This window comes from Peromyscus eremicus, chromosome 16_21 (assembly GCF_949786415.1).
Source record: "Peromyscus eremicus chromosome 16_21, PerEre_H2_v1, whole genome shotgun sequence".
Classification (NCBI taxonomy): domain Eukaryota; kingdom Metazoa; phylum Chordata; class Mammalia; order Rodentia; family Cricetidae; genus Peromyscus; species Peromyscus eremicus.
Window position 1 is genome coordinate 17,540,974 of NC_081432.1, and position 72,089 is coordinate 17,613,062.

Here is a 72,089-nt window from a genome sequence, read left to right on the forward strand (position 1 = left end):
GTAACCTTTTCTGTCTGCATGAGCAAAATCTTAAACCGTGATGCAGCTTAGCTCATGACATGCTAGTGGCTGGCTCCGCCCCCTCAGTTCCCTGAGAGCCTAGTCTCATGGCAGAGGTACCAGCAACAGTCAGATTTACTGGCCCAGCTCTGGGAAGTTTCTGGGTCCACACTGCTATAGGCGTGTTTCTGCCTGGTCTCATACCACTAGTTACCTGCTGCTCATAAACCACAAACCCCATTCAAGTACTCAGTAGCAGGGCCTCTGAAAAGAGCCATGCCTCTGTATACCATTAGCACCTACCCAAGAGACTGAGGCTACCAGCAGCTTTTGACTCTGTGTTCCTAACTTTTTTTTTTAAGCTTTCTCAGGCCTTATTTGTATATACATGGCTGGATGTTGGGAGCCACATGTAGGTAGAATTTTCTGTCCCACCTGCCAGCTCCCAAATAATCACACAGAGACTTCTTTTTAATTATGAAACCTTGGCCAATAGCTTAGGCTTGTTACTAACCAGCTCTTACAACTTAAATTAACCCATTTTTATCAATCTACTTTTTGTCTTGTGGCTTTATTACCTTTACTCTGTACTGTCCATGCTGCTTCTTTTCTGTCTGTCTGGCAACTCTCTGCCTCTCCACCCTTCTTCTTCCCAGTGTCCTCTCTGCCCTGAAAATCCTGTCTACTATTGGCTACTCAGCTTTTTATTAAGCCAGTCTGAGTGACAAATCTTCACAGCGTACAAAAAGATCATTCCACAATAAGACTCTTACAGGGAAAACTATTGAATGAAAAGGTTGAAAACAAGACTCAAATGTACCAAACTAACATGTAAATTATGTAACTACTGGCGAAACAAACCCCACCATTATTTAGAGGACTATAACAAAATCGTTTATTCTGCAAAATGAAACCATGACTTCAAAGATTCTGTAGTACTAAATATGTTTAAAAAAACCAATCAAACAACATCAACAAATAAACAACAACAAACAAACAAAAACTTAGAAATTTCATGTATAAGATAAAAATGAGTCAGAAATTATCCCTTGACTGGTCTGGTGGTTGTTGCTTCTTACAACTAGGAAAAACAAAGTCGAACAAAGCAAACAACTCTTCTTAAATGCTTGAAGAACTGAGCGTAGTGTCAAAGTACTTCTCCCCAGTCAGAAGACAGAGCCACAGCTTACAAGAGCAAAGCTTCCTGGGAGCAGTAACAGTGCAAGGAAACTCAAGTTACCATGAATTACTTGCTGGAGATGCTCTTTGGATAAGTTTGAGAGTTAAACATTTCAGTGTGTGTGTGTGTGTGTGTGTGTGTGTGTGTGTGTGTGTGTGTGTGTGTGTGTTTGTCTGTCTGTCTTAAAAGAAAGACACTCACTTTTGTGAGTTTTACCTCTAAGGTCCCAAGTGAAGACTGGAGACGGAGTTCCTTGTGCTTCAAGCAGAGAGAAGAAATGGTAGCCAGGAAAAGATCATTTTTAACTGATGAAGGCAAAGGAAGCTATTTTCTGGGAAAACAAAAGGTGTGCACTCCAAGAAGTGTTAATGTCCCCCTGACGGAAAGACAACCTCAGATGAAATGTGTCTGTACCTAAAGCAGTCAAGAGCAGTCACAGTTATAGATAACGGGGAAATGGAAAGGACATTCTCTTTGGTTTCTTTGTAGGGGAATGAACTGCTTAAGTGGAGCTAGCTGTGCATGGCACCGCGGGATTTCAAGTGTGTGTGTGGAATTGAGGGGTCGGAGAACAAGAATGCGGACGGTACGGTGGGCACCCAGAATGCCCTTGTGCCAAGTGTTTGATTTTATGCAGTGCTGGGGCATCGGAAGTCAAGCTGTGATAAGCGGAAGATGTATTTAGAGACCACAGAATAAGCCTAACATATAAACATGCAATTCAGAGCCAGCAAACCAAGAGAAGCTAAAAGCACAAATCACAATCATTCTGAAAGGCATGGGGGGGGGGAAGGAAACAAAGAATAAAATAGTGGTAAAATGGGTGGCAAGACTAGATTTTTACAAAAACTGAAAAATTTGGAGATAGGTTATCAGACTGGGTAAAGGGGAGAACCTATTGTAAAGATTAATTTTTATTCCTTTAAATGATGTATGTTTGTGTGTCTCAGTGTGTGAGTATCTTTGCATGAGCACAGGTGTCTCAGAATCCAGAGGCATCATGTTTTCCTGGAGTTAGAGCTACAAGCAGCTTTGAATCATCTGACTTGGATGCTGGGAACAGAACTTGGGTTCCCAGAAGCATGGCAGACAAGCACTCAACCTCGGAGTCATCTCTTCAGCCTCTGAGATCCCATTGTATTTGTATGCAGTCTGTAATATAGAAATAGAGGGTAAAAATGAAAGAACAGAAAAAAAGTACAGTACAAACCCTAAGGGGAGCTAGAAAGCATGTCCTTTGAAAGTGAACAGGAAGTGTTCACCAAGGCCGCCACTATTCTGGGCCATAATACAAACCTCAACAAGTTTAAAGGAGTTGAAATCTATGATAAGATGAAAGTATAAACCAATAACAAAAACACATCTAGAGAATCCTCCGGTCTTTGAAAATTAAACCACACATTGCTAACTATAATAACTTACAGATAAATGGAGAAATCACAAGGGAGATTAGAAAATATTTTTAACTGAATGAAAACATACCTATCCAAATTTTTGGGATACAGCTTACATTGTTTACAAGGGGAAGTGTATAGCTTTAAACACATTAGAGAGGTTAAAAATCTAAATCAATGATGTACTCATCTAGCTTAAGTTTAGAAAACAAAATAAATATGAATCTAATCAAATAAGGGCTGGAGAGATGGCTCAATGGTTAAGAGCATTTACTGCTCTTCCAGTAGAGGACCTGAGATAGGAGCTGAGCACCAACTTCAAGTGGCTTATAACTGCCTGTAACTCCAGTTTCAGAGGATCTGATGCTCTCTTCTGGACTCTGTGATTGCTGCACTTATGTGCACATATCCACACATATCACACACATATACACATAATTAAAAAAATAAAAGCAATTATTTACAAGAACGCCTAGAGTGGGGTAGGGGTGGCACACGCCTTTAATCCCAGCACTTGGGAGGCAGAGGCAGGCAGATCTCTGAGTTTGAAGCTAGCCTGGACTACAGAATGAGTTCCAGGATAGCCAGGGCTGTTACACAGTGAAACCCTGTCTCAACAAAGCAAAACAAAACAAAACAAAATAAAACAAAACACCAAACAAAAACCACCTACTAAGGAAAATGGAGGACATTGAAATGCAGAGCGGAGCAGTAAGATCTTACACGCTCTCCTGAGTCAATCAAAGGAGCATTTGGTGGCCACACTTTCCGTCCTATTTTCAGCATGGGAAGTGCAATGTCTTGTCTCCAAAGTCATGGGAAGTAGAAACATTTCAACATAGTAAACCAAGATCTGCAGAGATGGCTGAGTGCCAAACCACAATTAGGGTAGCTTTGAGACTCATAAGTGTCTTGCCAGAGATTCCCAGAAAAATGTGAACAAAGACACCTAGGGACACATTGGGCTTCTTCCACTCAGGAAAACCTTGAAGCTCTGAGATTCAAGGGTTAATAAAATGTTACCCCCTTATCTAATAAAGGGTAGGCTATTTGGATCAGTAGTTCAAAGCTATGCCTGTGGCTAAAAATGAACATCATTGTAGATTTTTGGTGTGGCGAAACACGTCAAGTGACCTGGTGAGTATTAATTGGGAGTTCATTTTGGAAGAGAGCTCATTGGCTAGATGCAAGCGCACAGGGGAAGCTGTGCCTAAGCTTTGGTATTAGTGGTCCAGGACCTGGGAATTCTCAAGCACATTCTGCATCCAGAAAGCCAGGGTTGTAGCCATAGTCCCTTTCAGGTACTGTGAAGTTGTACAAGGAGTCTGAGGCATTCGATTTTTAGTGCAAAGCCTCTTCCATGGCTATGGGATTTTTTTCTTGTTCTTGCAGATTAATAGCCACTATTAAACTTAAAATATTGGGAAGTCATTTATTCAACTATTGTTTATTGGGTATATTTAAAATATTTTTGAGACAGGGCTTTGATACTTTGACCATGCTGGACAACGTATTCATTACGTAACTTAGGCTGACCTTGAATTCATAAACCTCCTGCCTTAGACCCATGGGTGCTGGGATTACAGGTGTGAATGATTTCTCTTACATTTACTGAATACTTGCAATGTCCTGTGCACCATTTTATATTCGAGGGCATAGGCAGGGATTAACACAACCTGGGTACAGTTTTCGTAGATCACATTGGCTGGTGCAGTGATTGGGGGTGTTGGAAATGATGAATACAGGAGGAGTTGAGCTCAGAAGATCATTCCAGAGCTGTAAAGACTAGAGTGGGTGTGATGCATGGCATGTGATGGTTCTTAAAGATGCAGAAGGGAGAGAAGTGTGCATACTCACTCATGTGTCTACACACATACAGATAATGTGGTCAGGGAAGTCCTTTTGGAGCGAGCAGCCTTTGAGAAGAGAATGAATGGAGAGAAGACCCTAACCATGACCCTACCTAGAAGATGAGAACCTTCTAAGCAGAGCAAACTGGAAACCTCCAGGCCAGAATATTTTTTTTTAATTTTTATTTTGCAATTTAATTCAGTTCTACATATCAGCCACAGATTCCCTTGTTCTTCCCCCTTCCCGCCCCTCTCACCTTCCCCCCAGCCCGCCCCCCATTCCCATCTTCTCCAGGGCAAAGCCTTCCTCACAGACTGAGATCAACCTGGTAGACTCAGTCCAGGTAGGTCCAGTCCCCTCCTCCCAGGCCGAGCCAAGCGACCCTGCATAGGCCCCAGGTTTCAAACAGCCGACTCATGCAATGAGCACAGGACCCGGTCCCACTGCCTGGATGCCTCCCAAACAGATCAGGCCGATCAACTATCTCACCCACTCAGAGGGCCTGATCCAGTTGGTGACCCCTCAGCCATTGGTTCATATTTCATGTGTTTCCATTCGTTTGGCTATTTGTCCCTGTGCTTTATCCAACCTTGGTCTCAACAATTCTCGCTCATATAAACTCTCCTCATTCTCGCTAATTGGACTCCCAGAGATCCACCCGGGGCCTAGTCATGGATCTCTGCATCCAGATCCCTCAGTAGTTGGATGAGGTTTCTAGCTCGACAATTAGGGTGTTTGGCCATCCCATCACCAGAGTAGGTCAGTTCGGGCTGTCTCTCGACCATTGCCAGCAGTCTGTTGTGGGGGTATCTTTGTGGATTTCTGTGGGCCTCTCTAGCACTTTGCTTCTTCCTATTCTCATGTGGTCTTCATTTACCATGGTCTCCTATTCCTTGTTCTCCCTCTCTGTTGTTGATCCAGCTGGGATCTCCCGCTCCCCCAAGCTCTCTTTCCCTCAACCCTCGCCCTTCACTACCCCCACTCATGTCCAGGCTGTTCATGTAGATCTCATTCCATTTCTCTGTCATTGGGCGATCCCTGTGTCTTTCTTAGGGTCCTGTTTTCCAGGTAGCCTCCCTGGTGATGTGAGTAGCAGTCCAATCATCCTTGTTCCACATCTAGTATCCTGCTATGAGTGAGTACATACCATGTTTGTCTTTCTGAGTCTGGGTTACCTCACTCAGGATGATTTTTTCTAGATCCATCCATTTGTCTGCAAACCTCATGATGTCATTGTTTTTCTCTGCTGAGTAGTATTCCATTGTGTATATGTACCACATTTTGTTTATCCATTCTTCAGTTGAAGGGCATCTAGGTTGTTTCCATGTTCTGGCTATTACAAACAATGCTGATATGAACATAGCTGAACAAGTGCTCTTGTGGTGTGGTTGAGCATTCCTTGGGTATATGCCCAAGAGTGGTATAGCTGGATCTTGGGGGAGATGGATTCCAAATTTTCTAAGAAAGCCAGGCCAGAATATTTTGTTTGAAGCTGGATCTTGTCTACCCTCAAGTGCCACGAAGAGCTGAGAACTGGGGTGTGAGTCAAGGGACTTATCTTTGGTTCCTCCTTCCACTAGCATGTGGCTCAGCCTTCAGCTCTTTCCTCCCTTAAAGGTGCAATGGTTGCATCAGCTACTTGCAACACACCTAGAGAGCAGCAGAAGGCCTGAGCAAAGTCTCTCACAGGAAAGCAATATGAGAGCCTGCAAAGCATCCCGCCACTGGAGGACGTTTGGGTTCCAAACCCAAATGAGAGTCTGTGAGCTGCCGCAGCCACAGAGAGGCCAAAGGGCAGCCGTGAGCACGTTCCAGTCCAGCTTGCTTGTTCACATGTGTTTGGAAACCAATAAAAAGGAAGGGCTTGGTCTCTGCCCTGGGGTCATGGTTAATTAAGGAAACAGGTTGTTAAGTCCTGTGGAAGGAGAATGCTAGAGTGGAGTAACATAAGTCCCAGTTTTTCATGGGTCCTCAAAACAGCATGAAGTAAGAGAGACTCTCATTTGGCAGTGTAGTTTATCCCTGACTCATACTGTATTCGATTGTGCCCAAGCTCAGAACCACAGTCAGCCTGAAATGGGCCAAATACTTTGGGGTTATGTTCATAATTATTTCCTTCATGCAGAAGCCAGAAAATGCCCTGGGAAGGTTTTAAAAAGCTGTTCTCTTCCTTAGGAGAAAGATTAACAACTCCATTTGAGTTTATGGCCCCAGTCTGGGGATGGATTTTAAAGACCAGTTTGGCCAGAAAGCATATGCACTCATGTATGTGCACACACACACACACACACACACACACACACACACACACACACACACTCGAGTGACATTTTGAGGATGCCAGGCTATTATTCACCCAAGATGATTCCAGCTAAATTAACAGAACAGGAAGGAAACAGTCTCCAGAATACCCAGGTATATGGAACGGAATCTGAAGAAAGGTTAGTGAAATCACACAGACGGTCGACGGCACTCTCATGAATAATCCATGGGAAAACTAAAAATAGGACAGCCCTCCCTGATACCAAGTATTTATGAGCAATGGAGTTTGTACATAGATGGCTTATGGGGACCTCTCAGCCTTTCTGAATGGTTATCTCATTAAGGAAAGTACTCCGTACCTGTAGATTAGTAGATAGGGAGGCAGCATCCATCACACAGCATGATTTATGTTTGACACTTAATGTAATGTAGCATCCTTAGTCAAAATATCTTAGAAGGACTGCAGTAATTCTATCTCATCACCATCTACTACATGACAGTCAGTGGAGCCACTTAGATAGGTGACAGGAAGGGACAAGGAATTATTCAACCTTGGCTGTCAAACCCCCGTTGTTTACTTCTCTGCTCCCAGGTCTTGTGCCTGGCTACAGCAGATACTGCTTTCCTATAGCCCAGCCTGTGGTGAGCATTCGTGTTGCTTTTAACCCGTGTGTACCAAAAGATTAAAACCTTTAGAAATGAGGATTCAGTTAAAGGCCCAGTGAGAATGAAGAAAACCCGTCAACCCGGGCCTTGGTTCTTGCCTAAGGTATTAATCACTTTGTTGTTGTGACAGGATATCTGAGAAAAAGAGATTTTGTCTCACAGTACAAGGGATAAGTCCAGTGCGATAGAGGAGATAGTAGGAGATTCGTAGACAGAATACATGGCTGGGATTCCTCCTCTCAGCTCTCCACAGGACAGGAAGCAGAGAGAAGACAGGAAGTAGGGCCAGGCTACGAACATCAAGGCTTGCCCCACATGGACCTTCTTCCTCCAGTTAGGCTCTGTGGACTAAATATTCTTAACTTCCCCAAATAATGCCACCACCTGGGGACCGAGTGTTCAAACACATGAGCCTGTGGGGGACATTATAAGCCAAAAAGTATCCTCTGACTAAAATCAGTTAGATATAGGTAGCTACTCCCATTTTGAACTGAGTGTGTGAATTTTGTTTCCATAGATCCTCTCCTGGCTGCCTTCATTTATATATTTTATACACACTTGGGTTCGTGGCTCTTTATTTAGAGACATCATTTATGTTGATCACCGTTCTCATCCATTCATGTTGCTTTAGGAGGGAAGTATGGAAAGATCAGGTTGCATCCACCTGGCATGACTCGGCCAAGTCTGTTCTAAATCCAACGGTAGATGGATCCTATGGGACTAAACACACACACAGGAAAAGTATTCACTTAATTTTGCAGATGGCACTTGAATAATAACTACACATATTTTATTGTAAAGAAAATGGGAGTGAGGGCATGTGAAGCTGAAACATGGGGCAAGAAGTGTGGTTCTTATTTCAAGAAATCCAAAAGTTGCTGTGACTGTTTCCTCACCACAAAGTGCACTTGTACGAACACACAGGCAAACATATGAAGTTATCGCTTACTAGACCAAATGGGGAAAGGTTCCATGCTACTATGCCATGCGAGATGCTTCTTGCAGACAGCCCAAGATAATAGCAAGTAAAAAGTGATAGAGTCACCATTCCAGAGGAAATTGGAGAAACTACAGAGAGGAAAATGGTACTTGCTTCTTGGGACTCGCTCTTCCTTATCTTAGGGAGACGTCAATTCATTCTTTTTCTTTGTAGGGACAGGCAAACATCAAGAAGGTGAGTGAGGAGAGAATCAGAGAAATCGCAAGTGAGAAAGGATAAAAAGAGGGAGAAAGATGAGGAAAAAGGACTCTGAGTGTGGATGAGAATAGGAGACTCCAGAGGTGGAAATGAACAATGGGGACAGGGAAAGGGAGAGGCAGGAGAGTCACTGGGCTGTATGCATCCTCCATCAATGAAGAGCAAACTTAAGCTTATTAAGGTCAACAATACAACCTTCATGCTGGGAAATCGAAAGACTAATTCTCAGTTGTATTAAATTTTCAGAGCCACTTAGTTGTTGGACGTAAATATCTGCCCTGCATCTCTAGAACTGCTTTGGATTCGTGGATACCACAGTGCTGGTACTTTTGCCTTACTGTCTGCTCTCTTTTGTTTCAGCCACTCTGACCAGGTAGCTTTCTTTGGGGATTCCCTGTGTCTGTCTCCCAAGCACTGGGATTACAGGCTGGCTGCTATGCCAGCTTAAAATGTTTTTGTAACCTCACAGCAAACTCCTTGATCCTTTTGCCTCTTACAAACCCTCTTCCTCAATGTTCCCTGAGTCTTAGGTTCATAAGATGTCTTTAGGAAACAGAAACAGCATAAATGTCCTTCAGTGGACAAGTGGATAATGAAAATGTGGCACATACACACTACAGAATACTATTCAGCTATACAAAAATAAATCCTAAACTTTGCAGGTAAATGGCTGGAGCTGGAAAATATCATCTTGAGTGAGGTGACCCAGATCCAGAAAGACAACTGTTGAATGTTCCCTCTTGTCTGAGGCTCCTAGCTCCAAGACTTCAGAGATGAATACATACCCTGGAGTAATGGCAGAAACTAAGACAGTATACAAGGGACCATTGCCAGGGTGGAGGTGGGGGTGGAAGCAACGGAGAAGGAAATAGCCGGGTACATGTGATCTGATGGGAAAATGGGTTTTAATTAGGGAGAGGGAGGGGGATAAATACAAAAGGAGAGAGGAGGGTAAAATAATAGTAAGGATGTCTGAAAAGTTGTTAAGAATCACACTACTATCTACCTCCAAATATCCTCTGATACCTGTAAGTGTTTGTATAAATATACATCTATTTTTAAAATGAATTTTCTCAACTGGACTTAGAATGCTCCCTCCATGAACCAGATAATATCTAACCAAAACCTGAGAGGGCCTCTTTTGATTTGTTGGTCAAAGTTATCCAAGAGATTCCTCAAACATACAGCCCCTTGCTGTTGCCCTTGGTTGCCCGACCCCCAGAAGGCAAGTCCCTATGGCTGAAGACATCAGCCCTTCGGACACAGCCCAGAGGCCCCTGAGATGGAACTGACCTGGAAGCCTCTGCCCTGAGGACTTGCTTTCATGGTGCTATAAGGTGCCATGCCAGCTTCCAAACAAGGGAAGCAACCAACAGTCCTACCCAGCTATGATGCCCATGAACTACACAACAACCAACTTGTCACAATCATAACCCTAAGGGTGCTGTCTTGGCGAGCATGCCTTGGCAGTAACCACCAACTCTCTAACTGGACCTAAGACCCACTCAGTAAGAGGGAAATGATGCCTCCTTGTACTGGAAACCTAGCCAACTACCCAGGGCTAGTAAAGTCGTGGATCTAGGAGGGGTACCTATAACCACCACTTTACTAAACCAGTATAATCTCCAACTACACTCTAACCATTTGTCCTTCGACACGCAGACAAGTGTAGTCCTCAACCTTCATTAAGGAAACTTCTCTTTGCTGTACACAGACACCATTACAGAGAACCACAACCAACCAAAATGCAGAGTTGAGGAGCCTAGCTCCATCAGGGTTTTTAGAGTTTTCCAGACCCAAAGTCTAGACTCCTGTTCTCATGCTTTCACAGGAATCATTTTACATATTGAACCATCTCTTTAGCCTCTACACATCTCTTAGATGTCAAAAACACCGCATTCTATCCCCTCAGCTCTTAGTTCTCTGTAGGGTGATTTGACTAGTATTCTGGCCTTCCTATTCACAGCGATAATCTTGAGTACCTCTGGTGCGCCAGTTAAGTGCAGCTGTCTGGCTTTTGCTATCTCAGGGTTCTCTCCTGCTCATTGTTGTCAAGGAATGCATCTCTCCAATGGAACACATTATTGCTCTCATCTATGAAGGACGTCTATGAAGGACATCTAAAGCTAAGTTGCCACTTAGCTTTAGAAGAATCTCTTAGCACTGTGCTCTCTATTGCTTTGGTAAATGAATTGTTCTCTAGGCTCTTCGGTAAATTGTTGGTAACTTAACTGAATTTTCTGGACTTATGTGGTCGCATCTACTCTAGTGGAGCTCTTGATCACTGACTCCACACTCTGTACATATCACTTCCTTTAGGTATCTGCTATTGCCTTAGCTAGGCTAATAAGAGATATGCCTATAGCATATTTTCATTATCTCTTGAGGTCTTTCATAAGATATGAATATTGCCTCACAGGAGATCACTCACATGTGGATGAACTCACCCTTTTCCAACTTTACATTTGAATCCCTTGATGATGCCACATCTTCAAGAGTGATAATCAGCATGGACTCTCTGGTCCCTGCTGGTACATGGTGCCTAAATAATGTAACTGCATGCTACAAGCACTGACCTCTGTTCCCAAGCATGGAACTTCCCCAACTGTGTTGTGTTGTAACTTTCTCCTTATTGAATGGCTAAGAGGAAAGACTAGGGGAGTCATGATCTGTATGTGATTTCCCCAAACAGGACCTCCTGGCCCTTATGGTAGGACAAAGAGACTGCCCTTTATGAGGGAGAGGTAGATGATGAACGGCTGCAGATTTCCAAACAAAGAAAGGTATCTAAGTATGCAAGATTTTCCAATATTTAAATTTCTCCCACCACAACGCCCAACATCCCGATCTCTTCTAATCAGGGTTTTTCTGTTACTGTAACAAACATTCTGGTATTGGCACTCCAACCTTCCTTGATGTTTGGTCTGGCTGTGACATTCAGTCTTTTCTGTTTTCTGGGGGAGTCCAGAGGCTCTTCTTACATCACCAACAAGGCTGTCATGTTTCCATACTCCATCACATGTTCCAGCTCTGTTCTCCTTGAGCAGAACTTTAAAAGATTGCCCTCTACTTGGGTATCAGTGATGGAATTCTAACCTTAGAGCTCTGGTGCACTCTTTCCTAAAATCCCCTTTTAGAGATACATTCTAAAACTCAACTTTTGGTAGGGACCATCCCAGATTGGCTTCCTAGGAGACAAACTGTAAGATGTTGAGATTTGCACGTAGGCAGTTTATTGAGGATGGCTTTGAGTGGCATCTGTGATGAGCGCCAAGCACCGGATTGGGCAGAGAAGAAGGCAAAAGGAGCTGAACCTGCAGGAAAAGCTTTGGGTGATTCTGTGAGAAGACATGGAGCTGCACGGCCCTTGCATTATCACAGTTGAGCCAAGAGTCCCTGGTGCCTTGACACCACCCTTCACTGAATGCAGGTACTCTCTGGAAGGTCAGCATCAGTGAAGCCACTTCCTGCAGGCCAAATCAGCACCTAAACAGGAATTCTGCTGTGATCTAGCAGCGGTCTACACAACAGGCACTGAGCATGAGTCCTTTGTTATTTACTTTTTCAATTGTGTGTATATGAGTGTTTCTCTCTCTCTCTCTCTCTCTCTCTCTCTCTCTCTCTCTCTCTCTCTCTCTCTCTCTGTGTGTGTGTGTGTGTGTGTGTGTGTGTGTGTGTGTGTGTATGTGTGTGAACACATGAGGATGGATGTTCAAGGAGGCAAGAAGAGGGCATTAGATTCCTTAGAGCTGGAGTTACAGACGGTTATGAGCCCCTAATGTAGATGCTGGGAACTGAACTTGAGTCCTCTGCACAAGCAGTATGTATTGCATGCTTAACTACTGAGCCACCTCTCCAGGCCAGACTTCCTTGGTCTTAAAGGAATCTTTGGCTAGTGGGCAGTGTAATAAAGTACAGTTTCTAATGACGATTTCTTCAACAGACGGTAGATAGTTCTTCCTTGGGAGTTGTTTACCTCTTGATGGTGGATTCTTTTTCTAATTCCTCTTTGATTCCTACACAGCCAGTACAACCATTAGGCTAGCACTGTCTAAATCCTTGCTTTATCCATATGAACCAAATGAACAAATGATGGAGTGGCATTCTGGGCAAGCATTCTTCTGTGGCCATACTTCATCCCAGTCAACACAGTGGAGGCTTCAGTGCCAGCCATTCCACATTGCAAGTTATCCACATTACCACTCACACACAAAAAATGTGAGTGTCATATCTGTATGTAGCAATGACATAAAAGGGCCAATTTGAGACATGTACATGTCTGTGGAAAATAGTTGAATCCTGTATAATGTCTCTGATACCTGACCGTGATGTTGGACTCATTGGTCAGTGATTGTCATATACTTCCATGGACAGGGGCAAAGTCTTCCCTGCTGTAGCAATGCCTATTTGCTTCATTCAGTATACTTAAAGAGAATACCAGAAATGCTTAAGAATTTGTTCTGGGAAACAGATTGTTTGGGAACTACTTTATTCCCTATCTGAGCACATAGTTTACCACAGCATGCGTTAATTCTTCATTAAACAATGTCAGTATTCTACTTGGGAGAAGTAATTGTACCCTTTTCTTAGGAGCAATTATCCTGATGGAAGTAATTAGTCAGTACAGCTACTTAAGGAGCCTGGTACTTGGAAAGGGTTCAATTTCTATGTGCCACGTGGTTGAGACTGAGGTTGGCTCTGGATTCAACTTGACAGTGCTCATCATCTTACAGAGGGGTTCCTTGGTTGTCGCTCTGACCTCTGTCCCTAAAAAGTTGATGGGAAGCTCTAGTACAGAAAATTAAATTCATTAAGGCCCAAAGTATACCTGTAACCCTGACTGCTTTATGCATCTGTGTCTATATTTTTAAGTAATGAAAACACATGTAAGACATTAGGATTCTAATTTTTGTTTATTTTCTCCAGCCTTTTTGCTAGCTTCCTGGCCCTGCAGATAATCTACATACACCTCACTGGTACATCTGGAGTTCAGGTGTCACTGAAACAGACAGAGGGAAGCAAATCTTTATTTTCATGAAATCTGAAGAATTCAAAAGGCATCCATTTAACCCAGACCAGCCTATTTTAGGGTGAAGAGATAAATAAATTCATCCAAACATTCTCTAACTCTACTGGTCAGCTCCCTGGGCCAACAGTAATGTTCCATATCTGGATATATTTGAGGGCAACAGGGTGTTTGCAATTGTCAAAATTCAGTGGCCAATTAATTTTCCATTGAAGAAAAATATTTGAAACAAATGCTGAACTCTGACCATATTTTTTTACTGAAGAAGTATTGATGGAGATGATTGTGATGTCTGCAATTTGGCTTAAATTACATGATAAATAATATGGCTTGATGAATGGAGGGATGGGTAGGTAGAGTGTTAAGTGACAAGACAATGAAATGTCTATCACAGAATTGAAGTTGAGATGTAGGAATACTCTTGTGTAAAATTATTTAAACATTTAATATATCTGAATTTTTTATAATAAAATATTAAAAGTAATTGCTATTAACACTCTTCCTGTAGTATCATTGAAGCAAACTTTGATCACAATGGCATGGTAATTCAGTTTGCCAATGTTTATTCCTAAGAATCTGGTAAAGCCTGGCACTGCCTGTGAAAGTCCATGGGGATCTCACAGTTAGATATTTTCTTCTTCTTTAGAACTGACTTTGCAGATTGATGCTATCCTATCTAATTATGATTTCAGGAGCAAGAGTAGAAGGATGTATATCCTGTCATCTTGGGATCTATAACTGGTTTATTCATCCAGTCATCCATCCATCCATCCATCCATCCATCCATCCATCCATCTACCTACCCACCCACCTACCCACCCATCTATCCGTGACCCATCTATTTCCTTCTTATGTGCATTTAAAGATTTATCTTTAATTTTAATTATGTGTATGCCGGTGTGTATGTGGATTTGCCCACCTCAGTGCAGTGCCCATGGAGTCCAGAAATGTGCATCAAATCCCCTGGGCCTAGAGTTACAGGAAGTTGTGAGCTACCTGAAGTGGATACTTGGAACTGAATTCAGGTCTTATGGAAGAACTGTATCTGCTTTTAACTGTTGAGACATCTCTTTAGCCGCAATGCATGAGGTTTAAGGGTTTATCAAGAGACAGTTCTATAATCAAGAAACTAACAGAGTCAGAAGAGTCTTGGTATCAAGTCTGGACTCCTATGATTTCAACCCTGACTCTGTGTATTCATTGTCAGATGAAATCACTGTGAAACCAGCTATGGTATGGAAGACACCTGAAAACACACTTCTATGCATCTGGAACACGTCAAAGGTAGCATTTTTGGTTTTCATGGTTGAACCCAATGGCACAAAATATTCTAACCATGAATAATATTCTGACCATGAATAAAGAACCAAGGCTTTCATTTGAAACACATCAGGGGAAACCTAACACAATGACTCCCAACAGAAGCCAACTGTTACTACGTAAAAGCACTTTAATAGCATTAAAAACACAAACCAAGTTCTATGGAAATCACAGGGCCAAGTCTTTTCATCCAAGTCCTACCAAGGGAGTTGCTGCTTCTTCCAGGTTTCTCTTTTCCCCCTCTCTCTCTTTTATTGGTTCAAATTAAGTTTCACAAAATAATCTGGCTCACCATATTTGGATTACATTTGCACATACCGACGAAAAGTCCTTTTCCTAACACAGTGTTTAGGGGCTGAAATAACAATATATGTAATTCAAGAAGCATTACTTAGAAATGCTAGACAATAAGAAAGGTCAGTAGAACAAGTGGAATAAGAGAGGGTGAGAACAACAAGGGAGAGAAAACAAACCAGCAGAGATAAAAGGAAGGGAGGAAAAAGGCAGGAAGTAGAGAAAACGAAAGCTGAGGAAATCCTTAAAACCAAGTGCTCAAAACGTGCTGCTCTATGCTGGAACAGTCTGGGCCTCTCTTCACCCCCTCTCTATCATCACTAATCTTCAAGTTGATGTATTCATGACTGCTCCACTATTAGAAACAGAAATTCACTCTCCAGCTTTGGGTTTAGGTTCCAGTGACATGGCTAAATGCACCAGAAGTGGAATCATCCTAATTTATGTGACCCACTACAATGCTACCCTCCAGAAAATGGTGAAGAAGATTGAAATCAGCCAACATGCCAAGAATACTTGCCCCTTCTGTGGAAAGATCAAGATAAAGAGATGAGCCATTGGCATCTGGCACTGTGATTCCTGCATGAAAACAGAGGCTGGGGTGGTGGTGGTGGACCTACATCACTTCTGCTGTCACAGTCAAGTCACTGAAAGACCAATAAAGGCACTACTGTTTGAGGCTTGCCTAGCCTGCAATAAATGGATTAATTTATTTTAAAAAATAAAGAAGGAAGAGAGAAAGAGATAAAGAAAAGAAAAAGAAACAGAAATTCAAGGTGGTTTGCTATCCTAAAGACCAAGGATTCAGATACTTAGTTCTTAACATTTTTGTGTTTTCTAGAGTAGAAAAAGATCTTTTTCAACTATTACTTAAAATTTTTTTAATTGGCTGAATGGTGCTGGGTACATGCCTTTGATTCAGCACTCGGGAGGTAGAGGCAGGTGGAGCTCTGTGAACTGGAGGCCAGGCTGGTCTACAGAGCTGGTGGCAGGACAGCCAGAGATGTTACACATAGAAAACCCTGTTTTGAAAAACCAAACAAATATTAATTGAATTTATTCTTTGACGATGTTATATATGTATATAATTCATTCTGACTACACTCATCCTCTGTTTAATACTCCCTGCCCCCGCCGCTGCAAGTCCTACCGCTCTCCTCTTCCATAGAAGTCTCTTTCCCACATGCCTGCCTTTTAGGTTGGTTTTCAGTCCCAGTGATTTTAGCTAGAGCAGTCTATGTGAACATGGATTGGAACTATCCATTATGTTGGGGAGCTCACCAGTGGGTATATGACTGAAGACAGTGGCTCACCCTCTCAAACTCTATCAGTAGCCACTAATTAATCAGGGAGGAACAAGACCCCATATGTCTCTTCACCATCTATGCTTGACTGGTGATAAGCCCATTCATGTGTAGGCCTGGTGCTGTGGTTTCCTGGTTGCAATGGCTGTGTCGTGTCTAGAAGGTGGTGTTTGAAGTCTTTCTCCTTGTCTTTCAGCTCTAATATTCTTTCTATGCTTTTCCTGTGCTGTTTTGTGGTGGTATAACTGTCTTGTTCAAGGTTGAGCATTCAAGCATCACCTAGTCTCAGCACCTTGAACAACTATGAGTCTGCATTCACCACTATTCCCTGTAAAGAGAAGCTTCTCTGATTAAGGATCAGAGTAGCATTTGTCTATGGGTACAAACGTAAATATTTAGAAGATAGTTTGACCGTGTCAACTTATCTAAACAACAATAGTAAGTATCCTACTAGGGCTTATAGCTTCCATGGCTATTGGTTTCTTACTAGACTTACAGTTCCAGGTATGGCTTTCCTTCTATGAAGAACGCCTTCAATCAAAGTAGAATGGCTGGTTAACTCCATGGCACTTGTGCCACTGTTACACAAGTAGGCACTTCTCCCTTGCAGATTGGTGTTGTCGTTTGTGGGGTTCACAGCTGAGGTAAATTGTCTTATAACCATTCTGTTTTGACGGTTGTTGGATTTTTCTCCTTTATATCTTCATATCAACTTAGGTACATAATCAAAATCAAAGAAACAAGCAATAAATCAATGAAAAGTCCATTTTTTCACTCGAGCACATTGGTAGAGTCTTTCATGTAATGCCTTTCATTTTCTCTGTTTATTTTCTGTCTTAAAAAGTAAATTGATAGTGATTTGGTTTTCAAATGTTTTGGATGGGAGATTATACATATGTATTTTTGAATGCTTTATAGAATTTTTATATGAGTGGAAATTTAAGTTATATGAGGCATCCTGTTAGTTGGGGATAGAAGGAAGCTGTTTTTATGTCACTGATGTAAATTATGAGATGAAGATTATCATTCAAAATATTTTTTTCAGAGAGTGTTTGTGGGATGTCATAAGATGGCTGGAAGCAAGACAGCCTAGTGAGAAGTTGGGATGTGATGATGTCCCAAGGGAGGTCTTTTATCAACCCCAGGTTATAGTGATGGGACACCCATGGATGCTGCTCTGTATTTCTTCATTGACCATCAGGGGATATAGATGCTCCATGGAGGAAGCATGCTGTTTGGTGAGACAGCTCCCTCCAATGGGGCACTTCTGGAAAAGGATGACTCTGGAGCAACCCCAGCAGCACTTCAAGGCACAGTAGAAATGAGTCCTGCTCTCTGGGAAATTCTCTAGCAAAGTGCAGAGTTCATTGAAGAGAGATCCTTCCCATCTCTGTCATTTAATGTTAGTGTGTGTGTGTGTGTGTGTGTGTGTGTGTGTGTGTGTGTGTCTGTGTCTGTGTGTCTGTGTGTATGTTTTCACACATATATATGCACGTGTGTGCGCACACATGTATGTGTATATGTGGAAGCAAAAGGTCAATATCAAGTGTCTTCCTAGACACAGCCCACCTAGTTCTTAGTGGCAGTATCTCTCATTGAACCCAGAGCTCATCGATTCAAACAGACTTGCACGTCAGAAGTCCTCAGGGATCCTCCTGTCTGAACCTCCTCAACGTTGGGGCTATGGGTACATACGCCACTGCATCTGGCTTTCCACATGGGTACTGAGGATCTGAATTCAGGTCTTTGTGCTTGCATGGCAAAAACATTACTGACTGAATCATCTTCTAGCCCTTCATTTCATGCTCATGACCCCCAGTAGAGGGCCTATATCTATATTACTGTGTGCTTCTTTTCCTAGACACAGCTACATAAGGAGCCATAGCTGTTCCATCATCTCAGTTTTCACTCAGACTCTTCTCTGAACAGCTGTATTTCCAGTTTTGATTTCATAGCAGCTTTTTTTTTTTTACCTTTGATGTGAAATGGAAAAAGACCAACATATCTCAATGGAGAAATTCCAAGTGCCCCATTTCTTAGAACAGGTAGATGCAAACCACAAGCCCTCGGTGACTTCTGTACATGATCTACATTGGTTTCTGCTAATCTTTCTAATCTATTTACTAGCCCAGAAGTGGATGGATGCTGTCTTTTTCTGTCCCTTGCTTGTAAATAATGTTTGTATGAGGCATAAGTCAATCCATTGGTAGTGGATCTATATATTTTCCTCGGCAAGCTTAAGAAGGACTCACTAAATATATTCTTTCACACTCATCAATCTATGTTAGGAAGATGCATGACTTGTGTCTAAGGCACTGTCAGTGTGTTATTTTCCATGTTCCTCTCACATGTCAAATATAAAAATACAGCTTGTCAGAGTAAGCACAATATGGGGCATTGTTCACAGAGACTGTGAAAAATCCTGCTGCACTCTTGATTCATCATTCCAACAACCTAATCATTTCACAGGCCAGTCTAAACAAAGTGGTTACAGGCGTCCCCACTCACCAGTTACATAATCAAGCTTGCTTCAATAAGGACTGCAACATCCCAAAGAGGAAAACTAATTCTAGAGAAAAAAAGAGGAGCCTTGCTTGGTTCTCAATGTTCTAGTTGCTAATCTTTCATAGAAGGCTGTTTATCAGTTAATAATTCTCCCTTGTACCTGGTGCCTTGACATTTTGCCCAAGTGGCCGGGAGGCTTCGTTAAATCAGAACTTCTAATTCAGCTCACCTGTCACAGCTAAAAGCTCCTTCAAATGCATTGACATTGATTAATATTTAATGATTGAATAGTAGAAATATTTGCTCAGCACTTTTTAACTTTTTCTTCCTTTAAATTAAAAAATAAAAGCCTTCAGAATGAACTCTGCTTCATACATGAACAGCTCTAGTTTTTGACAGTGAGAAAAGTATGTGGGACATCAAGAAAGGGACAAAGGACGATGTGTGCTTCAGGAACTAGCTACCACTCTGTGAATACCTTCTTTGTGCCAGGTACCTACCAGGTACTTCCACAGTTCATCTACAGTGGTCGTTGCTCTTACTGCAAGGCAGACAATATCCATTTCATTTTGCAAATGGAGAAAAAGTCTCAGAGAAATGAAGAAACCCAACCCTAGATAACATCACCATGGGAGAGTCACAATTTGAATCCTGAGTTTGCAATCCACAGTTCACACTCTCTCCAAACACATGTGTTCCCTCCCCTGAGCAGGGAGACTCACAGTTTGAACCAGAGTCTCCTTTGATGCCAGTAACTAGTTTGTTTCATTGTGCCTCAGTTTCCCCATCTGATAAATGATGTAGAAATGAGACATTTAATTCTAGCATAGGATCGCTTTGAATTCAAGCTTCTGGGTTTAAGTCAGGTCACCTGCAAGTTGGCACGAGCCATAATAGCCTCTGTGTGTTGCACATGTTGAAAAGAAGGCAGCATTTTCTATCAGACAAAGTAATAATGTGTATAAGAACAGCGAGATATAGTATTCAAGTTTAGAACGCCATCACCATAAGAGCAATGCTGGGTGGGGAATAGAAGAGTGAAGTGGCAACCACAGTCAGGTAAAGTCTACTTTGGTTGCCCACTGTTCCTGAGAGCTGGGATGTACATACAACTTCCCTAGCCTCCGCTGTTTCACCAACAAAGTGAATGTTATAAGTTCCATTTGACAAAATGTTACAATAGAACAACTTGTATGTGTAAGAGGCCTAGAATAGGGCTGGTGTGATGTGGTGTGTGTTAACTAATGTGTGGATGTTGTTTAATATTCAGTACAAACAAACAAACAAACAAACAAACAAACACTAGCTATTATTCACATCCACACAAGTGGGCCAGGCAGGGTAAATTTTATTACCTCTCCATGGCAATGGACGTACGCACCTTTCCCCAAAGCATATTTAGATTATGACAGGGAGGACTTACTTCAATGATTTAATGTCCTACTATGGAGAAAAAAACCCTGAGCATCAGGTTTTGGTGGACAGACAGGAGGCATCTAATTCCATTTTGAGGACCTCAGGGCTTGAGGACAGCTGCCTGGACCACAGAATCCCTTTCTTTCCTCTGTGGATGCAGCTCGGTGCATGGATGCCCTGTTTCAAACATGACCCAGCCGCCACAGGATCAGCATGTAATAAGAAATCAGTCTGCGTTCACTGCTCAAAGAGAATGACTTCTTCATCCACTTGTCCATGACATGGGTGGTTACCAATATGGTAAAACTTCAGATTGAAAACTCAATGGACCCAACTTACTGTCATAACAGGCACTTCAGTAAAATATAAATAAAATAATAGAGGGGGAGAAAAGAAGGTAGCTTGGTCTTCAAGCTTTATTGTTTTTCTTTTCTTTGTGATGAATTGGAGATGTGGTAGCAATTTAGAATTTAGAATTTAGGATATACAGGGCTCCATCTTGAGAGGTGAAGAATCAGTGGTGTAGCAGAAAACTGAGCTGGGTCATGATAATATCTTAATGCAAAGCTGCCTTGCCTTTGATTGGCAGCTGAGTGAGAAGGTCATGTGGTTCAGGGCCTCTTTGATTCAGCAATACAGCCTGTACTCTGCCTGTACTATACGGGGTAACAATGCACATGGAATAACAATAACTTGGCCTGTATTTCTCCAAGAGTAGAGTTGCTACAGTCTTCATTGATTTTTACCAATTGTGGTGGACTGAATGAAGATGTCCCCCATAGGCTCCAACAAACAAACAAACAAACAAAACAAAACTCAAAGCCACGTGTGCCTGTGTAGTACACTGTGATGCCCCACTTGCTAGACGAAGTCTAACCTATACACATCTCAAGTGTGTCAGCCTGTCCTATGCTCATAGCTGCTTTGGTTTGATTCAGTTGCTCGCTTTCTTTAAGGATAGACAATGCCCCTTCTGTAGACTGACTGGGTAGGACCTGACTGGCTTGTTACTCAACTGAAGTAAAGTCTGGGGAAAGATCAGAAGATCATCTCCCCTCTTTGCCTAAGGTTGGTGGTATGAGAGAATAGTTTAGAGATGATTCTTGGAGTGAAGGTGGAGAATAACAGGTTAATATGAACGATCATATTACTACCAATACACATTTCCATAGCTCTCATGATGAGTAATCTATCACTTATGGAGTATTTAAGAGAATTGCATTCTCACTGAATTCTCGAAAAACTCCTGAATCCATTAGGAAAATGAGGCTCAGAAATTTAAATAATTTGTTCATGGCACATTTTGACTCCTGATTTATCTTATTTAGAAAGTTCTTACCTGCTCAGAGTGAGCTCTCAAAAGAAGAACACTAAACTGATGAACAAGTTTAAGGCTGAGCAGTGACAAGAATAAGGGGAGTTGCAAGACAACATGGACAACCTCCAAGGTTCAGGCTAATGCTCACCTGCAGCTGAGATTCTTAGGATGTTGGCTCCTCAGGGTCCGCTAGCCATTTGTGATCACTTGGCTCTCACAGAGTTACTTGTTGCTCTTGGGATGCTGTACATTGGGATACTAATCAAGAACTCTAAGGTCCCAGGCAGACAGGAGTAGACAAATGATCCATGGCCAACTGGACTCATGCTCTCTCTCTGGAATTTAACTCCTGGACAAAGTAACAAGTAGACATCCACTGGAGTTTAATCACCCTGGAGGTGGCCAAACTGTCCCTGCTGTGGCTTGTTCCTGAAGTCCCTGTAGCCCTTGATTCCAGGGATTCTGGGAGGCCACTGTTCCCTGGGTCTCTTTTGAAGTTGGCCTCCAGGTTGCCTATCAACTCCTGAGCCCCCAATATTTTTCAATGTACCTTCAGGCTCCAGTTAGCCTAAGTCAATTTCCAAATTGTTGATTGCAACAAAAAGAACGTGATTGAGACACCGGGTCTTCAGAACCATGTCAGAGATATTTACAGAGACCTGGCTGGGGCATAGAAGGGAGAATGTAGTTGCACACTTGTATTTTCCTCATAATGTTGAAAAAAACTATTAAAGTCTCATTGTTTTGTGAAGAACAAAGGTTTGTGAATTTATCTGAGGGAGCATAAGTACATCTTGAAAGGAGGCTTTGAAGTAAAGCCAGGGAATATGAGATGGGGCACCAAACCTTTTCTCATCTCCCTTCAAGGACATAGTTTAATTTATTACTATGTACTTACACTCTAAGGCTTGGAAACAATTTACTAATGCGAGCCTTTTGTTATATCAATAGGATAATTCTATTTAGATATTATATACAATATATATGTTATATTGAGTAATATATATTATATTAAAATTTCCCTGGTTAGCAAATTTTTAATTTGGAAAAAAAACATCAAAAGTAAACATTGAAGAGAGTCCTGCCATTTTTAGAGATTCAGTTATGAAAATACTCAAGATCTATACAGTGGAAAATGGGAGAATTTTCTTCTTAGTCAAGAGGAATATTGCAGGTGAAAGTCTAAATTACCAGGAGTTAATGCTCATAGTATTCTAGCTGTGATATGTATAGAGAAGTCAAACTACATACACAAAGGAAAGGCATGAGGGCAGTCTGCATATCTGTATAAGTAAAAATCAACAGGAGTCTTTTCTTGTTGGTTAAAAAGTAAAAAAAGAAAAGGAATGAAGGAATTAAATACATGGACCCACAAACCAAGAGATGATCGGTCTAGATTTGTAGAAGGACCAGACCTCTGAAGATTATTCAAAATGAATAGTAAGAAACAGAACAGACACTGTAGAAAATCTAACCCATGATGCACTGGGCCAGTGTGGGGACACTTAAAAATATCTAAGAGGAAGAGAATAAAATTATGAAAATGACAAAGGAAAGAGGTTATGGTATGGTTGAGGGTGGAGACAAAACCTGATGACTTTCCACGTTTCAGAGGAGGAAGCCAGAACAACAGGGAAGAAATGATAACCAAAGCCATTTGCTAAGTGAAGAGCAACATCCCTGAGCCACACTAAATCTTAAGTACCCAGAGCAGAGGATGCATCACATGATGGAAATTAATCAGAGCAGAGAATCGTACTTGGACATGGCTGCTTAAAATGTTTGAATTAGAAGAATAAAACTAAACCTTGCATTTACCAGAGCAGAAGTAAAAAATATTGCCTGTAAAGACTGATCTTCACCCTTCTGTATTAGCAAATGCCAAAATTTGAGAAAAATCTATATTTGGGAAGAGGAAAGTTTGTAATCCAATGTAAAAAACAAACAAACAACTCCTGGATTTCAAATGTGACAGCAAGAGAAAGATCTTTATTGTTCTAAAACTTAGAAACTACTCACTAATGTAAGCCCTTTGTTATTTAAATTGGATGTGAAAAATACTAGAAACATCCAAGAAAGAAAAAACAAACAAACAAACAAACAAACAAAAAGAGGGATTCTAGGCACTGTGCCCATTAAGTTACACTTTCTCTCCTTACATCAATAATCAATTGAATATTGTAATCAAAGCCTGAGAGGGTCCTGTGGTAAGGTTCTGTACTCACAGTATCTGCCTCTGTGACCCTCTGTGTCTTCTAGTAGACAGAAAATAGAAAAAAGAGATTCAATTAGGGTTTTCTTTTATGCTACATAAAAAGTAATAGTTGCAAACAACTGTATTCTATCCACTGTTGGTGCCAAAGAGTTGAGTGATGGTGGGTCTGTTTTCAGTAACTCCAGTCACTGAGATTTAATGTGGAACAGGTTACAAACAGCTCAGTGGAAAATTCTGTCACTGGGATTCACTTCACAGCTTCCTCTCATTTTTGCTGAATAAAGCAATGATGGATACTGAAACATTATAAAAAAAATACAGCTAAGTGTGAATATTATTTAACCAGGAAATGGTGAGACATGAGGTCAGTCTTTTTCCTGGAAATTTAGTTTTTCGCACTTGAATAAACATCACTTAATGAAGAAGACATTGGATATTTTAAAATCCCAGATAGTCAGGGGATGCCATGGACACATCCAAAAAGCAAAACATGGCTCTCAAATTAATAAAAATAAAAATGACCTTTTTCTCCATTTTCATAGATAGTTAAAATAAGACCACCATGATATGCCTTTCAGATCTGTTAGAAAGGAGTTTGGCTCTACCAGTAGGGAACAGGGAAGTCTCACATTTTACAGATGAGGGTATGAAGAATATAGCTCCTTTGATGATGAACAGGGAAGTCTTACATTTTACAAATGAGGGTATGAAGAATATAGCTCCTTTGATGATGGGCTTGCTAGCATCCAGGAGAGCTAAAAGTGGGCGTGTCTATGGTCTCCATCTCATGTAACTACAACATCATTAATAATGAAACCACATGTGCAGCCACCATCAATAGGAAAATAATAGGACAAATGCTTACAGTATATTCTGTACTATTGTTAACCATACCTGACAGTGAGCTACATATAACATTATGGAGAAAAAATAGCAACATTGAAAGGGGAAATGAAAGTTAGTGAAGAATACCTATATCATGATTCCAATTTTGTTGCCTTAAAAACGTAACATCAACCCTTGTTTTTTTGTCTGATGGTTTCAAACATCAAGCGGGAAAACTGCAAATGCACTCAAGAAAATGATACATTCAGTAGTCAGTATCTCTGAGAATGGAAGGGAACTTGGCCCTGGAGAAGGGGAATAGAAGGTGTTGGTTGGTGATTCTGCATCGACTTCTAGGACAACATCAAGCACTTGAGGCGTGTGTAAGAACACAGCGATTGCAAAGCTGACCATATATGTATAATAGTCCTTGGTTAAAATATATCACAATATAATATTAGTAGCATGCTTTATTTTATGGCATAAAATTCATAAATTTAAAAATGTGTTTGAATTTGTAATTTTAACACTCTATATAAATATTTAGAACATAAGATCTGAGAGGAAATGAAAAGAAAACAAATATTGGTTATATCTGTAGAACATATATAGATTTTAATTTTTAGCTTTTCTATATTTTCAAAGTTCTCATGATAAAGTTATATAATTTTTGTAACAGAAAGAAGTGTAAAAGACTTCTAGATAGGATGATGGGGACGCCTGGAGACTGAACCGACGACCAGGGAGCCGGCATGGGACTGACCTAGGCACGCTGCATATATGCTACAGTTGTGTAGCTTGGTCCTCTGTGGGACTCCTAACAGTGGGAACAGAGGCTGTCTCCGGCTCTTTCACTGGCTTTTGGGACCCTATTCCTCATACTGGATCGCCTTGCCCAGCCTTAATACATGAGGAAGTGCTTAGTCTTACTGCAATTTGATATGCTATATTATGTTGATATGGGAGGGTCTCATGGGGGAGACCTGTCCTTCCCTAAACAGAAACAGAAGAGGAGTGTATGGGGGGGAGGCAGTGGGGAAGGGACTGAGAAGAGAGGAGGGAGGGGAAACTGACTGGGATGTAAAATAAATAAATAAATTTTAAAAAGAAAAAAAAAGATGACAGACTAAGAGCCACATCTGTTTAAAGTCACATGGAAATCATTAGAAGAAAATAATTACAGATCCTACTCCTGTAAGAGAAAGAACTAAGGACAACGGAAATACACCTGAGTAAGAATATCTCTCCCAAAAAGTCAGTCTTCTCACACAGCCCGGGGAAGCGTTCCCATTATCCATCGGTGTCCCTAGATTCAGAGAGAGGGTTCAGACTGTGGGAACAGGAACAGAGGTTGGACCAGAGTGGAGGACAGATAGAGGAGAGGACCAGAGCAGCACAGCCTGTGGAGGCTGATGCAGGGGTGTGGACAGGAGCCTGCGAGTGGCCACAGAAGGCACCTCCACACTTACCATTACCTGACTACTACAAGAGAAAATGGAAAGTGTGTGAGGTAAAGACAGAAAAGTGGGCCGTCCACACCTGAGAACCTCAGCCATACAAAACTCTATGCTTGGAAATAATCCTCCAAACACCGGATGTGGACATGATTGGCAGGGGTGGGACTGGGCATGCTCAGACCAGGAAGTACGCTTTCTATCCCTGTATCCTCATCTGGAAGAATGCAAGGCTTAACTTGTTAGAGTTCCCAAGACTGGCAGCTTCACCCAAAGCCCCAGACTCATAAAACAGACAACCTAAAGGAGAGAGGAATCATATCACACAAAAATTACAGACTGAAGTCTTTGCACCTCACACTAAATTTTCAAATTTTTAATTTTAATTTTTAAAACTTCGTTACACTTCTGTATTTTGATTGTTGTTTTAGCTTGTGTCTCACAGAAAAGCCTTTATGGATATCCATCATTTCTCTGCTCCCTCTTACACCTCCAACCTCTAATTGTACATTTTCCTGCTCAATCCTCCCTTAGTCCGTCTTCCCCCTTCTCACATTGCCCCCTCATGTCATTACTTACATATGTATTCTTACTCCTCAGCCCTGTCACAGCCTCCGAACTACATTTTCTCCAACGGGTACCCTGTTGCTAGACTGTCTGCCACAAGATAGCCACTGCATACTCATAAAGGGAAAAAAATCATCGAAAAGGTGTGACAACTTCATCTATGCCCTGATGTTGGTGCTCCGAATGACACAAAGCAAGTACGAGCAGACATGAGATGTCTGATACAACCATGGTGGGAGACTTTGGTACCCTACTGTCATCTTTACACGAGTCACCCAAACTGAAAATCGACAAAGAGACTTGAGAGGCAAGTGATGTCCTAGATCAGTTAGCTGCCACAGAACATCCCAGCACACGGTTGAGGAATACCCGTTCTTCTTAGAAGTCCTTGAAAACATCTCTAAAATTATTTACATTGTAGGTCATAAAGCAAACTTTCACAAATATCAAATATTGATAGATACACTTTGGATATGTGTAGCACTTGGCCCTCGTGGCGCTAATTTCTATTCTTGAAAAATAAAAAGTTCCATTCAATATTTTCAACACAAATGCTCCCATGTTTCTGTTTGAAGCACACTGGGTATATAAATTTGCACACTAAAGCCTTTGAGAAATTTGATACGACCACCACCCGTATACACACCCCACAATAGAAATCTATAGGGTGTTTGTGTTATCCTGTGTTTGCCAAGTACATACAATTATAGATCTTTTATCAAAGCGTGTTTATTATCATTTAGGGGATGTTCATTTTTTAGGTGACCCAGTTTTCAAAGCCTGGTCTTAGTTTCAGAGATCTCAAGAGCATGATCCGGTCAGCAGCTTAATTGAAGGAGAGATTCCAGGCCTTGAAAGTGATGGTGTTGTGAGAGAGGTGTAGAGATGGGGTGGAGCGAAAGTGAAGATTGTCCGAGAACAGTCTAACTTGTTACCGTATCTCTGTCTGCAACGTGAAGCAAACCTACCTATATTCTAGAGAGTGAAAAGTTGTGTTTGTTGTCCTTACCAGTGTGGGTCTGACTTCCAAAGGAAACCAAGGACTCTGATGGAAAACCTGGGTTAGTCACAGTAGGAGCAAGCAGAGGCATGTGAAGCCTTTTTCTCCCTCATCATGCCTGTTGTCCACCTGTGAGTTCCTGAGAAGAAAATTGCTAGCAAGCTAAAGCAGAATTGTAACAACTTAGCCCACACCATTGTGCCTGGCAGCGACAACCACAGGGTGAAGGAGCTCCTGGCTCACATTTCTAATGGCTTTTCATTAATTTATATTTCATATTCAGACACATAACTGTGTCTAAATTTCAGAGCTTAATTTCTAATCCCCAAGGGGAAGTACCAGAATGATCTTGAATATTTTGAAATAATGTGACTTTAACACTTTAGGTTTAAACAACCTGTCTGATTATTAGATTCTGAAAAGGTCTGGTGCCTGCTGTTCATGTCCTGTGACTGGAGTAGATAGTGCTCACTGAGCTGGTGCCAGTGATGACACAGGTCCATAATCCAGTCTCATCCTGGAGTGAAGACTGATACAAATTCCCATTAGAAGTATCAAGAGAAGTCCATGAGAAGTAGGGAATTCTGGACCAGAAGATGGGATACATTTTGGAGGGTGACAATGACCTCAGAGTTCATGACACACTGTTAGGAATGTACCAGACACAGTCTACCTGTAGAGATACCTGTGTCCTGAGATGGGTAGCATATGCCTATCTTATAAAGAACACTTAAGTTTGTAGTATTGAAAAAAGATTGTGAGAGAAAGTAGTCTAGATTTATTACACAGCCCTTCCACAGACAATGAGCTTATTGTTTTAAAAATATAAATCAAATGTAAATAGAGTATATAATATGCCAGAGGCCTGCAGCTTTGGGACATGGTGCATCAAACAATCAGCAGAATAGTTAGTTTTATTCCTTGAGCCCTTGACTGAGTAGCTGACCCTTTTCTACATTATAGTGATTGTGTTATCTGTTATCCATTGCTCTCCCTCAATACCCAGCTCAAGATTAGTAATTATTAGTAACATTGATTATGAAGAGAATGATAAGGATGGTGATAGCTATCATTTATCATGACCTTAATGCTGCTGGTCATTAATTTTGCATATTAACTTGACAGGGCTATAGAACAGTTGATGGAATACCATTTTGAGTTGTATCTGGGAACTTCCTGGAAGATCAATATTTGATTGAACAGAATTGAATAAAGGACTTCTTCTCCAAAGTGAATGGACATTCGTTAACCTGTTCACACTTTGCATAGAGTGAAAACATTGAAAAAGGATGCATTTGCTACCTTTGAGATGAGACATCCAGCTCTATCTGTCCCTGGCTCCTTGGCCATCAAGATATTTTGAGAGGAGGCAAAAAGAAAAGGGAGTTTGAAGATCATATATCTAGAGAAGCTATTCTGGGACTCTGCTCCTTCCAAAAAGCACAGAAAAATCTTATTTAGCTGCATATGAACAAAGGGAGCAGTTTGCAGTCTAATGAAGGTAGCCGAGTGAGTTCCCCATGCCCTGGGACACACACAGGAGACATGCCTATGTAGCAATCAAAGCCAAAACTCAAACTGAGCTACAAAACCAAGCTGATGGTAGACACTTTGAGCTAATCACCAAAGAAAAGCACAAAACAGGTTGATTGCAAGTGATTTAAAAAGAAAACTCTCATAAAGCAAAAATCCCTACAGACAAAATAATAAAATCATGTCCTACGGGAATTGAACCAAGGACCACAAAGGCAAGAAAATTGGAAGGATGGCATAATAAAGATAAATGGGATAAGGAAGAAAAACACATTTTAAAATAATTTTGGCCAGGTGGTGGTGGTGCACGCCTTTAATCCCAGGACTCGGGAGGCAGAGCCAGGCAGATCTCTGTGAGTTCGAGGCCAGCCTGGTCTACAGAGCAAGATCCAGGACAGACACCAAAACTACACAGAGAAACCCTGTCTCAAAAAAACTAATAATAATAATAATAATAATAATAATAATAATAATAATAATTTTGATATGAATAAAGCATCCTCCCCCAAGCACCTGAGGAGTTAGGAACTTAGATGGTTCAACATGTCAAAACAGAGATGCCTGACATGGGATCCACGGAATTGAGGGTTTGTAAATAAATGAATTTCATTGGTATTTAAGTCCATTTCCATTGCTATAACAAAATACATGGTGCTGGTGAGTTTATAATAAAAGGGGACCATTTAACTCACAGCCTTGGAAGCTTAAAATCCAAGGTTGGGAGCCTGGGTTGTTCCCGTTTGCTCAGCATCTGGTTAGCCCTTTCCTACTCCCGTCCCCTGACTCAGGACACAAAGGAGCGATGGAAACAGCACCAACTCTATGCAAGAAGTACAAAGCAAGCATGGGATGTGAGGTACAACAGTCCCCTCTCAAGAGAATCTACTCCCTGTCAGAACCTTCTATAGCCAGTGGCCCAAGGAGTTAGTTACTTTTACTAAGCCCCACCTTCAAAAATATGAATCTATCTCTAGGTGTAATTTTATGTATATGAGTGTTTTTCCTGGGTGTATGTATGTATTATGAGTGCAGGTGCCTGCAGCAGCCAGGAGGCAGCATCAGATCTAGAGTTACAGGTGATTGTGAGTAGCCCTGTGGGGTTGCTAGGAAACGAGCTGAATCCTCCACAAGAGCAGTGAGTACTCTCAACTACTGAGCCATCTCCCCAGTCCCGAGGCCCTCCCTTTTAAAGGCTGTGCCTCAACACCAACACACTGCTTCCTGCACATGAATCTGCCGGGAATACACCACAGCAAAACAGTACGTCTTCCTAACTAGCTGAAATGTGTCAGTTTTCAAAATAATCAACCCATGCACCAAAGTCGAGTCTTAAAGGCAACTACAACTTTATCATAAAGTCATCTCCCATGCAGGCCTGGGGAGATGATTCAATCAGAAAGTCCTAGTCTTGAAAGGGTGAAGGCCTGGGTTCGATCTCCAAGCCATGCTGGCTTACACTGCAGTGCAGCAAGTGGGGGTAGAGATGGATCCTGTGTCTCACTGGGCAGCAAGCTGAGCCTGCCTGATGTGGTCCAGACTAGCCAGGGACGTTGTCATAAAGGACAGTTCTGATGACTTCCGTGGAATGACACCTGAGGTCGACCTCCAGTCTCCAAATGCCCTCCAGGCACACAAAAGCACAGACACATGCATCCCATTCCCACAAGCACGCACACACACACCTGCACTCCTCTTTCTCTCTCTCTCACACGCACATACATAATCAGTCACAGTATCAAATTATAGTTTTCAAAAATACATTCAAATACAATTGTATTCATTGCCTCTCAGACTTATACTTGACTATATTTAGATCTGATTATTCAAAAGTGACACCATATTAATATCTTAATAATGGAGTAAAATGAAAATACATATACAATGAAACAAAGTGCATTGCTGTTATATCATAAATTTAAATTGTTGCTATGACTGGATATCATTATAACTTGCTTCCTTCAAAATTTTGTGCTTTCAATCTTAAGCATCTGAAAGTATTCTGAGATGGGATGGCTTCATCAAATTGTTAAAAGTCTCCAAAGCACAACAAATCAGTTATTTCTATTGCATAATGGAATCCCTGGAGATAAATCACCATTTGATAATATTCCTGAAATGACGATAATTTGAAAGTACCTATTAAGAGATCTAGAAAATTAACCTATAATGGCCAAAGCTATTATTTCTTTAAAATTGTTCATCTATCTATCTATCTATCTATCTATCGTGTGTGTGTGTGTGTGTGTGTGTGTGTGTGTGTGTGTGTGTTTGCCTGTGTGAGTTTCTGTGCATCCCATGTGTGCCTAGTGCCTCTCCAGACACCAGAAGAGAATGATAAATCCACTGGAGCTGAAGTTTCAGACAGTGATGAGCCATGATGCATGTGCCCAGATCTTCTCTAAGAGGGCAAGTGCTACTAACCACTGAATCAATTCTCAAGTCCCAGCTGAAGCTTTTTTTTTTTTAAAGAAAATATTATTCAAATTACCTGGTCACAAGAGCAACACAATGAAGTTAGACTATCAGCAAAATTTTAACAGCAGAGCTTGTGTGAGTAAAGAACATTTGATTAATCTCTTCAGATACCCATGGAAGTAAAAATTTGAGTCCCAAATCTCCTGTTCAGTCAAACTGACTATTAAGAACAAAATGCCCATGGTGAACAGATGCCAACATGCAAGAACATAGAGAAAGACGCTGGTGAGATGAGTCAGTGCTTAAGGGCACTTACTGGTCTGGCATAGGGCATTTTTTTCACAGGACCCAACTTGGGTAGTTGACAACTGCCTTTAACTCCAGTTCCAGGGACTTTGATGCCTTCTAATGGTCCCCATGAGCACACACACACACACACAAGAAAATGAAGGAGGGAGAATATTTTTCTCATTGTGTATTTCCTATCAAACCATAGTGAAAATGAACAGCATGTAAGAGTAAGCATTTTGAGACTTACATGGCATCTTGACATTGCTGGGACATTCAAACTCATGAATCATTTCGCTAGTAATTTATTTTCTTCATGTTTTACAAAAGTACTAGACCATAATAGATTGAAAATTAGAGAAAATCCCTGTGCTTATAAAAAGAGTTTCCACATTTCCCTTAAGCACGGGTGGAGGGAATTGACTGTCAATTTTCTTGTACAATTTATGATTAAAAAATAACTATAAGGGCGATAACCCAGAGTGTAATGTGCACATGCCCTGAAAATATGGATAAATAATTATGCTGGGGGTGGGTGGGTAGTTCATTCAGGAAAATTTGCCTTGTAAGCACAGTGACCTGAGTTCAGTCCCTAGAGCCCACCAACCCTATTTTTAAAAGGCAGATGCTGCTTGCTTGTACTTCTGGTGATGGAGCGGCTGAAACAGTCAGATCCTTGGGAGTCACTGGTCAGCCAGCCTAGCTGAATCATGAGATCATGGCATTGAAAGATGCTACCTTTAAAAGGGTTGATGGTACCCAAGGAATGACAGCTAAGGTTGCCCTTTGACCTTTACATGAGGGCGCACAGCACACATATGCACTCGAACATACATGCATGTGCATCCCCTTACACACACACACACACACACACACACACACACACACACACATACACACAAGAATGAGGGAACCTCAGACAGACCAGATGGCTGGATGAAGCCTGTGCTCTGGATATAGTTCAAGAATTAAGATCAAGCCCTTGAAGGTCTGTTTGTGGTGTGGTGGGGTTGGAGTGGTGGGACTTTAAGAGATGATGCCTAGCAGAGGAGGAGGATGTCATTGGGGATGGCACCCTTAGAAGGGATTACTGAAGTTCTTGAAAAGCGCTACTTGGTTCTCATAGCAGTTGGTTGTCAGAAAGTGAGGCCACTTTCTTGTCCTTTCTGCATGAGATGTATTCTCGTTCTGTCTCTCTGAATGTTATGATGCTGTCCGGGGTCCTCACATAGATGTTGGTGCCAAAGCGTTTGGCAGCAGGTATCAGAATCATGACCCAAATGTACATGTTTACTCTATTTAGTTACCCATTGCGTTGGTTAGTTCTAACTGTCAACTTGACACAATGCAGAGTCACCTGAATAGAGTTTGAATGAAGAATTATCAAGATCAGGTTGGCCTGGGGGGCCTGTCTATGGGGAACAGTCATACTTATTATTAATTGAGGTGGGAAGAACCCAGCCTATTGTGGGTGGCACCATTTCCTAGGGAGAGGTTGCTGAACAGTATACCTGCTGTATTTTGTTTCAGCCATAGAAAGTGTATTAAGACAGCGGTCTGACAGTTTTCTTCAGGTCTAGAAAGGCATGGACCCAGTGACCAAGTTACTTGAAATCATCATGTCCAACCAGCAGATTCTAGTCTTCAAACTTTGGACAGTCCCTGTGATGAGTCTGCAACATATCGCAGAGCAAAGGCATGGCCAAAGACAGTGAGGGTTATGTCAAAAAGATACAGGAGACCGCATGCAGTAGCTCTTCTTGATGAAAGATGAGATAATTATCTCAGCCAGGATACAGCTACCGATTCAAACATAGCAAATAAGTTTAATTCCATGAGTTCATAGATACATAAAGTTATGCATAAAAATATTTAATTTAGAAGGATACTGGGAACCACGTTAATTGTGGTGTAAACCAATTCATAGAGGAGAACTAAGCATTCCTTACATTCACACAGATCATGCACATTAGGATAACCCAATAGCTGGTGAAGAGACGTGTGTCCCCACTGAAGTGCAAGGAGAAATGTGAAGCAAAGTGGCTGCCCTGTGGGGATGGGGTGACCAGACCTTGAGGTCTACTGTTGTTTAGAGAGCTAAGGCCACTAGACAACAAGACAACACATTAGAGGTCTGTTGAAAAGGTTGACTGTAGGAGACAGCTTGGAGACTTGTCTGCCTAGATAGAAGCTTCTAGAGCATGAACGTTGACTGAGAAAGAGATGGGGAGGAAGATGAGGAAGGGTAAGAGCCTCAGCTTTAGAGTAACCACACTCAGAGGTGACAAGGGTACAAGAAAGGGTCACCCAAGAGGAAGGATGAGAGTTCAAATGAAAGGTGTGATCAGCAGTCAGGATTACAAAAGGATAAAACGGACTATGAACGAGAGCGAGCCTTTGAGCATTGAAATGCAACTTCCGAATGGTAGAAGTTACATCGGAGACTGTGCATGAGATGGTAAACCTTTTCAGGAGGTTTACTGGGGGCCATGGAGGTGTGTAGGCCTACCCAGAATGGCCTGCAAACTGGCCCATGGGGGATTGTATGGGTAGAGTGGGAAACATTACCCATACATGGGAAAGAGAGGAGGTAATAGGAGAGCACCATTTGATTTTTTAATTATTTATGTATCTGTCTATCTATCTATCTATCTATCTATCTATCTATCTATCTATCTATCTATCTATCTATCTATTTATCTATCTACCTATCTATCTATTTATTTTGGTTTTTTGAGACAGGGTTTCTCTGTGTAGCTTTGCACCTTTCCTGGAACTCACCCAGGCTGGCCTCGAACTCACAGAGATCCACCTGTCTCTGACTTCCGAGTGCTGGGATTAAAGGCGTGTGCCACCACCACCCAGTGGAGAGCACCATTTATAAACTAACTAACTAACCAACTAACTAACTAACTAACTAAAAGACCTTCAACAGATTGCTCTGTCCCAGCAGTCATCTCTGGCCACTTTCTGTGGGGTAAGTGACACATTTGCTCCCTCTAGGAGGAGGGATACACTGTGTGTGTGATGTGACTAGCTCGGGTGTAAATAAACTAATGACTTTGACATTATGCACTTCCGAGGAGCTGTTGCATGTCTACAATCGCCATCACCCAACCCCCACAGTTCGCAGAAAGGTTTTCCTGGCATCAGGAGTGTTAAACCAGCTGGAGAACGGTTTACATCTATCTGTCTATGAGCTCCAGTCTTCCTGCAATCTTCAACACCGAAGATATTACTGGCTTCCATTTTACCTGGGCTCCCTAGTCTGGAGGACAATGTAGCAATGTTCAGAGCTCTCGAAAGACACAGATTCGCATGTACCGAATCCCTCTCCTGAGAGAAGAAGCATGACTCTTGTTTGATACTGTGAGACTCAACTGTTTCTCTCTGAGAAAATGCTAAGGGATATCTAAACACATAATTTGTATTTCATGTTGCTAAGTCTGTTTCAGACACTTTGAATTTTTAACTATCTTAAATCATGATTAAAACAGGCTTTGGAATAACTAGGAAGCTTTGCCCTTAAGTAAAAGGACCTTGAACAGAAATCGTTTCCTATTTGCATAATGCTTTTAATTTTTTTTCAAAGCCTCTCTCATATCTATTATTTCTCTTGATCTGCACAACAGCCTTGTGAAACCGCTCACTTTAAAGATACAAGCTTGAAAGCAGAGAACATTTAAAACACTTCAAAAAAATGTAGTAAAATCACAAAGAAATTCCCACGGCATCCATATCATGGCTCTAACTTAAACTGTATTTACTGCAAATTGTATTGACTTGAGAGATGGCAGCGTGTAAATAGTTTCTCGGCTCCAAACCGCATTCAAACTGAAGTTGTTATGAATACAAAAGAGCTTTCTGAGGAGGAAAGAACTGGAATCTCGCTGCATTAAAGGAAAAGGCTGGTGTATGGATGAGAAGGCAGCCTGGAACTGGATCGGTTCTGCATGGCAAGCATCGCCCTGCCTGCCGGCATCGGGGAATGGATTTACATATATTGACTCAATCCAGCATATGAATAACGATCAATTTTCTTGATCTATTCTATTCTGTCAATCTGTGCTTTTGCTAGCAAATGAGGAGATGTCGCTGTCAGCCAGAAATAGAGTTTCCTGGGCTTATGTGTGCTTTTAAGAGCTCTTTTCTACTTAATTAAAAGATACATACGGAGGTTGACAGAGAACAGTAGGCTAGTCAGATCTACAAAATTTGCTACATATAGATGGGTTCCTGGAAGCAGAATCCTGAAAGACGCCTGAGTACTTGTAAAGGCAGACTTACATTACCGAGCGCAGTCTGTTTCAATGTCAATTTTATTAATAGCAGAATAAAAGCAAAGGAACAAATACAATTTGTCTGTCAGGAGTAGCCAATAAAATCATCCTTTCTCAGGGGCTGCAAATTATTCCAGGTAACAATATGCAACCTGCCAGAAAAAAAAAAAAATGAAGAGAAAATGCTTTTTTTTTTTTTTGGTTCAGCATATTAACATAATGTGCCATATTAATTCATGTGTTTGCTGTTTCGATCCTCTCTGCCTCTAAGCGGTACTGGAGTTGAACATAGGGTCAGATAATGCATATGCTGTAAGTGGGACACATTCTCACCAGGGGTGCCAGGAGAAGCCTAGCACTCGTCAACCCCCCTTCAAATTCCCTTTGCCTCAGATGTGTTGGTGATCATCGGATCCATGAGGCCCCAGGCTGCAAAAAAATAAAGTAAAATAAAATAAAATAAAAAATCTCCATTTACTTCGTAGATTTACAGTAGACAAGTAATTAACCGAATGCAGCCACTAGAGGGCGCAGTGGTGCAGTTTTACAGGTCCCTTTCCTTGCTTTCAAGCATTTAGGTGAACAGAGATCCTAAATCTGTACAAATGAGATGTGGTTACGGTCATCTCTTTCGGTACTCATGGGGGTTGACTTCAGGGCACATGAATATCTATGTCTGAGGATGCTACAGTCCTGTGTAGGCAATTGTGTACGATTTGTGCACAACCTGAACAATTCTCCCTTATACTGCAAGGAGGTATTTGTGTGTGTGTGTGTGTGTGTGTGTGTGTGTGTGTGTGTGTGTGTGTGTAGGTGTGTTCACATGTACAATCTGTATGCAGGTACCTGAGGAGTCCAAAAGAGGGTAATGGATTCCCTGGAACTGGAGTTACAGGTGGTTGGGAGCTACGTGGCGTGGGTTCTAGGAATGAAATTTGGATCCTCTGGAATGGCAGCAAGCTTTCTCACCCAGCCTCTGAGCCATCGCTCCAGCCCTTCTATGCCGTAGTTTAAATCATCTCTAGATGACAAATAATGTATAAATATGATGGGGTTACTTCTTAAGTAGTTGTTAAACTATATTGTTTAGGGAACAATGACAAGAAAAAAATCTGCAGAATAGTGTAGCTACATAAAAATAATTTCAACCCCAGGCTGGTTGAATTAGCAGACATATGCAGACCCAAGGCTGTGGACTTGAAACGACATCCCACTTGGCTCTTCCCTTGGTGAATAATCCTGTGCTCACAGAGCTTCTCCTCTGTAACCCAGAGGGGAAATGATAGACTGATGGTCTTCACCCTGGATATAGAGTCTCCTCAACAACGATTGGCCCAAGGCTGAGAGCTTCCAAGGAAGCCCCTGTGTGGCCATCTTCGTGATTCTCTGGTAGTCACCGGAAGTCGCCAGGTTTTCAAGAAGAATTTGTTCAAAGTAGGGCTGAAAAGATTTTTAAAAAGTATGCCACCGGATGATCTTAAATAAACCCCATCAAGCCAACCATGCCCGGATCAACCTGAGTACAGCCAAGTCTTGGGGGTTGGTGCCTGAGAGTTATGTCTTCCCAAGCTCAGGCCTGGATTTTAGCTGAGTCACCTCAGTTGTCCAGCAGTTCTTTCTCATTTGTTTTGCCTGACAATACCCATCTTTCCTTTGGCTTGCTCATAGGCAGAGTCTGGCACCTAGGATGGAGTGCAGTAAATAGACACTGAATGGTGAACAGGTCTGCCTGTTCCCAAATACCTGGCAACCACTTCTTAAATAATTGACTCTGAGGCTTGATATTACTTTCAAAGGCTTAGCCGGTAGCTCAGGCTTATTACCAACTAGCTTTTACACTTAAATTAATCCATAATTCTTATCTGTGTTTAGCCACATGGCTTGTTACGTTTTCTCAGTGCCCATTCTCATCTTGCTTCCTCTGCATCTGGCTGCTGACTCCACCCTTCTTCTTCCCAGAATTCTCCTAGTCTGGTCCCCCTGCCTATATTTCCTGCCTGGCTACTGGCTAATCAGTGTTTTATTAAACCAGTTCAAGTGACCAATCTTTACAGTGTACAAGAGCATTATCCCACAGCAGTAGATACTGAATAGTAAAAAGAGACCAAAAATCAAGGGTTTTTCTAAACCTGCCTTGTAAAAATTATCTGGATATTTGTTAAAAAATACTAATTACCAGGTGCCTTCTCTCAAAGATAGGTCAAGGAGTGAGGTCCAGGAATCTTTCTCTGTAAATGAATGCCCAAGTTATTCATCTCCAAAGGAAATTTGAGGGATCTTGAGTGAGGCGATAAATGTCACTACACTGAAGACATATTCAAAGTAAGGTATCATGCTGAGAGCAGTGAGAATCCGAGAGAAGCAATTTTGAGTAGAGGTTAGCATGTAGTGCAGGTCAAGGTCAGAAAACACTTGTCGAAAGATGCTAGAACCTTGCAGAGAGCAGGCTAAGGTGACTCCTAGGATGGAAAGGGAACAGGATTGCTTCCCAGGACTACCTAACATGCTAATTCCACAGAGGTACTGCCAGGTGAAGTCTTCTTTCATTGTTTGTAGATGACATTTTCTCTGAACTTCAGGCAGAGATGGTGGGTAGCCTTTGATCACTGTCTAAATCTCTTTGGTTCATTCTAAGCCAGTCCTGGTTTATTACAGGACTGGATGCAATTGCTCTCTGTAAAAGTTGGACACTATTCAGAAGAGATGGGCATTTCCCGTGGGCAGCAGTGGACCAATTTTCTCATCTTTACCCTCTTAGTAACAGAATGCATACTCTAATGTCCAGATTATAGTGGTCATAATGAGACCGAAACAGGCCTTCTCAGCTGGTTTTGGTTTCAGCAGCCCTAGACTTCTATACCTAGTACTACTGACTCTCTGAGGGTGGGCAACAGCATCTGGTAACATTGTAGGAATGCAGATCCTGAATCATAACTAGAGAGGGAGGAAGTAATAGAATGATGAATAGACACAAGCATTCACGCTTCAGTCCTTCAAGACTGAGAGCAGGGCGTCGGCTTGTCCGTCGTCCGGCATGGCTGGTGGGAAGGCTAGTGCGGTGTGCCCTGGGTTCCGGGGAACTCGGAGGAGGAGGATTTTCCTGCGGTTGCTGGCTGCCCTGCTGCACAACCTGCAGCTGGTTGAGAGGCTTTCCGAGTCACGTGCCGCCAGCTCAAGGCCTTCGCGCTGCTGCAGCTGCAACTGTGGCCACGATGCGGCCCGCCGTCTGCGAGCCTTCGCGGATCAGCCCTCAGGCTCCTTGGGTCGCCGGGTCGTGCGGTTCAAGGACACCTTCACCCAGGAACTCTGCCGCCGCCTCTGGGACCGTCGAGGACCACCCCAAATCATCAGAAGGGCCCGGGAGCCAACGCGTAAGCACAGACTGGACTCTCCCGGCCGAAGTCACGTCCCCTCCTCCCTTCAGTGACCTACACCGACCTCAGTGTTCATGAGTTATCTCCGGCACGATGCACGGCTTCGAATCCTAACTCGGATTGTCAACATGCAGATGCCTAAGGTCAAATGGACCTGTGCATGCTGGTCCTGTGACTAGGCAGGGCACAGAGGGGAGTCTAGACCACAACATAGCATGACTGAGAGCCATGGATAAAGAACCAGAAAGAACGCCTGCCTCCTACAAGCGGGACTGAAGCTGAATAAATGCTGCTGCATCCGCACTGGTTCAGGAGAATACCAGGGAAGATGGTGGATGGAATGACAACCCTAAAGTTGCCAAAATCTGATTAAATATGTAATAAGCTGGTGATAAGTCTGTAGGATCTTGCTAGTTATAGTTAAGACGTTAAGCGTAAAAAAAAAAAAAAAAAAAAGACTGAGAGCAACCCTGTAAATACAATGATATAGAAAAGGACTCTCAGTGAATAAGTTTCTTGCTGGTGTTAGGTATATGTTTATTATGCATTTATTAAGCTCTTGCTATTGTTACTCCGTATCATAAAATTTCCTTCTCCAAAAGAGAAAATGATATTTGATCCCTAGTGCTGGAGACCCAACCCATGACCTTGCACATTTTAAGCAATTCCTCTATCCCTGAGCTGTCCTCCCAGCCTCCATAATTCTTACTTGTTGATTGCTTCACAACTTCCAGTATAGTTCACAAGATGAACTACAAAAGTCAAGGCATTCCATAACATGGCCTGCCCAACTCTCCAGCCTCCTGCACCCTTCCCCATCTGTCCTCCATTGTTGTGGAGTAGTATTTTAACTAGACAAAGATGTGGTACATTTGTTCATGCTGTGGAATATTACTTTAACTGTGTTACTTTTGTTTATGCTGCATTTGTTTAATGATAGAAACATGTGCTGCATCTGTTTCACCTTGCCTGCCTAAGGCATCTAATTAGCCTAAGAAAGAGCTGACTGGCCAATAGCTAGGCAGAGAAAGGATAGACTGGACTAGCAGGCAGAGAAAGTAAAGAGGAGGAGAAATCTAGGCTCAAGAGGAGAAGAGAAGAGTGAGAGAAAAAGGAGGAAATAATGAGGCACACGCCAGGGGAAGAAGCCAGGCAGACACCAGCTAGCCAGACAGCGAAGCAGTAAAAGTAAGATATACAGAAGTAAGAAAGGTAATAAGTCTCGAGGCAAAAGGTAGATAAAGAGAAACAGGTTAATTTAAGTTAAAAGAGCTAGCCAGAAATGTGCCTAAGATAGGCTGAACATTCAAAACTAATAATAAGTCTCTGTGTCATAATTTGGGAGCTGGTTGGTGGCCCAAAAGAAAAAAACCTGGTACATTTCATCACTCTGGCTTTCTTGTAAGTAGACTTTCTTTGTGTCCCAGCAGACACTCCCAAATAACCAACACAGAGACTTAATATTAATTATAAATGCTTAGCCACTAGCTTAGGCTTATTACTAACTAGCTCTTAGAATTTATATTAACCTATTTCTGTTAATCTACATTCTGCCACATGGTGTTACCTCTCTTTCATCTTGCACCTCCTGTTTCCTCTCCCTGTCTGGCTGGTGACTCCTCATACCCCTCCCTTCTTCTTTAGTCTGGTTCTCCTACCTAACATTGTCCCATCTAGCTATGGGCCAATCATCTTCTTTATTAAACCAATCACAGCAACATATATTTCCATGGTATGAAGGAATATTCCCCATTTTCTCCTTTATGTCTAATTAAAAAGGAAGGTTTTAACTTTAACATTCTAAAATTATATACAACAAAAACAGTTATTAAGTTAGAATTACACTTACAATATCCAGTCCATTTGTGTTTGGCAAATTTAGAGAAAATATTTATCTTATCTTCATGAGTCTACAGTTTTATGACTAATTTATCTTTTTATCATAATTAAGGAAAAGTTTACATCTAATTATTTAGTCTTTAACTCCATCAAAGACCCCAGAAGGGTGAAATGTTACATAATGACAGGGACATCTGGCTGCCTGGACTATCAACCAGAGTTCTTCTACAATGTTGGGGTAACCATATTTGGCCTACATGCCTAGAATATCTGGTAGACATTTTTGAGAAGCAGGAAACTTTGAAGGACTGTCCTACCTTGTCTTGGCACAGTTTGGCAGTTACTTTCTTTTTTGTCCTGCTGGTCCAGTTTAGACAGTATACTGTCAGCAATTGAGGCAAGGGCAGTTTTTTGTTTTTGTTTTTGTTTTCCTCGAATGCCTAGCTTTTGATATAAAGAGGGTAAACTCCTTATGGAGGTTCTTCAATGCACATCATCTTCTTTGAAGTAAATTGGTGCTGCCAGGAGCAGACATGTTTCACTGCCAAGAAAAGCCTTATGTTATTAAGACAGTATAAATGCCATGTTCTATACATCTTTGAAGGGTCTAAAGACCATATAACTGTCTAAATATATCTTTTTATGACCTTGAAAACATACCTAACATAATTATAAATTTGACTAGTATAGATGACTATTAATCTATATTTCTTTATTACACGCTACATTTTTAAATGAACTGCATAAATATAATACCCCAAACAAGAGTAGAAACATACATACAGTATAACAAAATTAACTTTATTTGTATCAATAAGTCAAAATTAAATTTATTTGTATCCATAAACCAAAATCTATACCAGTGTAAAATATTTTGAGATTAATGGTTGTTTTTGGATTAAAGTAGATTTAATAATCTTTGCTTTTTCCTATCATTCGTATATCGTATCCCCCTTTTTTCCTTTAGAAAGAGATCTTTTAATTTACATTTTTTGTTTAGCTTTTTTTTAAACTATGACCAATAACAATTTGTAATCAAGCCCCCTTAAATGACAATAAACATCTATAACCAATCTTTTGAGAATATGGGTGTTGTTCTCTAGAATACTTCCTATTGTTTGTGGGTACTAATATCTTTGGGAGAACCTTGAGAAAATCAGGATATTGTTAGGTCTTGGATGGAGCAGTTTGTGGAACTGGATTATCTCAGCCAGCAGCCTTGAATTTGGATGAAGAATTCTGAGGAGACTGTAACAGAGGCATTCTGAAATGCTGGATCATCTGGGCCATCTGTTTTCATTGGTGTTTGGTCCCCTTGTTCTGAAATACATAAACTTTTAAAGGTAACATACATTACAAGGATGAAATATGTGATGTGTACAAGTCAGTTAAAGGTGATTTTTTTTGTTTTATATTTGAGTAGGTAAAATACATGTTATATGTTTTGTAAGGTTTTTGTTTTGTTTTGTTTTGTTTTGTTTTAGATTTTTATGTCTGTAGTCACAATTTTCAGGGGGCCTTCCTCTATCAGATCCAATCACCTTTAACCTAGGATGGATCTATAGCCTCCCTTCCTGTGGAAATAAAAGCACAACCTCTACCCCAAACCGGCACACTTTTTGACTTCCATTTCGAAGTCATGATATTTTTTAAATATATAGGTTGGTTTAATCTAGCAGCTTTCATAATCCAGTGTTTCTTAGTAGCTAAAAATTTAAAGATAGTACAATAACATACAGGATCCAGACTTTATGTGTATTTTCCACCTTTATGTGGCTTTTCTCTTTTACATTACTTTACCCCCTTTTTAAGGACTTTATTTTATTATTTTAAAACTATATATTTCTTTTTTTATGACTGTCTATACCCTTTTTCTTTTCTCTCCCAAGCCTTTGTACATTTGAAAACACATTGTAACCCATGTAGAGTTTAGAGGTTTTTACCATCTGGATCTGTCTTTACTGAGTATCTGTATTGTTTTTTGATTGCATGGGATGAATCATAAATCACCATATTAGTCACTGGCATGGCTCAGCTTCGTGCATGGCATTGGTGGCTGGCTCCTCCCCAACTCTGGGTTCCCTGAGAGCTTAGCTTTATGGTGGAAGTACTGGCAGGAATCAAATTTATTGCCCCAGCTCTGGGAAGTTGTTAGGTCCATGCTGTCACCAAGTAGCATGCCTCCCGTTACTCATAAACCCTATTGAAGTGTTTGATAGCAGGGTGTCTTTAAAAAGCTGCACTCACTAGCAGCTAGCACCGAGCTAAGAAAGCTGCTTCTTAAAGGAGCCATGCCTCAGTTTGTCCTTAGTATTGAGCCTACTACTCAAAAGGAGGTTATCACGAAGCTACATTTGCCTCTGTTTTTGTGTGCTTAGAATCTTTTTTTTTTTCTTTAGCTTTCTTAGGTCTTATGTGGACATTCTGACCCCACATTGGAATGCCATATGTAAGCAGACTTTCTCTGTGTCCCAACAGCCACTCCCAAATAACCAACACAGAGACTTAATATCAATTATAAATGCTCAGTCGATAGCTCAGGTTTATTACTAACTAGCTCTTACAACTTAAATGAACATATTTCTATTAATCTACATTCCACCATGTGGTGTTACCTCTCTTTCATCTTGTACCTCCTGTTACTTATCCTTGTCTCCTCTGACTCCACCCTTCTTCTTCCCAGTGTCCTTAGTCTGGTTCTCCTGCCTAACCTTATCCTGTCCAGCTATTGATCAGTCAACTTCTTTATTAAACCAATCACAGCAACATGTATTTACACAGTGTAAAGAAATATTCCACGCTTTCCTGTGGCTAATTCCATCTTGTCTTTCTAGTTACAGCACAAATGTTACTTTTGCTGGGAAGATGTCTGACTACCTTGTTAAATTTACTTATTTATATATTCATTTGTGTGTATGTATGTATGTATATGCAGTGCAGATGTGTGCACATGAATGTGCCTATGAGTGTGCAGGTGTGAGCATATGCAGAGGCAAGAGGAGGACATTGAGCATCCTCATCTATCACTTTCCATATTAATCTTTTGAGACAGGGTCTCTCACTGGAGCTGGAGCTGAGCTGGTTCTGAGCTCAGTGAACCCAGCAAGTCTTCAGTAAGCCTGAGCAGTCCTCTTGCCTCCAGCTCTACAGTACTAGGGTAATAGATTCACATATGGCCACGTCAGGATTTTCACATGGGGCACAGGATCTGAACTCAGGTCCTCTGGAAGAACTGCAGGTGTCCTTACCCACTGAGCCACCTCTCTAGGCCCTCAAATGTACTTCTATTTATTTTCTTCACATTACTCATTGACTTCCTGCGTGGTATGTAAAACTATTGTGCCTGTTCATCTGCTTATGGTCAAATCCATGCATGGTGTCATTGCCTCTTGGTGTCCTTGTGGGCCTTGGGAATACTGGCAGACTTAACACATATTTATTGGGTGACTTCCCAGTCTGCAACTGAACTTCAAAATGAACACACTAAGTTAGCAACTGAACTGCTGCTTTGTTAGACACATGCTGTGTCTTGTTTTTTAAAAAACCATAGATTACAATTATTGTTTCATTTGTGGAAACAAATGTTTTACAGGACATTCTTCAAACGATCTTAAAATATACTTGTCAGGAGTTGTCTTCAGGTTCAGAGCTCACCCTGTATTCATGCGTTGGAAGGGAAATGCTGGGACTAAAAAAAAAAATAAATAACATCACAATGCTTTGTACCACGTCAGATAAACAAGCAACTGACTCTAAAATTTATGATGGCTTTACAGTTGTTTTGCTAGAGATTGTTCTAGAAATGGAAAGAGGAACTCAGACTCCAGTGCCATCTAGTGGTCATGCTTCGTTCCTCTAGAAATAAAAGCCAGTCCAGTCCAGTACTGAGTTTTGACTTGTTGGGGGGGGGTGTTTTTTTGATGTGTATCTTTGCAGTCTCAAGTACAGCCTGAGTTGTATTAAGGATGATGCATGTTAGTGAATGCCTGGCAGATTTCTGAGCACCAACCCTCTGTGGGGTATGGCATATAAAAATAAGGATGTAGTATAAATAATAACTTTCTTAGGTGATCCTTCCCATAGCTTTGTGATATCTAATGGCACGGACCCATCCAATGCCTCCATTTACTGGTGAATATTGTTGGACACCCAGAGGCAAAGGGAACTTATGAGTCATGGTCAGCTGTCTCACCATTTGGATATGGAACGTGCTCCCTAAGGGCTCATGTGTTGAATGTTTGTTCCTCAGCTCTTGATGCTGTTTTTGGGAGCTTCTGGGAATTTTAGGAGATGAGTCCTAGTTGGATGAAATAGGTCACTAAAGGCGTGGCTTTGAAAGCCATCTCTTCTCCCCAGCTTACTACCTCCCTGTTTTCTGCCTTCTGTCCACCATGAGGTGAAGCACTTCCATCATTACCACCACATGTCCACGCTAGCTGCCCTGATGGTCTGCACAATGCAGCCCAGGGGTAGGGGGAAAGCAAGCAACCATGGACAGAACTCTCTGAACCCATGAGTAAAACACGCCCTTCCATCTTCAAATTGTCTCTATCAGGCAACTTGGTCACAGCGAGGTGAAATGCAATGGGGATATGGATGTTTCAGGTTCTTAGGTGTCATAAGGAGATGAAGGGTCCCCTAACACAATTATTGTTTATAAAACATCACCTCATTTCTGTACAGCGCAGCTTGCATGCCTCCTGTTGCAAAGGTAGTCCTGGGTTTGTTTCAGCTGCCTAGAATTCTTCTCCATGCTTGCCCTCAGCTTGAAGACATGGAGCTCGTTGTAGAAGACAGCTAGGTCATTCGTTGGAGAAGCCTTGGGGTCACTCTGTAATACTGCAGACCAACAACCTCCAATATCTAGTGAGAAGAGTATGTGATCTAGCTGAGATGGGGTCATGTAGGCCTAATGTTAGACAAATTGGTTCCAAATCTTAATTGTGGCAGTCCCTAACTCACCCTGTGGATGTCAACATGTCTAATTTGTGTGGAAGATGTTAGAACAATATTTGTCTCCTAAGTCTTTCATAAGGCTTAAATGAGATAACGGCATATTTAAGTTGTCACATCTTTGTGCCTGATACGCGAAAACTGAGCCGCTGATCTCTGACCTCACCTGGTCTAAAAGCAGCTGCTGTTTCTAGGTTTACAGTGTGCTACTTCCTGCTTTCCTTTGCTCTCTGTAATCCAGTTGTGCCCATTTCTAAATATTTAGCATTAGAGACATCTAAAAACTGAATGACTTGACGGCACATATTGAGGGCAGGGGACAAAGAATGTTTTAAATACTGCATGCATTTATTGTCATAAAACTGCAAGAATCACCCAGTAAATGAAACCAAAAGTCACCTTATAAGAGACTAAACCGTATTTTGAATGCTATAAAACAACCGTCTATGAACTAACTGTATCACACCACACACCAAAACATTCCATTATGAGAACTTAGCGAACCCATATCCTGGCTCCAATTTCTCATTCTGAGAGTATAGTCTCTCTGTTAAGTTAATGAAAAACAAGCTCATGAGACTTGGATTGTATTCCTAAATTTGAAAATGGTCTACAAAAAGGCTTGGGAGACTTTTTGTTGATAAATTCCAAATAATATCCTACCTAAACTGGTAATAAAATGGTGGAGGGAGATGCTGAACCACAAATGCATTTCCATTTAACTCTTAATCTCGGAGTCCTCAACTCTATTTCTCCTTTCCCCTCCCAGCAAAACCCCGATTTCAGGCCAAATCATCACAAAGAAAAACAATGTGGACCATGTGTCATAATCACATCTGCCTTTGGAACACAGGGTTCTATTCCCTAGACAGCAGATTGAACTGTGGAAGGCATTATTGAAGCGGCTTCTATGATTCTCTCCTTTCCTCCCAACAAAATAAACACACAGCAGCTTGGTTAGTCTGTGGACAACCCATGCTACCCTAGTCCTCCCTGCAAATGAAGAGAGCTTTCTTTTCAGCTGTCTGTCTTCTGTTCCTAGTGTGCATTGATGAGCTACCCAACTTTTCCTTAATGCACCTTCACAGTGTGCTTGGAGGGTTAGAAGAAAAAGAATGAGAGGGAATAATAGAGAAAAGTAGATGAAGAAGTGTAGAAACAATGTTTGGTGGACTTATAAGTTGAATATTAAAATCTACTTGAAATATATTTAAGACATACCAAAGTTCTAAACTTTGTGTGACTATCTAGTGTCTATCTGGTGCTACAGCAATGTTCAAAGTCAGACTCAGTTGGAATCTTTATGTCTCTTTAGCTAAAAGACTTGGTTTATCTGGGAAGCCATCCAAGGTCAGAGCCACCACTGATATCCATGTCCAGCATGACAGCTGAGCAAAAGAATCGTGTCACCACTGTGACCCTTTAGGGGCTGACCTAATAGAACACTGTGTTCTTCAGAAGTGTTAAGGATTGGAGCGTGTGCAACCAAACCCTTCCCAACACCATCATAACACAAAGTGTCTGGTCTGCAATCAGATGTCTGAGTGCTCATGTGAAAGTAGATTGTGTATTTAAACCTGTAAAGCCTTCCTGTATAGAAGGACTTAGATAATGCGTCTCTTTATGTTTTTCTCCCTAACAGACAACATTCAAATGATGTCTCATGTCAGGCCACATTGAAGTATTTTGTGTGGCTTTAGGTTACACATTTGATGATGGCCTTGAGTTAGTCAAACTGCACCCATAAAGGAATTTATTTTAAGGACTGACCTAGAGACAAAGAGGTAAAACAAATGGGGAAAGTCAGCATGATTACCCAAGAAGAAGCAAAGACGGAAGGGAAGAGTCACTTTCAAGTTCTTGAGCAGCATCATTTAGTGTGGGAAAACTCACGAGTTGACACTCCAAACCCAAAGCCAGAAAAATTAGCAGAAGCACGACACAGGAGATGCCTTGAACACACCATGGTGCTCTTTCCAACAACTAGAGAGTGAGTCACGGCCACCAGATCGGTAGACTCCACTATCCCACCAGTGTCCAGGCCAGCTGGCTGGAGCATGCTGTCCACAGGGCAATAGAAATGACTGCCTTCAGGTGCATTTTCAGAATTCCAGACTCAAGCCATCTACTGTGTGCTTGCTTTGTCCCCAAAGGAATATCAATCGATCACAGCAATAGTGAGCATTGGTATAGCTCCACACACTCCCTTTGTGCCCAGCCCCATGGAGTGATTTTTGCTTACAAGAAGATAACATAATTCCACTTTGTGTGTGAGGATATAGTTACATGGGTATGGCAGTGTATAGAGACAGAGACCAGTCTCAGCTGGTTACCTCAGCTTTTATCTACTTATTTTTATTTATTTATTATTCATTCATTTATTTATTTTTGAGTCAGGGTCTTTCAATACCAAGGCTGACAGGCCAGCATGTCCCCCTGACTCACCTCCCAGAACTGGAATTTTTATGAACACATCATGAGACTCAACTTTTTGTATATATTGGATTCTGAGGATTGAATTCAAGGCCTTGTGCCTTCAAGACAAGAACACTTTACCAACTGAGTCCCCTAAATCCCACCTCTTTGCAGTGAGAAGAGCAGTGGAGTGGCAGAAAATTCAGTCCAGCAAAAGAAAATGCCACCCTTCCTTGGTTAATTCGAAATGACTCAAAATAATGATATTTGCACATAGCGGGGTGTGATTGTGAAGAAAGAGAAACTAAATTCTGAGACACACTTGGGCACTGATGAAGCCTTAAAGTAGGATGTGAAGTAAAGAAAGTAGGTCTAAAAACATGGCTATTTTATGCTTCCACTTACGTGAACTATCTAGACATGATAGATTCACAGAGCTAAGACAGAGCTTAAAGATGAACAGGGCCCAAGGAGAGGGAGTGGGTAATGACCACTTGGTGATCAGAGTTTGTGGTAAGTAGGTGACCAAAGTTCCTTGGAGGAGATAGTGATAATATTCTATAGCTTCGTGAATACACACAATGTATTTTATATGTTGGTAAATTATATGTTGGAAATGGTCAATTTATGTATACTTTACCACATTAAAATATTAATTAAGCCCCCTTCCCAAGCCTCCGGGACCATTACAGAAAAGTGGGGAGAAAGATCTTGAGAGCCAGACGTCAGAGGGAGATCAGAGCCAAACAGTTTCTGCTTGCAAATGTCAGGACCTCTGCACTCAGGACCTCCCAGCTGCTCTGGTTTCCTGAATAAGACCTGCAAGATCAAGCCAGTCAACATTTTGTCATGGAATGGGAAGGAGGTTCATGAGCCCATTGCCCTAATTGAAGAGCTATGGACAGTTGGCTTCTGGGAGAGGGGGAGTCCATTTTTAAGGAAGTGGTTCCTGGTAGGTCAACAACATTTCAGTGGCTGGCCTCATACCCAGGAGTATATAGATAGCAGAAGTTAAAGTTGATGTATTATTAAACTTTTGTCTTTTAAATAGACGATACAAAGTTGTGGGGTGTAGGGAGGCAGAGGTGAACCCGGGAGAAGTCAAGGGAAGGAATTGGGGATGAATATAATAAAAAAAAATCTTTGCATGAAATTCTCAAGGAATTAATATAAGTTACTTAAAAAAACAAATTTGAAGTATTTAAGAAAATTAATTAATTAAAATTTTAAAATGAGGCATCCCCTCTCAAAATACTATCTCCTCCTACCTGTACTCATCATAGGCTTTGGATTAAATTTTAAATTTTCTGAAAAGAAAATCAGGGTGTCAAATGGCAAGTTGTTGGCATGGAGCTCAGTGGACTAAGTGGGAGATGATGTCTGACCTTCAAGCTAGCAGTGTATCCCAGGAGTGACTCCACCCTTAGGCGTGGTCAACACTCACATCGTCCCCAGAGCTTGTTGCTTAGGACAGAACTGCCCAAAGAACTTTCCAGAATGATAGAAACATTCTTCGTCTGTTCAACAGCCATTGTCTATGAACGATTATTGAGCAATGAAACCATGATTCAGCCCGACTGAAGAACCAAACTTTAAATTTTACTTCATCTTCATTAAAAGATGGCTTGTAGTCAGACGTTCTTTGGACCACCACCGAAATTTCTTATTAATTATGAAAGCTTGGCCGTAGCTTAGCTTAGGCTTGTTTCCAACTTGCTCTTAAAACTTAAAGTAACCTGTTTATATTAATTTACATTCTGCCACATAGCTCTTTACCTCTCCTCCATACTGTATATCCTGCTTGCTCTGCGTCTTACTGTCAAGATCCACATGCCTCAGATTCTTCCCAAGTTCCTCTCTCTCCCTAGAAATCCCACTATCCTCTCCTGCCTAGCTACTGGCCTTTCAGCTCTTTATTAAACCAATCAGGTACCTTAGGCAGGTGAGACAAAACATAGACACATCTTCACGCAGTGTAAACAAATATTCTGCAACAATGACTATTGAATTTGGTGACATAGTTTTGAAGAGCTCTGTTCTGGCCTTTCTCTGGCTAAGCCTTGTCCCCAGAGGTGAGTAGTAGTAGGGACTAGAGGGCTTCAGTGGTCCTTTCCTTCCATACTCTTCAAGAAGTAAAGACCAGCTCAATTCAGAGACAAATGGATACCAAGGCCATAAAAACACAAGGTTCTGGAAGACAGCTCAGTGATTAAAGTGTCTGTAATGTAAGTGTGAGGACCTGAGTTTGACCTCTAGAGCCCTGATAATAGTTGGGTGCAGCTACATGTATCTGTCATCCCCATACTGGGTGTGTGTGGAGACATGTCAGTCTCTGGAGTTCATTGGTGAGAGCCATTGTATCAAAACTATAAGGTGCAGAGCAACCAAAGAATACCTCTGAAGTTGACATCTGGCCTCCACGTGGATACACATATATGCACATGTACCTGTATGCACAAGTGCATCCACCCACATGAACACACACACACACACACACACACACACACACACACACACACACATGCACACACAAAGCATCTTAGTCAATGCAAGAGAATACATAATGGAGCTGTATGTCAGGAATGGAGACAGGACACTAGAAACATTGCCTTTCATTCCAGCAACTGCAGACATGAACACTATCTCTCTGGAACCTTAAGCCAAAATAAACCCTTTCCTCATGATAGGTTTAGAGTCATGATAGGAGGCTGCAAAGGACAGGCAAGGAATGGAGGGCTGAATGGAGCTCTTTGCTCCTGTAGTCACCTTGTATATTTCTTCTTGAGGTCTTGGGAAGAGGAGAATGTCCTCTGGAATAGAGAGAGAAGAACGTTTATGTTTTGCTAGAAGACAGGTCCTTCTCAGCTCCAGGTCTTGATGTAGCTTGTCTGTGAGGACAAGCTATGTTCTCTCATAGCTGTACTGCAATCTACACAAGGTTGGAAGAGAAATCGACCAGGCATAACCAGGGCTGCAATATACTTCATGGCTCTGACTTCCCATATCATGTATATTCTTTCTGCTGGTCCTTAATTTAGGCTTTTCCCTAAGGAGATCAAGTTTACCGCTCTGTTCCAACCAGGGTGCTGATGATACAAGTTGAAATCTGAAAACCCACTTTTGGCTGAATCAAAGCCCCCGTAAACTTGGGGACCAAAGGGGTGAGTTACCAGCCCTCCTGTGATGATTCTTTTGGTGAAAACGCCTCTCATTTACTCTGTCTTGGCAATCACTATTGACACAGAAGAAAAAAAATTATACCTTTAATTTCCTTTTAGAAATATTTGCAACAATGAAGAGGATAAGATGCTTTTCTAAAGCCAGACAGCTGCTTTGAAGCATCTGTGTGGTGATAGGACTAAAGAATCACACTGAGGCCTGGGTAGTCAGGAACTGTGGGAGGAAGGTGAGAAAGAGCTCTTTCCTTTCCTCCTCACTGGATCTGAACAGGGAACGGGGCAGTCATTCTAAACCTCGGACTAGTCCTGGCTGAGACAGTGTGGGTATTATGTGATAGAAAACAAAGAGATGGAAAAAGCCACAGTTAAGCCTGTGGATGCTGTGTCCCTACAAGACGAGTCCCTTCCCACCTGTTATAGTCTAGATCAGGGGTTCTCAACCTGTGGGTCGTGACCCTTATGGGGGTCATATGGTACATATCCCACATAGCATATATTTACATTGCAAACCATAATGGTAGCAAAATGACAGTTATAAAGTAGCAAACAGTTTTATGGTTGGGGCGGGTCACCACAACAGGAGGAACTGTATTAAAGTGTCACAGCACTAGGAAGGGTGAGAACCACTGCCCAAGCCAATGAGATGCATGGTTCTATGAGTCACCTGTTGCTGTGTTAAAATACCATGCCAAAAAAAAAAAAAAAAAAAAAGCAGCTTAGGGAGGAAAGGGTTTATTTTGGCTTAAGGTTCCAGAGAGATAGTGTCCATCATGGCGGAGAAGGCGTGTCAACAGTCAGAGAATGCATGGCGGCAGGAACAAGGAGCTGGCTGGCCACGTTTCATCCACACACAGGAAGCAGCAGAGAGAAAGATCAGGCAGTGAGGTGAAGCTATAGACTCTAAAAGCCCACTCCGACTGACGTACTTCCTCCTCCAAGATTCTACCTCCTAAAGGTTCCCATAACCTCTCCAGACAGTGCCGTCAACTGGGGATTGAGCATTCAAGCCTATGAGCCTTGGGGACAATTCTTATTCAAACCAACACAATGACAAAGCAGCCAAGGCTCTGGTCAGGTCCAGCTGACATGTGAACTCAGTCGTCTGGTATTAGAGGACATGAATATAGTACTTCTTGTCCTCTTTGTCTCCTTGAGCTCCCGAGGCCCCTGTAAGCCCCAACCCACTACAGTTTTTCCCTACCACTATTTTTCAGATCTCCACTACGTCTGCAGGCCCTAGTCCCCACTTGAGCTGTCTCTCCCTCCTTTCTGAAATATGGTTTAGCCCGACCTCACTTTTTCCCTATCTTGATCATCTCAGCTCTATCGGTTTGTATAAAGGGATAGCACTTGGCATTGTAGCGTCCATGATTTGAAGGAGTCCATTGACGGATAGCAGTCCTATGAGCCAAAGGAATGATCCCCTAACCCGAGAAATTTCAGTCTTCTTGACATTCTACTAGAGGGGTGAGTTGGGTCTAGCAGCATGCTCCCAGGCTTGTGTCTGGGGGATGGGCAGAATTGCAGTGCAGAAAAATTTCAACAACATCTTCCACACATACTTCAAATACCAGGGTGCTTTCAATCTGGTTCTATTATCACTCTTGTAAGTGCATTTGTTCCCTAATTATCATGACAGCTGTTACTTGGGTATATACCAAATGTAACCCATGATTCATTTGTGAAAGAGTGGCTATTACGGCAGGAGAAATGACTCAGGATTTTATAGCACTTACTATTCTTGCAGGGAACCTGGGTTCAGTTCCCAGCACCCACTGTAAAGCTCACAACTGTTTGTGACTCCAGCTCCAGGAATCAGAGGGTCCCTACATGCCCATGCACATATCCTCTACATGCCCATATACATATCCTCGCATACACAAAGACACAGACAACATGAACATGTGTATGAGTTTCATATACATGTTTCAAGTTTCAAGTAGTCATAACCAACTCCTTCTTCTCACAGCTCTTCTATGGGCATCATAGACAGTGAAACGCCCATGAAACACTTAGGGCAGGTCGGGAAGCATAGGCGGAATTAATACCTATATATGTCTCAATATGATGAGTATAGACAATGATATTATTTCTACCCCACTGGGAGGGAACCCAATTTTGGGATGTCTGGGGGGGTGGCTCCTTAGGAACAGTCCATTTTTTTATTATTATCTAGTTACGTTAGGAAAAACAGAGTGAGGGAAAAAATTAAATTTGCATAAAATTTTCAAATAAATTTATTTTAAAAATTACAGAAAATGAGCTCATTTGTCACCGTGGAGAGAAACCTTGCACAAACAGGTGATGGGGACACCAGAGAGAGTGTCAACATGCTCTTGAGCTCAGGAAGTTTTTAGAAGGAGATGGGCAGATTGTGCCCAAAGATGGTTTCAATCTCTGGGACTTCAGATGCTGGCTTTAGAGGAGACTGAACCTGGTGGGTATTATGGTCTGTAACCCTCCCATCTCGTTGCCACTTGTAGACTGCTGTTGCCATGTTGAAGCTATGGAGAATGCTGGTGAGCTCTGCCACAGGCCACCGAGACTCTGCGCTGTGTAAGTTCGGCCCAGAATGAATGGGAATGAGACAAATGTTTCCAAACACAAGCCCTCTGCAGGAGCAGGACTAAAGTCCTGGTTTGAAAAGAGAGACAGGAGTGGGTCTCTTTTAAAGGAGCCATTTGGGGTGTGTCTGAGCAGTCACGACATGATACTCCGAGGAGAGGAACTGGGGTGACTTGAGCACCCCACTTCAGAGCAGGGCAGAGAGGACAGCATAGTCTGGCCTGAGGAGTCTGGAGGCCTGTGACTGAATTGGCTTTCTCCGCCCCACCTGAATTCAGCTCCACTGGGTTTAGAGGCTGTGCCTTTCCCTAGAGGACGAAGAAAGAACACTGGTTGGTTTTGAAAATACCAATTAACTCTGCTCTTACTCCTTTGAATAATTTTATGCTTTATATGATTGTTTCCCAGCAGTGGGTTCAAAAGGAACTCCATGTTCTAGCCAAGCCTAATGATTGTTTTGTAAATATTTAAAAAATCTAATGCTATCTCCCCTTTTCTCTCCACTCTCCATGCCTATACCTTCTCAGAAGGCCCCGTCTGACTTTCCTACAATGCTCTTCAACATTTTGCAGGGCTGCAAAGGTATTCAGGGGTAGCTGACATCTTTCTGGTTTGCTTGCCCATATGTTGGGAATCTTCATTAGCAGCTTCATTCAGAAGCATTTAAAGGTCGCTTCCCAGTGCTGCCCCATCTGTCGGGTGTGTGGGAATGAAGACACAGCCTTTTACAGAACTTGTGTAATCTTCAGAAGACAGAAACTCTTTAGCAATGTCACTTATCAATCGGGGACAATTCACTCTGATGGCAGTGATGTAATATAAACCATGAGTGACATTTATATATTTATATATTATATTATATATTTGTTGTATACATAATAAATCATGTATGATATATATAATAAATCACTTATGGTGTGTGTATGTATGTATGTGTGTGTGTGTGTGTGTGTGTGTGTGTGTGTGTGTGTGTGTATGTATGTATGTGGTTGTGAATGGCTCCCCGACCATGATGTTTGGAAGTACGCATCCCTGGCTGTGGCTCTCAGAAAGCGACCCATTCTAATTAGGATAATTGTGCTGGGAAGGTTCTAAGGGCTCATTCTTATGTTTAGGGGGTTGAGCAGGAGGGGGTGTCTAAACTGAGTCACTATGAAAGTTAATTGTTAATCACCCGTAGGTCCAGAGACTGACTTCCGATCTTCATGGGCTGCGACGAGACAATGTCACAGCAAGGTGGGGTATCTTGTGACTGATGGATCCTCCAGATTGGTCACCACCTTGAGTGGCACTTGCTTTCCCAGTTCCCAAGTGAGTCTGAAGCTCCAGGTCGTTGCGGTTTACAGGTCATCCACAAAGCTCACCTTGATGGGGAGAGGCGATTGGCTTGTTCAGGCTGTTGCTGCTCTGCTCTGGTTCAGAGGCTCATGGTCTTCATAATGTCCTTTAAAAGAGCAGAGTTAGCATGTAAAGACTGACTACAGCAGACTAAAACTTAGACCACAAAGCACCTGACTCATGTGTTCTAATCTACTCTGGGGAAACATGTAGCTTAGACCAAATGATCTGACACAGCTTGGTGGAGAAGGCAACGGTATACACAGCTCTGCCAGGGCTGAGGAAATTGGGATGGAAAGAGTCTAGGTGACGGGTTCAAGTTCAAGAGTGCCTCAACCACGATGCATCTGTGGTGATCTGAAGCCACTGCTGGGGCTCCATGGGAAGGAGCTGGTCTCTGGGTACAGTAGTGGAACATTGTGCTGTCCTCCATTTCCACATGTCATTAAGATCGACAGACACCCAGAGGTGTGCCTGGCCTCTGGGGAAAGTCATAGGAAAGAGGACCTGCGAGTTAAATGAATCAGATTTTTAAAGTCTAGGTTCTTTGAGACAGCAAAGGGATGTACTGGATTAGGTCCAAGACCCCCTTCTGTCTGCGCTGAGAAACCTGAGTGCAGGAACAGCAGATCTCACACCTTTACAGTATATCAATGTAGGACTCTTCCAAAACAGTCTAAAGTAGATTTCCACCCAACCAAAGAGTTGAAATTGGAGTTTCTCATGACTTAGGTGACAGATGTCTACTTGATCATGCTCATCTCTACACAGTACCACTGAGGCAGCTCCAGACCCCCAGGGATTTCTAATTTACCCTCCGTTGCATTTGGGGAATTATTTACATTTAATCTGAATACATTTTAAAGACAAAATCTAAAGCAAAGAGGGGCAAGAAAGATGGCACAGTGGTGAAGAGCGCTGGCTGCTCTTCCAGAAGAACTGAGCTCAACTCCCAACAACCACATGGTGGCTTATAACCATTTATAACTCAATTCCAGTGGATCTGATGCTTTCTTCTGGCTTCGGCAGGTACCAGGCATGCACATGGGTATACATAACCATATACAGGCAGAACATCCATACACATAAAATTAGTAAAATGAAAGCAATAGATTCATCCCTCAACAGATGAATGGATAAAGAAAATGTGATAATTTATACAATGGAGTTTCCTCAGCTGTTGAAATAAAAATGACATTTGTAGGTAAGTGGATGGACCTAGAAAATAGTGATCCTGAGTGAGGTAACCATACCTAGAATGACAAATATGATATATATTCATTTATATGTGGATATTAGCTGTTAAGTCAATGATAATTAAGAACCACAGAGATTACGTATTGAGGGAATGACTGGGGGTAGGCTGGGGACAGGTAGATGTAGTTGAATTTTTTAGCGATCTTATTAAATATAAAACACAGAGCCAAATATAGGGGTGAAAGCCATAGAGACCAGGGAAATAGAGCCACCAACCAACCTTACCTCACTAGCGCTGCAACTTCCAAAGTGCCATGACTTCTAGTCTACCCAGGCTTTTATTGCCTTGCTATACTGCCCTCTCATTGGCTCTTAGCCCAGCTACCTCACTTTCTTGTCACTGCCTATCTGTACAGAACTCCTGGTCTCTATGGTTGGTACTGGGATTAAGGGCATGTGTCACCACGCTTGGCTCTGTTCCCTAGTGTGTCCTTGAACACACAGAGACCCTGCCTGCCAAGTGGTCAGATTAAGGGTGTATGCTACCACTGCCTGACTTTTGTGTTTACTTAAAACGGCTTGCTATTTCCTCTGACCTCCAGGTAAACTTTATTTATTAACATACAAATAAAGTATCACCACATTTCAGCACAAATAAAATATGGCCACAGAAGATCTTCTTAGGGGATGAAAATAGACTAGATAGTTATAGACGGATGGTGGAGGGATTAGCATGGGAAGATGAAGTGGGGGGGGGAAGAAGGGGACAAACAGGAGAATACAGGGGGAGACAGCTAAAGTTAAGGGCTATTTGAGGGGTAGTATGGAAACCTAATACACTAGAGGCTTCCCAAAATATATTCATATATGAAGGTAATCTAAATGAAATCGCCAAATGATGGGGGAGACAGAGCCCCCCACTGGACATCGTCAAATGAAACTTCCGGTACAAGGACTGGGTGACATCTGATTGTGTTGTTGGCCAAAGGGGTCCAATGGGAAATCCCACCAAACAGCACAGGATGTTGCCAAGGTTATAGGAGGCTCTCGACAAACTGACTCCAAGGCCACACTACTGAAGACAACACCTACTCAATTCATTGAACACGAAGTCAGGCTGTGCTTACATAGAGCCTTCACCCCTATGTCCTAGCAGTGTCTTTGGTACAGGAAAGCCCTCTGCTACCAAAGGAGAAACATAGACACCAACCCAGCCACAATCCTTTTGATCTACAATGGTGTTCTTCCTGCAAGATACACTAGTGCAATGGGGACACAAAGCTTGTGGGAGTCACCAACCGATATCTGAGTTGACTTAAGGCCCCCTCCATGAGATGGAACCCGCTCCTGACACTGCTCAGGTGACTAAGAATGTGAGACTAGATAGCCCAGGAACCTAGGGTAAAATCAAATACCACTGTTCTAAACAAAACAAAACAAACAACCCCAAACAAAAAAGAACACGTAGCAATGAAATGACTCCTAATGACGTTCTGCTATACTCACACATCAGAGCCTTGCTCAGCCATCCTTAGAGAAGCTTCCATCTGCAGCAGATGGGTATATGGAGACCCACAGCCAGACAATATGCAAAGAGGGAGAGACCTTGGAACACTCAGCCCTAAATGGGATGTCTCCATCAAAGCCTCCCATCAGGGCTCAGAGAACACCTTAGAAGAGGAGGCAGGAAGAGTGTAAGAGCCAGAGGGGATGAAGGATGCCAAAGAAACAAGGCTCTCTAAGTCAACAAGATCAATGAATACATGCAATCACATGCACAGGGTCTGCAAGGTCTGTACCAGATGGGGTCCTAGAGCTGAAAGGAGAAGTGGACACATGCCCCCATCCCTAAGCCCAAAGGAATCTCCAATTAACAACCACTTGCAAATGAAAATTTAGTTTCCCTCCAAGGGAGTCTCACTAGGGAAACAAACTACTCTTAAGGGTAGGCTGCATGCCCCGCAGTAGATAGACAACAAAAAACAAACTCAGAGGTATCATTGTTAGGTTCCTTGTCTCATAATATCATATCAGGGCCTTTTCTTTTTAATTTTATATTTTTATTTTTTATTTTTATTTATATATTTTTTCACTTCTCTCATTTTACCATACAGGTTTTTTGCATATATATATATATATGTGCAATATATATATATATATATATATATATATATATATATATATATATATATATATTATGGCTTCCAGTTTAGTGTTTGTATGGGATTCCTGAGTGTGCAAACAAATGGGTCTTTGTTCCTTTGGCTTTTCTTGGGATCTTTTCCTTCTGTTTGTTTGTTTTGCACTATTCTGGTCTGTTAATTTTTTGTTTCATCTTCTTATATTTTATTATTAAAATAATAAGAAAGTCTATTTTCATTAATTTGATTAACTGTTTTACTAATTGAAATACTCATCTCTGCTCTTTATATCAATGATAACTAAATTTTAAAATGGAAGGAAAATGATAATTGCCTCTTAAGGTAAGAAAAATCAGTTAATTATAGTCCTATCTTTAGCTAGGATGCTGAGTGCCTGGAGTGATTTTCATTTGTATTAGTTGCTGGGTAAAAGGATGCCACTGCATCTCTATTATAGATAAAGTGAAGGCTTGTAACAGAGCTTCTGGGCAGGGCAAAGTGTCAGGGCCCTGGCATGTGCTTCACTTTGCAATGTCTCATAGTCCTCTGGCCTGAGTCTATAGAGGAAAAAATCCAATCAAGCAAACAACAACAACAAAAAAAACTCCACCATTCTTAATAAAGGTTCCCTCCTCTTACCCCTTCCCCATCTCTTCCCCTCCCTTTCTCCCTCCCTCTTCTCTCTCCTTCTCCTCCTTCTCTCTTTACTTCTCTCTTCTCCATTTCTCTGTCTCCCTTCATATTTCTCCCTTGCTTCTCTCCCTCTTCCTCCTCTTTTCTCCCTCTCCTCCTCTCTTTGCTCTGTCTTGCTCTAAATGTCCTAGGAAGCTGAAGTGTGGATTTCAAAGTATGTTTAAATTATATCTGGCTTTGTGCATTATGATTTCAACATAATAAATGGTTACAATTCCCCTTAAAAAAAAGAAAAGTAAAAGATCTCTTCCAGTTTAATAAGATTATTATGTTGCCCATTTGATCTTAGAGTTGACTGGTGAGTTCCAAGTCAACAAAGCTAGGCTGACTTTATATATTTCAAGTATTGGAGAATTAAAAAATGCAGCTGTTTATTGTAGGACTTTTCATATAAACACAATCACCATCATTGAATAAACCTTTACATGTCAGTCTCCAAAGTCCACCAATTATCAACCTTTTCTTAATATTTAACTCACCTTATTCGCTTTGGTTTCACAGAGCATTATGAAGAGAATGCTTTTGTTACACCACAGATACCTCAGTACTCATTTCCAGGTAAAAGGTGCTTTAGAAAACGCTACTATGGTGCTGGAGAGATGGCTCAGCAGTTAAGAGCACTTGCTGTTTTTCCAAAGGACCCAAGTTTGGTTCCCAACACTCACATCAGAGACTTACAAGCATCTGTAACTCCATCTCCAGGCGATCCAACACCTTGACCTCTGCAGACACTTTGACATGTCCCCATACCTGCACACAGAAACACTCATGTACACACAACTGAACATAATTAAAATAAATCTTAAAAAATGCTGCTGTGATGCCTAAGAGAACAAGCAGTAACTTCAATTATAGTCTTTTAATCTTGAAATTTTAACCCAGTTAGTGTCTTACCAGCTCTCTTTTTAGCAATACCAGTTTTGATGGATAACATTGCCTTTAGACTGAGGTGTCTTATAGTCAAATTCCTTGGGTGAATGTCTGGCATTAACAAAATTAACCACAATGCTTAATATTTCAATATGGAAGTTCAGTATATGAACATCAGAGAGGAAAAGAGTATGTACAGAAGTTTTGAAAGCTAATTATCAACACATTTCTCCCCTGCATGGACAGTGTGACAAGCATCGGTCACGAAGTCCATGAAAATAGAAGGCTGATGGTGGTGCTGAGATTGCAAGCTCTTCCATGGGCCCTTGTGTTTTCTCTCAGTGCGTACTTAACAGGGATGCTGACTGACCACAGACTATCATAATGCCAGGCAATGAAGACGCTGATTCGAGAAAAAAGGTCAATAGATCAACGAGGGGAACAAGACATATTGTGTTCTCACGACTTCAGGGTCATATGACGTGACACTCCATGGAGTTTAGTGGCTATAAAAACAACACACGTCTGAGAAGGTCAGGTTCTGGTGTCCCTGTGGAGAGCTTCCTTCCAGTAGGCAGAGGGTGAGGATGAAGCTTTGGGAGGGCCTAGAAAAGTCGATAGAAAAGATATCTTGAATGGCATTGAGTGTCATGAATCAAAGCACAAGACCTGAATATCTGTTTAGGGGCCAAGGAGGAGCCTTTTGATGTTAAGGAGAGATTTGATAAGGATTCTTGGGTTGGGCATGAAATGTCCCTGTCTACTCTTGTGTTGGAACACTTGATCCACAGCTGATGGAACTTTTAGTAGTTGGCACTTTTTTCTTGTTGTTTTCGAGACAGGGTTTCTCTGTGTTGTTTTGTTGCCTCTCCTGTCCTGGATCTCACTCTGTAGAACAGACTGGCCTTGAACTCACAGAGATCTGCCTGCCTCTGCCTCCCGAGTGCTGGGACTAAAGGTGTGTACCACCGCTGCCCGGCTGTAGATGACACCTCTTATTGAAGGAAAAGGGTCGAGAGTAGACTTGAAATAAACCCTTCTTCCTGTTGCCACTTTACTATATCCTCACCCCCACCCTAGATGTGGGAAGACAAGGAATCCTAGTGGCTGAATATTCTTACCACCATACATTCCCTGTCACATAGATTGTACCCTTAAACTTTAGACCCAAAGAAAGCACTCAAGAGCCAGATTTGTGCCTCTTATAATACCCTCCCAAACAAAGACCTTCATTAAGCAAGTCTCAAGTCAACAGATGTTTTCATGGAATTACATTGAATAGAGTGAGCCTTGAGTTCACGTGTCTCAGAATCCACTCTCTGAACAACAGAACCAGCCAAGACCTCAGGTGGTGGTGGGTCACAGGAAGGAGGAAAGAAAAGATCCTGTGACGTTGAGGGGCAAAGGTTATCCAAACAGAGAGCTCCAGAGACAGGATGTGGGCTGTGGAGCTCGAGGAGTTGGTACTGAACAGGAGCCAGTGGAGCCACAGAGCTGGGAGAACAGGCCACAGCCAAGTGTAGAAAGTCTTCCACTGAGTAGAGGCAGGAGTCCTAGATTTATTTCATATTTTAAGTTATCTATATGTGCTTATGTATATGTGCATGTACACATGAGTGCAGCTATCTCCAGAGGCCAGAAGAGGGTATTGGATACTCAGGATCTGGAATTATAGGTGGTTTATGTGCCGCCTGATGTGGGTACTGGGAGTTAAGCTAAGTAGACACTCTTAACAGCTTGAGCTGTCTTTCCAACCCTCGAGTCTTATTTTAAAGGAGGACTTAGAATTCCTGTTGTCATTAAATAATATACAGCTCTTTGTTACTCAGAGTGTGGGTCATGGGCTGGGGTGAATCCTCCCACTGTTTTCTCCTGGTCAGTAATGAAGTAAGCAGAACTGTGAGGAAGCTGTAAGACACCTCTGGACACCCACACCAGAGGTTATTGTTAGTTATTAATGTTTTTTTTTTTACAAGCACATTAGCTTAAAAGACACTAGGAAAAAAAAAACAATAGAGCTTTTCCACAGATGGCTTGGGAAATAGGATTTAGATTATCCTTGACAATTCCTTTAGTAATATTTATCTTCCTTTACAGGCAGGTTTTCAGTTCTGCGTTCAAATAAGTGACTGCTTCCTTCTTAGGGACCCAGATGGCTTTCAATTATAGGCTGCCTTTTTAGAAAATTAGGTACCTAATTGTCATAAGCTACAGCCAGCATAGGGAGATGCTCACCCTTGGAGAAACTCAGAGAAGTGGGAAGGACCAGGGAGGCCCCTTTTTGGCCACTGAGTAGCAGGACAAGAAGAACAGAATGTGGTCAACCTGCTTCCTTACTTTAGCCCATATTCTTCATTCCCATCCTTCCCTTGACGCGTGTCTTAGGTGTATATGTATAATTTCGTGTACACACAGGTGTGTGGATGCATGCGCCTGTGAGTGTGGAGGCCAGAGATTAACATCCATCGGATGACTTCCTCCATTGCTGTCTGTGCTCTTTTACGAGATGAGTTCCCACTGAAGCTAGAAGCAGATTGTCCGACCAGTGAGCTCCAGGGATCACACTGTCTCTGCCTTCCACCGCACACAACTTGCCTGGCTCTACATGTGGGTGCTGAGGATCCACACTCAGGCCCTCACACTTGCATGACAAGAACTCTCCCACCTTGCCTCTTCCCCTTCCTCCATTTGTTACTGACCACGTACATGTGACAGTTTAACAACTGCACGTGAGTTCATCATCCACCCATGTAATCTCATTTGAATTTTCTCTCTGGGCTCTTTCATCTTGACTGAAACAGAGCTTGCCAGGGATTGTATCATTATTCTCGTTGACAGAAGACACAGACAGGAAGGAAGGACTGGAGACTTGTCCCCTCCACAGAGTTTGGTATTCCTATCTTCTCAGTATTGTCTTGACTTGGGCTACACAGAGAAGTTCCAAATGGTTCACTAGAAGATAAAAAAAGTAACAGGTGCAAAAAAAAGTGTAGCATTAAATATAACAGGATGTATGCACTCAATAAATGTTAGTCTCCATTCCTCAGGAAGAACCAGGGCTGGAGTAGTGATGGCCTTGAACCAGTTGTGAGCTGTGCTCTTTAAAGCCTCATAAATTCAAATTTTAGAGTGGAAATTGCACAAATTATTTCAATCAATCTTTCCAAGAGTGTTTTTTAACCCATGTTAATTAGGTCCCCATCTCTGTCACTAACGGTTTGACCTCCTTCGACCGTTTAAACTCTCTGGCTCCCCAGGGTCTTTGCATTTAATCAGAAAGGCTGGTACAATTTACTCAGTGGAGACACTGTGAGCTTTGAAGATGATGTGCACAACACTAAAGGACAGCTGATAGCTGATGTTATTGGGTTGTGTCAACATAATTTTGCATTGACTTGATCTCACAGAGTAGACAGATAAATCAATATATATATATATATATATATATATATATATATATATATATATATAGAGAGAGAGAGAGAGAGAGAGAGAGAGAGAGAATACTTCTCTGTATGAAGTAGCTCTCTCACCCTAACTACCTTTTTTTTTTTTACTTCAAAAGACAGGCAATTAAGTCCAATGCCAACAGTACATGCAGTCACATATACAAAGTGTCTACATGTCATATTCTTACTGAATTTCCCTTGTATGGTGTGATATTCCAGGTCTGCAGAAATGATTTATTCCATTCAGACAGCATGGCTCTGTTGGAGCCAGGTATGCTGGAGGAAGATTAAGAAGCAAGACAGATTCATCTGACAGTATAATTATACACACAACTTTTAATGGTATTGTGCATGTATCAAAGACGCTGCATCCAAATTTTAAAAGATAAATATTTTAAATTTAGAAAATGAGAACACTTTCTGTTGGAGGAAAAGAAAACAAAAGAGAATTTAATAATATGCCATTCAAACTCGCTTTAACTAATTATGTTATTTGAGATCTACAAGATAAATCGGTCATACCACAGACCAGGGCATGGGCTGTAATTTAATAAACACACGTCCCACAAGAGTGATGAGGAAAATGGCCAAAGGCTAAAACTGGATGCATACATGATCTAGGGGTATAGCTTTATTTATAAAACAAATCACTGTCTAAACTTGGACTCCTGTTGACTTACTGAAATCATAGTTTTGCATAAGCTGTTGTTTTCTTACGGGGGCATCTTCCCCAGCTCATTTTCAGTGGGTTCATTTGTACAGAGCACCCCAGTGTGGACGGGAGGGGAGAAGTAAGAATACATTTTTATAGGAACTCGTTTTACCTTATTCAAATCTCTGATTCATCTCCAATATGTCTCCAGCTCTCTCACTCCTATCAAGAGAATACTAGAAAACAGTTCTTGGAAGTTTGCAAAATTTATGTCTAAGGGGCTCCATGATTGTCTCTTAACCCTGAGCAAGAAGCCTGTACTGAGGTGCAAAGATGGGCTCAGTTGATGGGAAAATGGGGCTCTATCTCTGCGATGGCCCTGCATGATCAGAAGGTCTTGGGTGAGTCTCTTTATTGTTTGGCCTCAAGATTTTCATCCTTACAGAGTGAGATGGACCAAGGACACTTGGGGACTCCACCACATTATTGTGCAAAGAAAAGATACCCCTTAGTTCAGTCACTGACAGACACAAATGTTTGTCCACTTCCACTACTTGGCATGACACCTGCCACAGAGAAGGCATCCAAATAGTGGCATCTATACAGCTATTATCTTATCCATACGCACTTTTGATTCGTCTTGATAAGAAGGCAATGAATGCTGGAAGTTACTCAGAGCCTCCATAAGTCATGTCTTTTCGTCTTTATAATATCCTTCTTCCCGAACTACACCCAGCTCCACTTTTCTGATGAGTCACTGAATGGCCAAAGAGCTTAAGGAACTTGCCTACGTTCAATGTCTGGAAACTGCCAGAGCTGGGGTTTGAACCCACATTTGATCCACTTTGGAATCGCTGTTTGTTCAGAATGTCAAGTTGCCTCCAACCTTGGAGTGGGAATCTGAGGAGTTGAAGAGGTGAACCTACCAAACCTATAATCAATCCCTCTGTCTCTTCTCCTCCTCCTCCTCCTCCTCCTCCTCCTTTTTCTCCCCATTCTCCTCCTCCCTCTCCCTCTCTCTTTCTCCCTCCCCCTCCCTCTTTCTCTCCTTCTTTTCCTCTCCCCATCTCTGTCTCTCCTTCTCTCTATACCTCTCTTCCTCTCTTTCTTTTCTTCTCCCTCTCTCTCAAATGTTTACCAACTCTATTTTAAACCCCGATATACCTCCCATAAGAAAACTTATGGTGTAGATTAGCACCCCCAAGAACCTACATAGCACATTTGTCTTTTTAAAAGACAATCCGTTCCCACATATTGAACAAGATCCCCATAACTGCTAGAAACTGACCAGTGTTACGTTTTCATTCAAAGGTAGTTATTTTGAGGTTAATATTAATTCAAGACATGCCATTTGCAAACCAGCATGCCAAAATTACTCAGAGTATCTAGAAATAATAAAAGAGCAGAGGATTAGTCATTTTTTTCCTCCCAAGGACTTTCTTATTTATCTTCTTTAAAGCTGAAATCTTAACAAAACCCAACTATTGTTGAAGTGTTGAAGACATTTTTCTATTTTCTTTTTGGTTGGAATGATTATTCTTCACAGAAAATGAGTCTTTTAAGAATGAGGCTATAAAAATAGTAAAAAGGAAGGGAAAAAAAGATATCAGAAAATCTTACTGAAAAACTCTAAAAAGATCAGAGAGTAGCTTTCTGGGCTGGCAAGAGCAATGTTTTATTATGAGCTTGGCATTTGACCCCACTGTTCTCTTAGCCAAAAATGCTCAGCTTTTTATTGTATTAATTTCAAATTTATATGTGCATAAAGAAATAACCTACTTTCTTGGGAACATGTTCTACTATATATTATAAATAACATAGGAAATTAGTTATTTTTGGGCATATTTTTGTCCCCTCACTTCGGTTTCATTTTTGAGTATCAAGCCAGAAGACGATCCCTTAAAACAACACAAGAAGTTCTTTTATTTTTCTTTTAATAAACCCACTCTTCTTTTTTATCACACTTTCATTAAACATTTTATGAATGCACTAAAATATATTGAAGCCAACTTTAAAATGTTCTCCTCTCGCAGCAGAGTTAGGCTCCTTCATTCTTCTCACTCTGCGTGCCGTGGAACATTGCAGCTAGACTGTGAAATGTGGTCTTTATGGACCCCTGAAGGTCTCAGCGTGGCCTCCAGTGAGAAATACACCAACAAAGAATATGAACATAAAAGCTGGTGAAATATTACAATAGCATTCCCTATGAAATCACGCTGAAACTTTAAAGGAACAGTCAAGTCATTAATGTATGTATTCCTTTAATTCATCTGACAGGTACTTTGTGATGGGTAGCTATAAGCTGGATACGTCCAGTAGTGATCAAGGAGGTGACACAGCCTCACCCCAAAAGCTGACGTCCAGGTGAGCGGGGCACTTGTTTAATCAGATCGTACTCTTTGTTTGAATGTGATGCTTGTCATAGAGAAGAACAAACACGGAAGAAGTGGGGTCGGCCAAGAAGGTCTCACAGCAAAAGTGATTTGAAGGAAGACTAGACGTGACCAAGGGAGGAATATGACCCTTGAAGGAAGATCTCCCCAAAGGAGGGGGCCGACGAGTGCAAATGCCCACGGGTTAAAATGTGTTTAGTGTGTTAAGGAGTCAACACAGGCCTCTGTTCTAACGGGATCTGTCAAGTTGTGCAAGTCTGGATGAAAGGAAAAAAGATGCATTAATTAGAAAAACATCACTGAGTGCTACTCGCCAAACATGATGATGTTTAGAGAAGGGGTTCAGTGGGGAGATATAAAGAGAAAACATCTCCAGCATCACCAAACTATGCTATTTTGTCTCTGCATGTAAAGATCCAGGGAGAGCACTAGTGTGCACTGTATTTCTAGTAGGGCTGCCAGCTACCCTTCCTTAAAAATGAACCAACCTATCTATCAAAAGGCTCTAGGAATAGCCCTTTGGATTTCTATGTAAAATTTCTCTCTCTCTCTTCTCTCTCTCTTTTTCTCTCTCACCTCTCTCCTGGAATTTTGATTAGGATGCTTAGGCATACACAGATCAGATTCATCATCAGGAATGACATATATAATATTGAGATTTTTAGATCATGAACCTGCCATTTATTTAGGTCTCCTTTACCAGTTCATGTGTTGAAGTTTTTAATGCCAAATTCTTAACATTTTTATTAGATTTCTCCTCCTCCTTCTCCTCCTCCTCCTCCTCCTCCTCCTCCTCCTTCTCCTCCTCCTCTTTCTTCTGATCACAATACAGTTGATTTCTTCATGTTGACCATATATTTGGTGACTGTGAAATCACTGATTTATCTGACAATCCTTTTGGATTTCGTGTATGGCCAAACGTGTCTTCAGTAAGGAACAACAACCTCTGTCCTCCTTTGCAGAGGGACAGACTATGGGCCCCTACAGATCGGGGGAGGAGAGGCAGTGATAATTGCCTTATTTGCTCACTAATCTCAGAGGGAAATCATTTAAGACCTCATCACTCAACATAGAATCTGCAGCAAGGTGTGCTCAGACAGTGCTTGTGGATTTTGTCCTTTCTAAGATACTGTGAGTATTTGTCATAAGGGCTGTTGATTTTTTTTTAGTCACTCTTTGTGCATTTATTAAGCTAATCATCATTTTATTCTTTTAAAATGGTGAATTACACTCATTAATTTTCAAATATTAAATGAATATTATATTCTGGGAAAGATTCCAACTTGATCTTAATTCACTGGCTAAAAAATTTTAAGATGTTTCCATCTACGTTTCTGAGCATGCGATCTTCCTTCTTATGATGTCTTCATCCAGTTTTGTATTCATATGATGTGAGCCTCTGAAAATGGGTTTGTATTTTCTATTCTTGGAAGTCTTTGGGTAAAGTTTATCTTATCTCTGCTTTAAAGGGCTGGGAAAGGTCACCCGGGGAATCTTCTGTGTGCACATTTTCATGCAGGATGCTGTGGTTGCAGGAATATTTGTGCGGATGTGCCATGGTTGCAGGAATATTATTTATGCAGATAGATGCATCATGCTTCAGCCTCTCACTTCCTCTTTTTGCTTAGGTTTTCAGATTTTCACCGACTTTGTGTATTTCATCTGAATTGTCAAATTTTTCTCATCTTTCTATCTTCTTAAGTGTAACAGTCGCAAATCCCGTAGTTTCCGATAATGGTAATCTCTCTGCTCCTCTGTTGCAGATCTTCCTTAGGTTTGGTTTTGGTTCCTGAGATTTTTTTTTTTAAGCTACATTATGCATTCTTTCTCTCTCCTCTTAAGCCAGCTTTCAGCTGTTTCATTCCTTTCCCCCTTTTCCCTCTTTCCTTTCTGAGTACTCAGGGACCTGATTAGCACTCTCTCTTCTTTTCCAGTTCGCACTGTCTGGCTATATTTTGTTTCTCAGCAAGAAGAGCTGCAACTCGTAGGCCAGCAACATCATCACAGTGTGCCTGGCCCAGATAGTGTGTGCTTCCTTGGAATTTTGATTTGTTCTCTGTATTTTAAAGTAATAATCACGTTGCTTAATCCCCATACTTGCAAGTTTTCTCTTGCTTTTTGAGACTGGAGTTAGCATTGTTTCTCTAGAAGTGCAGAATGTAGTCTACCATCAACCTTTGAAATTAAATTGTTCATTTATATTTAGGTTTACATTCAATAAGAGCTAATCATTTGTGTGCAGTGCTGTGATGGAGAATACCTTTAAGATCACAAAAGCCCCACCTCAGCCAGCTCAATTCAGGTCAAGGGCAGAGTTTCTGTGATTCTCCCACATAGAAGTTCCAAGTTTGTTTAGTTGTGTTTCTAATATCAACCCTTTGAAAATCTATTAAGATCTATTTTAGGTCTCAGCATCTTGTTAATTTTGTTAAAGGTTCTGTATATTCTTGGAAAAATATACTCATTGAATTCACCTCTTTATAGTTCCATAGAGTAACTATGTTGTTCACATCTCTTAATTTGTGTTTCTGTTTAAGTTTACATAGTAGTTATGTGGAGAGTTGCGTTAGATATTTGTTTAAGACAGTTTTCCTTTGTCCCTTTATTTCTTCCATCTGCTGTTGTTTATTTTGTATATGTTTGGTTAGGGACACACACAATTATATTTTGCATCCTATTACTAGGTCATACACTGACAGAGATCCCCGTCTGTCTCAGTGGATAGGCTTGTTTTGCCTTTCTGTATTGATGAACCTGCACAAATTCTGTCTTGGTGCCTTCAGCATTGTGTGTCAGCTTTCCTACTTCCTGAGATGTAAAGTATAGTTAGTCAAGAGGGCTGTCTGGTAATGTTTATTTTAAAAACCAGGGCCTTTAGCGTATTTACATTTAGTGCAATTATTGATCTGTTGGGACTGATGTCTGCTGTCTTATTTGTGTTCTGTTTGTCCTTCCTGACTCACACCCCTGTTTCTTTTTTCCTGATTTCCTCCAAGGTAACTATTCCTGCATTTTTTTTTCACTTTAGCCATTCACTATCCCTCCAGTCCTAAAGAAGGGTTCCCCCTTCTCTATACACGTCCCCTCCCTTCGCTGACAGTGAGCTCTGGTCTTTCTGATAATCTGTCTTTTATTACCCTGGATTTCTGTGCTTCTCTTTTCAAAACAATCTCTCTCTTGATTAAGAGTTGGTACATTGAAGTCATCTGAGTGAGTCAAATCTTGATTTCACAACTCACTGTCTCTATGGTCAAGTTTCCTAACCTCTGTTTGTCTCCATCTCTCCATTTGAAATATGGAAATTATGTGACTAGGGTTATTATGAGCGCCGAACAAGGTCAAGTCTATAAAAATGCTTGACGTTAGCCTGGCATAACGTGTTTGAAAAAGTGTTAACTGTTACTGTTCTTAGGAAGCACGGCGGGTGAGGTAAAGCGGTGGTATTTGGAATTCAAAAATATAGTGTCTATCTTTAGTAGGATCACTTCCATTGTCTGCTGGAGTTATTTCTATTAAGGTGTCTTGATAGTTCCTAAACTGAATATGTCAAAACTGAAGCCTTTGCTTTTTTGACACAGAGTCAATCATTCCTGATGTTTTTGGTGGAACTTCTATATATTCAGCTCTCTAAGATGACAAACAGGGTGGGTTCAGACTCCCCCTCCGCCCTCTGTCCTATCTGTCACTGTCGCTAACCAATTATTTTTCTCTGATGTTCCTACTTCCTCCTTTTATTCCTTCGTCTGGTGCCTGTGCACACAGGCCTTTCTCACTCCACTTGCTAATTTTAGTCGTTCTAACTTTTGTCCATTCTCCTGTTGAATCTGCACCCCAGCATTGAGAATTTTCTTATAATTCGACCACTCCATTCCCTTGCTTTGCTTTATGAAACCTCTCTAATGCTGATGGCACCCAGCTCCTTGCAGCTGTGAATGGGAGTCCTCCACAATCAGATCCAATCTGTCCCATTACTCTCATGATACTAAGACTCCTCCTCATTAATGAGAAGAGGGGTCTGGGATTGGTGGCAGGAAGCAGATCTGAGCACACCTGGAAAGCACCTAGCCTCAGGTCTTCAATAAAAGTGCCATGATCTTGAGGAGGTGCTTGGTTCTAGGGCTAGGAGAAACTATAACGCAAACTTGGAATGTCTTGTGGTATCCAAACGTAAGGAGACAAAGAAAGGTCAGGCTGTTAAAAACACAAAGGCTCCAACCAGGAAGAACCAAAACAGTCAATCTCTAATCAATTTAGAAACAATAAGAACAGTAGTAAATTTAATCCATGCAACAAATATCCATGATAATTGCCTATAAACATAATCAAATAAACTAATTTGGGAGAAGAGACAGCTCTTTCTCACAGTTGTGTTTCAATTATAAACTGGAGGAGGAGAGAAAAATAAATAGTGTCTTTCAGACAAACCTTGAGTAATAAATCCTTCCGGAGAAGGTAGCTAGCACAGCAGAGCCGTTTTCTGAAGAGAAACCTGGCAGTCTAGTCAGAATGCTTATCAACATCATGAGTCCTGAGCTAGGATGTGCTGAGAACAGATGTTTGGTTTTGTGGTAAATTGCCAAAAATGAATAATGCAAATTATTAGTGTTAAAATATGCAAATTGGTGTATACTCAATAAATTAACAGTTAATTTACTAGTTAATTGTTAACTGATCAACAGTCTTAGGTATAAAATATAGGTATTGAAATGTAACAAGCCTA

At 41.5% G+C, this 72,089-nt stretch overlaps 1 pseudogene; it reads left to right on the plus strand.

Annotated features, from left to right (window-relative positions):
• Positions 1 to 39,345: 39,345 nt before the first annotated feature.
• Positions 39,346 to 39,686, plus strand: LOC131893811 (protein NCBP2AS2-like; annotated as a pseudogene).
• Positions 39,687 to 72,089: the final 32,403 nt, after the last annotated feature.